The 52,354-nt window shown below is 45.4% G+C and overlaps 2 protein-coding genes across 2 annotated transcripts; both read right to left on the reverse strand.

Annotated features, from left to right (window-relative positions):
- Positions 1-944: 944 nt before the first annotated feature.
- LOC6734255 lies at positions 945-1,448 on the reverse strand. Its single transcript, XM_002081248.4, has one exon. The coding sequence runs from the start codon at positions 1,388-1,390 to the stop codon at positions 1,052-1,054; it is 339 nt and encodes a 112-aa protein (XP_002081284.1). The 5' UTR covers positions 1,391-1,448; the 3' UTR covers positions 945-1,051.
- A 5,694-nt stretch (positions 1,449-7,142) lies between these two features.
- Positions 7,143-31,876, reverse strand: LOC6734257 (tyrosine-protein kinase RYK). Its single transcript, XM_039291585.2, has 11 exons — positions 30,983-31,876; positions 24,321-25,191; positions 19,852-19,979; positions 19,553-19,790; positions 19,313-19,481; positions 19,094-19,251; positions 18,864-19,009; positions 10,713-11,149; positions 10,453-10,593; positions 10,050-10,346; positions 7,143-9,960 (listed from the first exon to the last, which is right to left on the reverse strand). Exons 2-11 carry the CDS (start codon positions 24,439-24,441, stop codon positions 9,849-9,851), a joined length of 1,947 nt encoding a protein of 648 aa, XP_039147519.1. The 5' UTR covers positions 24,442-25,191; positions 30,983-31,876; the 3' UTR covers positions 7,143-9,848.
- Between the last annotated feature and the right edge of the window lie 20,478 nt (positions 31,877-52,354).

Below are 52,354 nucleotides of genomic sequence, written 5' to 3' on the forward strand. Positions count from 1 at the left end.
CCTGTGGCATTGCGTCCGTGGAGTTGGTTAATATGCTACGGAATGCATTCGTGGAATCACAGTTCCACCGCGATCCTTGGGGGTGGCATCCTCCTTATCGCCTGACACACAAATCGAGCTGCTGGTCTCATCCTGGCTGCATATTTATTGCGAATTACCACGGCTAGCAGTCACTTGGTTTGGAATAAAATCTCATTACTTGCAGCAGCCGTGGCTGATGAGGGTGGACGTATTTGTCACTTATGAAAGGGATAATTCGCCACGCTCCCAGGATGTTTGCTACCCCCACCCCTGCACAGCCTCCACCCCCTAAAAAAAGAACAAAAAAACCAAAAAGGAACCCCACAATGACAACTGAAAGATACAAAGCAGCGAGAAATGCCTGAGGGAATGTCGGCGAAGCATTTTGTACCCACTGCCATTGCCATTGCCATTATCCGATTGCAGTCTGTGTTGGCATTTTGTGCAGCAACTTGTTAATCACATTTTATTGACACATCGCCGACTCTCGGGGGAATCGATTTCCATTTTTAAATTGGCCAAATTAAGGGCTGCTTTTGGCCTTGCTGGGCCCCCATTTTCAGTTTGGCTGCTCTACATGCGCTCGCTTGATAAGCAATTTGTTGTGGACTCACCCGAACATGAAAGACATACACCACAAGAAAAACTTGTATCTAACAGAATTAGGTTTCAAAATAAAGATACAAATTTTTGTAAATTTTATATACTTTAATTCTAGCGAGCCTGGTAAGCAGAAGGTTATTTAACATTACAATAAAAACCTGACAAAAAACGACAAAAACCTACAAAGAACAAAATACAATAAGAACAGGGCTTTATCTAAAAAGATTTTGATTTTTTCCTTATACTTTGATACCCTGTGTTCACCATTCCTTCAATGAAATAAAATAATATTGCTTAACATTAAAACAAAAACTTATATGTGAATTTACACTTTCTTTCTTTATTGTTTGATTCCATAGTTTTTTTCCCCAATTTTTTGACATTTCAATTCGACTTCAATTCCTTTACAACATGCTCCCAAGATCACTTAACGACCCCAGATCTCGACGGTGGAATCGATTCCGCGGTTCACCTGACCACGAAGATTCACGGTTGCAAAACGGTAGCCCGGACCGCCGGAATAAAGACTGGGAGATGCTCCGGAGCTGTTCTTGAAGTTGTCATAGACGATCACGGCGGAGATGTTGTAGAATCCATTGGGGTAGTTCACGTTTAAGTTCCAGTAGTTGTTCTTGATCGGATTGCGGACTTCCCTGGTGCGGGAGAGGAGGAAGTCGTTGTTGACCCTGCGCCCCCAGGTGGCGCTGTAGGCGTGGCAGCCGAGGATCACGGCCAGGACAACGGAGAGGATGAGCAGAAGACGCATGTTGAATAGGTTAGTTGGACGTTCTTGGATCGTTTGTTGGCAGCAGCTGAAAGTGGCGAGCTTTTATAAGACAAGACGCGGCGCTATTAATTAACTTTTTTTACAAGGCGCTCTTATCTTGCAGAAAAAAATGGGCATGAAGGCAAGAGTCTGGCGAAAACAGTTCATATGTATGTATTCTCTAAATAGCAGGTTATTAGGTGTTTCGTCAAAATGCTGATAACAAATGATGATCCCCTTTTGAATGACTAACAAAAACACAAATAGCAGCTTTATCTAGAAAGTGTTTGGTGTTTCTTCAGCACTTTTATGCTTTCGTCATTCTGACAGTCGAAACACTTTCGTATCTCTAAGTCCACTTAAGACCATTTGGATTCCTTAAAAACAGGATGCTAGATAGTAAAGAGCTTTGTACACTATTTGTTTTCAGTGCACACACATGCACTTACCATCGCCAGATTCGACAATTGGCAAATTTAAAAGCAATAAACGTACAGAGAGCAAATTTCTGGGTTTATGCCCCGTCCTCGTTTAGCCTTTTTTAACTGCTTGTCAGGGGCGTGCCGGGGGCTGGAGGCGGGGGGCGTTCCTCCCCCGGGGGGACGGACGAACGCGTGCCGTCGGTACTTTCTAGCGATGGCGCGTTCCACCCTATGGGATTGGGATATGTCTGGGATTCCATCGCAAGCTGCCAGTGCCATTCAAAAGAGGACTTCCCTTTCATTTGCGCTTTCAATGTCGATAGCTGGCACGACACTTTCCCACATTCCCATTTTCTCTCTTCAATTCCACATCAACCCCCCACCCCTTGAAGTACAAAGTTCAAGCTGCGCTTTGGTAAAATGTCAAGAGCGGAATGTGCACTTTTGACAGTTTCAGTTCATTCGTCGTACCCCCAACGAAAGCCCGGGGTAACCCTAAACATCCCCCCCGACATCCGCACACATGGCAACCCTGACACGTACCCCTAATAAAACTTTCTCGTCGGACGAAAGAACAAAGTCAAATATTAGGAAAAATGGGAAATATGGCAGCAGCAGCAGCGGCTGGTTTATTTTATTTTTTTATGATTTTAATGTGCTTTTTGTGCCGTAGAAACCTCTCACAACCACTGAACACACCCCTTTAGTGGAACGAAAATCGAGTTTAGTTGCTATGCTAAACAATGGAAAGGCGAAATAATAATCCACACAATGGGGTTGACTCCTTACTCCGCATAATTTCGAATTCAAGGAATTTTCCATTTTCGAGTGGTTTTCATAAAATGTTGTTTGACTTTAAATGCGTGTGTTTGTTTGCTTTCTACTTAAGTATGCTTCACGTTGCCAAAAAGCCCGCAACTTTCGGGCTTTCATTGAAATAATATTATATTAGTATATTCTTTATGGAGGAGTTGCCATAACAACATTTTCAATTGTTTTTCACTTAAACTGCACGCAAAACTGCGAGCGATAAAAAAATTATGAAATACTTGTAACTTTAGCCTATTTTATTACGAGTTTAAATGCCAAAATATTGTTTTCCCCATTCTGAAGTTCATGGAGTTTATATTTATTATTTTTATTATTTTGTTGATATTTGTAGATTTGTGTGGATTTCAACTTAGTTTTATTACTATATATCAAATGATATATTGTTATAATGATGCAACGACTGGTACATAAACTAATTTTCGCTCATTACTAAATGTAGATTGTTTTTTTTTTTTAATTTTTGTTTAGTTTGTGTAAAATTTCGCAGAAAACTCCTTATTGCCAATTAAAACCAGCTTATTTGTATGTTTTCGTGCTTTAAGAGAAACTATTTCTTTCTTAAATTTTACAAATAACCTTTGCGGTGGAATTCCGAGTAATTCAAACTTATTCCTTAAGAACTTGTCACATTCCAGGAATTTTAAAGGTTCCAACGTTAAGAATGCAGAATAAAGAGGGTTTTATTTCTGAAGGCGTGCGCTGCAGTTAGTCGGGAAAATCAAAGGGTTGCGACTTTTGCACGACAGTGTGAGTTTTGTGCAGGGCCCTCCTTTGTTTATTTTTTTTTTCAGCAATATGCAAAATGGTTTCTGGCCAGAAACATAAGGGAGGCCCAATGAATGGCCCCCTTGCAATTGCTAATGAATTCTCTAAGCGATAACACGGCAAAAAAGAATTTAATGCGCCAGCAGCAGCAAATGCAAACATAATGAAAGCGGGAAGAGCGGAAACGGAAGCGGGAAAAACAAAAGGAAAATCTAAAGCCGATGCGAAGCCGGGGCGTCAAAGTTGTTTGCCCTTTGTTTGGCTGGCTGTTACTGTTGTTGCTGCTTTAGCTGGCATTGTTGTTGTTGTTGTTAATTGCTGACTTAATGGCGCTTTAATTAAATCGCAACACTGCAGGCGGCCCAACTAGGAAAACGAGTGGGTGGGAGGGGGAGGTGGTGCGATTTAAGGGTGTGAGATGGCTGGCTGTCGGAATTCTTGCACATGGCGACTTCCGGTTAGTCACGAGCCAACCCTCCGACCAACTTGATTTGTGACCCTTTGTTAGTTGTAAACGGTCGAAAGTTGTAAACTGCTTTTGCCATTTTATTTTATCAATAGTCGAAGCATCAGGCATGCGAAACTGGCGTTTTTATAGCTAGGTCTACATAATTGCAAAAACCTAAAGTTAGCACAGGCAAGAAATCAGTAAGAATCTCGCAAAATGCATGAATAAAGCATTTATGTTAAAGTAATATATTAAAAATTTGCTCACTTTGAGCTTGTTTTTAATGGCATAAGTTTCCATCAAAGTGCTGCAATAAACAATTCTTTTAAAAAAGGGTGTATAAATTTCCAAGCTGTTCATGATGAATAGTGCATTTTCAACTACATTTTAGCATTTTAAGGCAAATATAAAAATAAATTAAAATAGTTCTGCATGTAGCTGAGTAATATATACGTCATTCGCAAGCGGCACTTTGATTTATTTTGACTGATTTTGCAATCCATCGCTGTCGGCACTGCGATGGCCCCACCCCCAAATTTGGGGGGGGGGGGGGCGGAAATGGCCAAAAGCTGCAGCTGGCGATAAGTTGGCAGTTGCTGTTGTGGCAGACACAACATTAGATTCGATCTTGGGCGCAGCGAGTGCTTAATTGCCGGTTTGGCTGTCTATCAAGACAATCAAGTTGAATTATTCCAGTGGTTATTGTTGCTCGCCGTGCAGTCTGGCGAAAAATTTTAATTAATGCAACTATAACTAACAAGGAGCAGCAAAAACCCATCGAATTTCGCTGTCAAATTGATGAACTTTCGCAAACAATTGGCGGTGGCGCAAGTCTGGCAGCTTGCAGTTTTTGGTCATTGTTTTTGGTACAATATTTACGTTTAATCAAATGGAAAATCCTCTGCGATAACTGGAAGCTGTAATAACAATCCATCCAGTGAGCCTTGTGCCGCTGAGTACTCGTAAACATAATCGCAGTTTCAGTTGTGCGATTTCCTGCCATTCGAATGGATAGTCTATTTATTTTGTGGTTTGCAGTTCTGCGGACTCGCAGTGCATACATGTATGTACATATGTGGGTTTATACATCATTTTAATTAAAAGTGGTAAAAAACACATGTGCCGCAGCGAGTGCACATAATGCGGAGCAGATAAAAATGCAATGTGCCCGCAATACCGCAATTTGTTTAACATTCCAGGCAAAACGCGGACTGCATAAACAATTAAACCGATTGAGTTGAAAATGGCGCGTAAAAAATGCACTGTTAAAACCGCAGGATAAAAACATACATTATATTGTAATCTAACATTTCGATCATGGCCAGGCAAAGACCGCTTGATATGTTTACTCATATTTAATTGGTTTAGTGCCTGGCGGTATCGATTTCCGGCGCGTTCTCATAGTGCCACAAATCATCGGAATTCATAAATAATAAAGCCTTTTAAATGATTTAAAAAGCGTTTTGCATATTTCATGCCTGTTCCCAGCTCCTCTGGCTGCCAATTAAATGCTAAATAGATTAAAATGGCAAAATAGCGATAAACTCAATCAGGAATTCTGATTTATGCCTGCCAAATGGGCTTGTTCAGCGCAGTGAAATTCATACCCACGCTCTTCAATTACCCTGCACTGTTGCACTTTCAAGTATTTATTAATACTTTTAGTATAAATGGCATTTTTTTCGTTCAATCATCATCATCATGAATATTTAACATGTATGATGACTTGACTTACACGGAGTTAAGCAACAAATAGTTTGCTTGTAATACATTTGTTTAAATTGTATAAGCTTTAGTTGTTATAAGTTATGTTAAATATATATCTGATCTATTAAATTCCTTCCTTACTTTTAAATTAAGCTCCTTCGTAGAGTGCAAATCAAATTATTTATAAGCCCCTTCTAATTCGGCGATCTTATCAAGGCAACCAGCCGCAAATCGATGGGACAGACGTGCTCATAATGCGTCAACTAATTGCTCATTAATTCCCAAACATGATTTCCAATTCAATCAGACTCGGCTAATTACAAAACTTAATCCCGTGGAACGGACGTCATCCCCCCAAAATAACACCTGTTGATGCATATGTATATGCGTATATCCGCGTTGTAGACTTCCGCTTCCCGCACTTCCGGTTGCCCATTTTCCTCGTACGAAGGGCCAACGATGTTGTTGCACGGCAAACTTGGGTCCGGATTTTCCCATTTAGTTTGTTTTGTTTTCCGATTCCAATTTTTTTGCCGGCTCAAAGGCAAACACATAACGCAGCGGCAACCCCCGCAGGACACGCCACCCCCCCTCTAGTGGGGCTGCCACTCAAAGTTTTGTCGTTTGGAGGATGGCAGAAAAAGCGAATGTCCAGTGACAGCTACCAACAAGAGAAAAGCGATTCAGTCCACACGGCGTACATTCAACACAATGGATATAAGGCATTTGGATACCCTTTCTATAGTGAAGAGTATGTTTTTGGCGAAGCTAACTGAATATTTACCATCAAATAGTTTAAACATCAAGGATGCCAAGAAATGTACTTTCTTAAAGAGTTAGGCCTCCGATTTTTGAATAACTTTTACTATATAGTAAGTTCCTGTAGATCTTATAAATCCTCACTTATGATAAAGCTTACTAATTCTGTTTATATACGCTTTACCACTTAACAATATCGTAGAATTTTTGAATTTGTTCGTTTTAGGGTATATGCAGATCGATACCCTGTCCTAAAATATTCGTAATTAGAGCGGCACAAACGCAGCCCATCAAGAAAGGGTAGCATGGGGTCAGCAAATGCGCATCGCTCAGTTTTTGACACGCACGGCAAATATGTTTTTCTGGCTCGAAGGATAGCAATCCCTGTCCAGGAGCGGTTCAATAAAGCGAAGAGCCCATTGATCCATACTTTTACTTACCTTATCTCAGTTTAACATCATAAAAAGCACTAAATAATATAGTTTGTTATGTAAATATAGCACATCCATTAAGTCAGTTCATTTAATGCGCCCCTTTAGATGGGGGTCCTTCAACCGCTCCTGTTGTGTGCGAACGTGCCCTCGCATGGAATGGATGTGGTCCGTCCAGCGGCTCCGCCCCACAGCCCTCGATGCATCCTGATTTTTTCTTTGGACTGCCCCCCATTATACAAACCCGTCAGTTGATTAATAAAGCACTGGGATTGCTCGATTGCAATGTTTTTTGTTTATGATTCAAAAGGAACATTTAATTTATTTGCTTTGTTTTTTTGTTTGTTTTGTTTCCGAGTTTTTCTGTTTCTTCTGTTTTTCGTTTCCGGCTGCCGCTCTTCACAAAAATTGAATTTCTGCTTAAGGTTGTCGTTCTGGTTCTTAGCTTTATCTTGGTGCCACGCCCACTTAGAATAGCGTTCGAATAGATAGAGGGGGTGGGGTCTCAAAGGTGTCAGTGTGTCTTGAGTATTTTGAGTGTTTCGAGTGTTGCGAGTGTTTGTGTGTCTTAGCAGATATTCCTTCTTCATTTCGTTTCTAGACGAAAACACATTAGTTTCGAGTTTTTGTATACACATACAATCATACGCTAGAGTATATCTAAAAGTAGGATACAGGGATACATCTATATAGAGTTAAAGAGTGAGACATATGTAGAGTGAATGACAACTTGTTTTGCTTTGTGGTTTCTAGGCTTCCGCTGTGTGAGTGTGTGTGTGTGTGTGTGCGAATGGATGTGTGTGAGTGTGCGTCTGGTTGTGTGTGTTTTAGCCGCTTCCTTCCGGGCTTTACACGTTTGCTGGTATTGGGGTTGCTTTTCCTCTTAATAGCCTTTACAGTTAGTTTTCAATTTGACGACAAAATATACGTTTAGTCATAGACATACACTCACGTACACATATATAAACATGAAACACATTCAGTTAGTTATAGTAGTGGGCTGCTCCTTTGATTCAAGAGCTCCGTCTCCTTAGCTTTATAATATATTTAAAGTTCTGCTCGTCCCCCCGGGTTATCTTTAATTGTTCGGTGTTCGTGTGGGTGTTTTCTGTGAGTGTGCTGAGTTTAGTTGGCTGCCTGGCAGCCTTTTTTGGGGATATTTATTAAATGCAGAGAGCTTTGATAGTTTACAGTTCAGTATTTGCTTAGTAACGTTTCCATAGTCGAGTGCGAAGCTTAAGAATAAACAATATCGGAGATGGCTTACGTAGCTAGACGAATAAGCAGCTGCTGGTTTGGAACTATTTTCTATTTCGACCTTAGTTAATTCGGTGCGTGACTGGTTGTTGTGTTCGTATTTGCATTTCTTGCAGATTCTTTTTTCTTTGATTACTACGGAGAACATTTAAACTACGTTTAAGTGGCGGCCTTTAGCTATTTATTAATTGGAAAATATTTTGGGATGGTTGAAGCTGCCTTCCCCATTGAATAAATCATCTCCAATGTCTTCTGGCACATCCACTTCCCCATCCCATTGAATTTTCCAAGTCTTCTGGGGGTTGTGGGTGGTTTTTTCGGGGCTTGACAACTTTAAGTTGCCGCCTGAGTTGGCTAACGGAAAGGCAAATTAATACATAACTCTGAGGAAATGGATACAGAGATGGAAACAGAAACAGAAACAATTTCTGGCTAATTCAACTAAAAGGCGTACACAAACAGCAAGGACGTCTTAAGCTGGAGATTTTGGCTCGGATTGGGGCCAAGTGACAGTTTGAGAAGCGAACGCAGACACTCACAAGTGCACTGAGCGAAAACCCAGCTGCATATTGCATATTTCATGGCGCATCCTGCCAGAAGCGGAGATTATTCCCCTGTCCTTTGACTTCGAAATAATTGAGCAACGAAACGATTGCGACAAGTTTCTCCGAAACTGAATTAGTGCGTTATACGAGCAAGTTGGGGACAAGTTGTGAAGGATTAAGGGATGCAGGGCAGTCTGGGGTTAAGGTGCTAAGGGAGCTCTATGCAAGCGAGTGTGTTGTTGTGTTTGTGGTCGTGGGTGTGAATAATGTTCATCGGTTGTTTGCCATCGGTTTAACATTTGCTCTTTTTGCTTTTCACCTGATTCAGATTCTGTTTTGAACTTCCTCCCTTATGACATACGCAATAGTAATAATAATAATCAAGGTAAATAAATATATCGCATTCGTAACAATCTCGAGGACAACATTCGTGAACAAAAGATTCCGCATCCTGTTGTCGCATCTCTTCCCGTTCAATCCTTCGTCCTGTGCTTACACTCTACACACATTCAATAAAATATGCACATCAATAATTCACATTCATTTATCATTTAAGGTTCGTGTATGTGTCTGTGTGTTGCTGTGTGTTTCGCCGCGTGTGAGTGTTTGTTATTCAATTGCTAACTACTTAAATGTCAGTTTTATCTAACGCTTAACCCACATGCCGCTCGGGGGGCCAGTTCGACCCGGGCCCTGTGTCAACGGGTTGGAAAATGATAGCTTTTCTATTGTTGGGTGGACCTCAGTTGCTATTTGACTTTTGACTTGCTTTGATGCATGGCTTTCAGTGTGCATCACGCATACGCAGTGTGGCCTTACTTGCACTATGTTCGAAGTGGGATTGAACTTTAAGGCCAGAAAATGGCATCAATCATACGCCGTGTGGCCTTAAAGCATTCGATGTTCATTTGTGCGGACTAGCTGGTATGCATATCGCTCATACGCAGCGTGGCCCATGTTAATATACCTTATTAGCATACCTTTGTGATATATCTCTTGAGGCAGTTTCCGTGATGTTAAGCTACATGTTAATTTAACTGCTTTTATTAATTTTAATAGTTATTTTCAACTCATTGAGGTCCACCCCAGTGTACTGGTGTGTGTATATGCGTGTGCTTACGTATCTGAAGTTAGCTGGCTTTCAGTGTAATTGGTTTTGCGCCAAACTCTAACAGGTAAATTCACATTTAATCTCACATTTAAAATGCAAAAGTTTCAATTAATTTATTTTGGGCTTCGCTCCGCTTGACTCCACCTGGATACCGCTCATCCGTCGTCAGTCCTTCGTCTCGCTTAGATGTACATGCCCAGATCCGCATGGAAGTCCTGCAGATACGATAGCAACTGTGAGGGCGTAGGTCGCTGTTTGGCCTCGCAGTGCCAGCAGCAGTTCATAACCGTAAAGCTAAGGGTTGGTTAAGGTGCAAGGGAAGAGAGTGAAATTTATATTTATATTTTTCGTAAATTCAGCAATATTTTCCAGGGGCTACTTACAATTCATCTGGGCAGTTGACGGGCTGCTCCAGCCGGAAGCCGGCAGCCAAGTAATTGGTAAGCTCGAATATATCCACCTCCTCGTGCGGCATCTGGGCCAGAGTGACCAGCTCCCAGTAGGTCACGCCCAAGGCCCACACGTCGCCCTGGGTGGCATAGACCCGCTTCTGGAGCGATTCCAGCGACAGCCACTTCAGCGGGCGATTCTCATTGTCGCCCAGACAGTCGTAGTCGTCTGGGAAGAGATCGCGGGAGAGGGCGCTATCGCAGATCTTCACATAGGACTCTTCGTCAAGGCTGCAAAAAAAGTGGGATCAAATAATAGTAATGGTAATGATGGTAATTTCTTAGGCTTAAGCCCAAAAATGTAAGGCAGAATGTGGTATATATGTTGAATACTCACTAGCAATTGCGTGTGGCAATGTCCTTGTGAACGATTCCCAGGGAGTGCAGATAGGCCAATCCCTTGGTGATGTGCAGCCCAAACTCAACCAGTTGGCGCGTACTCAATGCTGTGCTCGATTCCCGCGACTTTTGCAAGTACCTTAAATAAAAAGAATGTGATTTAAGAATTAATAATTTATGTTTTAAAAGTATCTAAGATATTTTGCTATATAGATAGGTCTTTAGAGACTTCCTTCACACCTTCCATTTCGTACTTACATCTTGAGATTGCCCTTGGACGGATGGGGATAGGCAATCTCCGGCGGACCCGGCAGCTCCGTGTTGGCCAGCAGCGGTGCCAGAATGTGCTGGTGACTGACGCCGATCAGCAGGGAGGCGTCCTGCAGCAGGCAGGCCACCTGGGTGAGCGAAGCGCCATCGATGACGGTCTTTACGAGCGCCTCGCATGACTCGCCTAGCTTGCCGGCGTAGATCCGGCCGAAGGTGCCCTCCTTGACCAGCTCCTCGTAGCTGAGGGCACCGGGCTGGACGCTGGGTATCCGTCGCAGCCGCTGGTTACCCTTCTCCCCGTGACTGGCCATGGTGATGGTGCTGCCGGTGGGGATGCCACCAAAACGGCTTAGGCTGCCACTTCCGCTGGTGCAGTTGCCATTGCCGTTGCTTCGGATGCTCTTCGGCGTCGACAGGCTGCAAGGCTGAAAGCAAAAATTAATGAAATTAATTTAAAGCTAAATAAATAAACATAATAACAAACCACTGGCATTGTTATAGTCCTAATTAATGTTTGCTCATTGTACTGGATTTAAATTTATACAGTTTATGCACACGCACTTCATTATTATGGTCCTTTTTTCAAGCCAATCGAAATGTTGGAAATGTATATTGACATTAAAATTATTCACTCAACTTGCCACATGTATTAAACGCTATTTAAGCATTGAATTTATAAAATTTGGGTTGATTGCAACAACACACAGCTATTAATAATAAATTCAGCAATTAATATATAAGTGCAACGTGCGTGTGGAAATTCGAGTATCCAAAACGAGGGGCGGCATACTCCCACCCCTCCCCCTGTTTAGATGACTTTGATCCAATATTGCAATCAAGATTACTTCGAGAAGGGGTTTCCGCTCAAGTAAGCTGCTCAGTGGCAGGACACTCGAGTCGAGGAAACTGTATAAATTTCCATATTTCCGTGCCCCATCTAATTTGGGCCAACTAAGGACCCTTCGCCACCCGAGAGTCCCCCCAAAAAAAAAGGCCAACTGGCAAGGACTTTGGCAACAGAAACAGCAATTTCAGCTGCCGGATTTGCATCTTTCGACTTGCATCCGTTTACCGTTAGTCATGCACTCGGCTGCGCTCCTCCGTTCATTCATTTTAATGAATTGAGTTCCGTTTCCGCTCCAAGGCACTCCCACATCTTCTTCAGCTATAATTTAGCCGCTCGACCCCCCACCCAACCGCTCGCTTGTCTTACAGCATGAATAATTTATTGGCTGGCAAAAAAGCTTTAATTCGCCGAGCATTATGTTTGCACAGCCGTCGGTGGAGGGGGGAGGGGGGGTTGAATTTTCCGTAGCTGGAACTGGGGAGCTCAGCTGTAGGAAATTGCGAACTCGTCTTGGGCAAACAAAGTCTGCTGCCAGATAACCAGAAGTCGGCTATGGAATGGGGCTAGCAGAGCACACCAACTCGATTCGCCCGCTTAAATTTCAGCCTACACAGCACATTTATTCCCGCACAACATGAAACAGTTGGCCGAAACGAAAATAGATAAAAAAAAAGATACTGAGAGAAACTCGGTCTAATAAACACAAGAAAAATCAGCACAACTCCCTCGGAAATCTGCATAACTGCGGCCGAGTTCAAGTGGATCCGAGTGGCTTTTCCCTGGACACTAAATCTCCATCAGCTATCAGGAGCAGCGGAAGCAGCGGGAGGAGCAGGAGCTGGAGCAGCAGGTGGATGGCGTTTTTATTAAAAGCCACCGACGGCAATATGCGGGAATTATATTATTTGGTGTGGTCTGACAACAGCGCCCGCAAAAGGCAGGACAAAAGGACACGACCGCCGCGAGGAAGCCAAACGACACAATTGCAGCACATTCGCAACAGCCACAGCGACAAAAGGCAATAAAAACAATAGTTGGCTGCCTTTTGTTAGTGAATTTCATTTCATTATTGCCTTCATTGCCACTTTCCTGAAGGGGGCTGCCCCCGATGTCCTGCTGCCCGCCTGCGATTCCTGCTGTTTGTCCTTTATTGTGTTTGTCGTGCTGCCGTTGCTGCTGTTGCCGCCGCGTTTGCTGCTGCTTTTGGCCCACAAAGAAAATTCAATTAAAACGCAACAATATCGCACTCCATCATCAAAGCTGTCCCGCCGCGTGGGATGAGAAAGTGGACGAGGAGCTCCTGTGGCTGGCTGCGATTGGTCAACTGGTGGGCCATGATGTCCTGGCTGAGCCATAAATCCTCAGAGCTTCACATGCAAAGGCGCCCCTTTCGCCCATCCAGAGATCCAGATTGTCTGGCAGACCTTGAACCTGTCTGGTTTCATTACGAGTCCTGGCCGCATCCCCAATCCTTTGTGGCATGTCTTAAAGCTCTGGCAGAATGCGTTAATGAGCCCCGTTCAAAGGTAATTAGAATTTGATTAGTCGGCTCCGCATTAAATGAAGAAAATGCATTATTAAAGAAATCTGGGAATTTATATTAAAATTGCTTTGTAGCTTGTAAACAAACTCTTGGCAAGTCGTTTTACTTAATTGCCATTAATATACATATTTCGTGTACTTAAAGTGACTTCTAACCTCTTCAACAAACAAATTAAATCTCTTCAGCATTCCTAGAATCATTACTAATCGCCCTTTTATCAATCTTGCAACTTTTCCAAAGCACTTCGAGTGGCTTAGCAAATAGTTTAAGGACACAGTTCAGTTTAAAATAAACCAATTGTGCACTTCAATTGACTTGTGCTCTCTTGGCTTTATAGCTCTCAATCTTAGCTGATTGTCATTGAGGAAATACTTCAGATTTTCCTCTGTGTGAGCTGGCCAATAAATGCGAAAAATGTCAGTAAAATTAAAACGAAATTGGGCCAATGCTTGTTGCCAATAAATAAGGAGGGGCAATGGATTTTATAGCAGTGCTGCCCCCACCCAGTTTAAATTGCAAATGAAAATGTTCATTTCGGCTTTCGATATTAAATGCGGATGTCAAACGACGGGGCATTATTGCTTGCCATTTCATTTGAAATTCGAAATGGCCAAGAAGGCCAAAAATAACTGCCAATTGCCAAATGGCCTCGACCACTTTTGGATCGTGATACGATGGGCATGTGGAGCTTGGATTTCGAAACGGAATTTGCAGCTGGGCGTCAAGGATACGACTAGATAGCTGTTTGAGGACAGGATTGCAGCTGCTGCTGCTGCTGCTTGGTTGTTGTGACATTTCTAATGACAACCGGGGTGAAAAGGGGGCGGTGCTGGGTCCTGGCTGTGTCCTGCAAATGACGTAAGCACAAACAACGAAACACACACGACTTGACAGGCGTCTGATTTGCTTATGTCACTTGCAGCTCTATGGCTGCCCGCAGGAACAACAACCGCAACCATCGTCGCCGCTCCACCGCTCCTGCACTGCACTTCTGCACCGCCCCCGCCACGCCCCCCGTCGGCCGACCAATCCCGCTTGTAATTAAAAACGCTTGATGACAATTTTGCCAGAACGTCGCCCGTCAGCACGTCACTTGCCGGCAAACCGAAGCTGCAGTCCAACTTTTTGGCAAGCAGCCGAGGGAAATGCAGCACAACATTTTCACACAATTTTCCAACACCGCACAGTGGGCCGGGTGGGCGTAAATATTTTAATGAAGTCTCACCGCGGCAACTTTCGTGTTGGGCAACCTCGAACAAAATTCGGTGGGAAACTTTTCTTTTAATACACAACGAGAGAGAGAAATTTAAAAGTGCAGTCTGTTATACATTAATTAATTAACCAAAATGTCGAGTAAGTTTATAAATCAAATTCGTATAAACTCAAAGATTCTGTGCATCCAAAAGTATCAAAATAAATGCATAAAGCGAGCTATTGAGGTACAAAAAATTGAATGCTACTTAGCTTTTTAGACTATTTATTCACTTTTATTTGTATTACGTTAATAACTGAACTCGAATTTCTCCAGGCATTGTTTGAAAACCACTGTGCCAAAAAATTGTTGACACAAAATGCAACTATGCAAAATGCTGCTGATGCTGTTGCTATGTTGTGTGCAGCACTTTCTGCGTTATTTTCCCACTAGCAGCACTGAATTTTACTTTAGTCGGGCAATGACAGCATTTTGTACGTATCACGTATACGACCTGTCGCCTTCTCCTAATAAGCCATGGCAGTGAAGTGGAACCAGATGAAAAGCTGGCTGCCAGGTGGAGCTGACAGTGCGTCCTGCACGCCGTTGGCTCAATTATATTTCAATTTACCTGACAACAGGTCTTTTGGCCATTTTACTCCCCCCCTCCCTCACCGCTTTCCCCTGGGGAAAAGCCTTTAATCAAGGTGGAAAGCCTCTCTGTCTGACTTTTCCCTCAGCCTTTCCCATTCTTTTTTCCGACCCAACTAACTGAACTCTCATTATTTTGGCATTTGCATGGCCGATGCTGCCAGGACAAACTGTGTGTGCCTTCTAATTTGCCGGTACAAACTAATTTGAATTTCGTTTGATTTATGGCTGATCGATTTGGCCATGGCCCGAACCGCCGCCACACCCCTCGCCATCCTTTGATGCATGGCATTTTGATGAGTCGACCTCGTTAGGCCCGTCGTTTAATAAGCGTTTTTGGGGCAACCAAAAAGGTTCTTTCGCCTAATGCATAATTGAAGAGGGGAAGATGTCGGCTGGCCGGCGTTTTACTGGTTTCTAATTAAAGGTGGCGCATACTTAACCAAAGTCGCCGCTTACACGCACTTAATCACGCATAATTGCCTTTCAATTAGCCATTGCGTGCTCTGGCCACGCCCCAAGGTACTCACCTGTCTGAGCCCCCTTCCGCCACTTCCCTCTATTTCCACCTCCACCTTTTGGCTCAGCATTTAATAATGCGGTTGCACAATTTACACATGTCCCACACGGATTTCCATTGATTTTCTCGGTTTGTTGACTTTGCAAATTAAATTAATTTGCTATTGACTGGTCTGCAGTTTGGCTCAGTTCGTTGCTCCCAAGAATGGTGCTTTAAGTGACCAATGAAATCTGTCAATTAAAGCTGAAGGCGCCCATTTTAATGGAGAAGTCTTGTACTCTAATTCGTTTTCGGTGATTTCCATGTTGCGCCAACGCAAAAAGTAAAGTGCAATGTGTAAACGGCGCCCCAAGGCGAAGGGGTTGGGGCAGCCCCTGGTCTTTGGTCCTTGGACCACAAAGGAAAATCAGAACAAAAGAAACATCCGCCACTTCCGTTTGTCTCTCCTGCGGCTGACAGGAAGCAATCAATATAGTGTAATGCCAGACAAAAGCATCCGCCGCAGTTTGCCTGACCAAAGGGGAATCCCCAGCGGATGGAGCATGGCTGAGAGTTGAGCGACTTGAAAAAATATCGACCGACGTTTGGGTAATTTGTCAACCTTTGGCGACGGCTTTTGTTCGCCGGCTTAACCCCTTGGATTCGTCACCTGGCTGGTCACATACCACGACGCCCATTAACTGTCATTTCCCTTTTCCTACCCAAGTTTTGTTCCGAATGTAAGTAATGCCTTTTAATCAAAAGCAACAACAGTAGTAAATCCATTAATGGTTTACGTGTCCCCGACTTTCACCGGGTGTAGAGCTCCCTAGGCCTTAATAGTCAGCTCCCCTTTTCCCTGAACATCCCCCCGTGGAGCTCGACTTCACCCCCTGCTGAGTAGGTTGATTTACAAATTTCTTTAATGGGGCGACAACAACATTTTTAATTAGCACCTGTTCCTGCTGCTGCTCAGGTTAGTCCGCCATTTGTCGATCCAGTAATCTCCATAAAACAGGAGGACATGCTCGCAGTTCCGTGGAAATTAATTTCCAACTTTTCTTGGCTCCTCGCCTCGTAATTTCCTCCGTGGTGCGAGTACAAGTACTTCGACAACTTTCACCCTAATGATGCCATTCAAATGCGTGGCACGATGTTCCCGGCTTCTCTTAACCCATTACATTCTGGGTTCCTTTCGCTCTGATTCCACTGTTTGCACCAGTTCCCCTTCTCTCTCTCTCTTTCTTCTTCCAGCTGATCCAATATACTAATGCCTCTGTTTAGATTCAGTTTCAATGCCTGCTGGATCTACGGAACATTGCGCATCCGCCCTGTTGTCCCTACTTTTAGCAGCCCCTTTGGAATTTGCCTTTTGTTGTTGGTGCTGCAATAATATTTTGCAAGTGTTTCTAAACAAGCACAAAGTCATGTTTCAACAGCTGTAGTCTGGTTTCTGTTCGCTGCTGTTTTTATTGTTATGTGCCACTACTTCCCTTACTTCCCTTACTTCCCTCACTTCCACCCCTAGCATCCCCTTTGCAACCCCACCATTGTAACTGCTTTTTGCTAAACTTTCGCTGCACATTAAAGCAATTTGGTCGACGTTTATAGACTGATTTAATAGAATGCAAAGGGGTGGGAAGGGGGGATGGCTCCACACCCAAATGAGATATTTCCACACAAATGAACAGAGCCAGACCTCGAATGTGTGTGTGTGTGTGGGTGCGTAGAGTATCTGTGTGCAATTGGATATAATTGTTTGACTAAATGAGTGCGTTCGCCTCTTGTTTGTGCCCCCAAATGTGCCATACTTCGCTTAACGCTCACACATGGCCAAAAGCTTGGCCAAAAGCAAAGGGGGAGCTGGGGTGCAGAGGATCCTTTGGATAGCGAGCTGAACATAACGGAACAACAATAATTATGGCAAGCACTCTCACCCTCCAACCGCATCCCCACCTCCATCTCCACTCCGCATCCACTTTAATTTTGGTGGAAGGGGATGTATGTGTATCTCTAGAGAGAGTGTAAGTGGGATAGAGCATGCCGAGAGGGGGACGGAGAATTCATTTAATTCCCAGCCGTCTGCTTCGATGCGTGCATCCTTCCACTAGATAGAGGCGAATCCAAATGGATATGACTCTTGGCATTGTGTGTGGCCCGATAGCCGTGTAAGTGGGTGGAGGAGCAGCTCTTGCCACCGATTCCATCTGCGATTGGAGGCTGTTCCCATAATGAGCATGGAATGGAAGTCTAAACAAACAGGAATCGTTCGGCAAACAAGCGGCGGATCAGGCCAAAGGAGACGAATTAAGCTGAACACATAAAAATCCCCTCCAGTTTCCAAGGAAATTGAATATATAATTATGGGTCGATGGAAATTGCGTTAGAACTTGGTGACGAAAATGGGCCAGACATCATGATGGTAGGCTATGGAGTACGACTAGAAAAAAGCAGAGTGGGTCCCAGGAATGTTTACAAGGACAACAATTGAAAGAGGCTGCTAAATAATTTATTCCAATTTGGCAGAGATTTCCTAGACACCAAGAAGTTAACTTGGCTCGAAAGAAATGCTAATGTTCTCCCTAGAGGGAGATGTGCTTTTAAAGAGGGAGCGAAAGACTTCAACTCCCAAGTTGATGGAAAATAATCCCAGTGCTTTGGAAGGAACCCTAATGGTTTGGTTCATTCAGTGGTTAGTTTGGATTTAGTTTTCTAATTTTCGCCCAAGGGGTATTCATTGCCTAAAATTCACTGGATTGGAAGCAACAACTGAGATAAACAGGGCCAGACTGTCTGCGTCTCAGTGAATGGAGCACCTTTCGCTTATCTAGGCGGACATTCCACCTCCTTCCTCGAGAGACTCACATGCTCCGCCTCTCGAGGCACTGGGTTTGTGTGTCGCCTTCACCTTCGCCCAGCTTCCACTTCCACTTCCCACCTGCCACACCTGCCACCTGAAGTACGTGAGCGCCACACGAAAGTTCCCCCCTTCGAAATCAGACCCAGACATCCAGACATCCTCGAGGGGAGCGGGTGGGAAAAGCCGCATATTTATGAATGGCTCTTGTTTCGAGTTTAACGCACTACGGGAGCTTTATCAGCTCGTAAATATAAATTAGAATTTAATTTTTATCGTCGAGGAAAGGTGGCTAAAGGGGGGCTAAGAGCGGGTCCTCCGCCTGGGGAGCAATCGAGTGGTCCTTGGCACAAATTAGAGGGTAGTCCTGGCAACAGGGAAGCGCAGTCTGCTTCAAGGGTATCTCCATTTCCATTTGCGCCTGCCACGTGTCGTAATATATCAAAGGCTTTGATTTCGCAGTGGACCCCAGTCCGAATCCCCATTTCAAATCCAATCAAGCCCCTGGGATGGTCGATAGTGGGTTAGATAGTGGATCCACGGCACTCACCTGGGTCAGTTGCGAGGAGGCGTAGTAGGAAATCCTCGAGGGACAGATCGACTCTGGCTTCGAGTAAATCGTCTCTGCGGTCTGTTCGAGGTTCATGGGCAGCAGGGCGGTGGCGTACGGCGTGGGGGTGGGTGAGCTCCGGAAACCTGTGGATTGGTCGAGGGAGTGCCAGGGGGAGTTGGTTAGGGGTCATCCGAGTGGGCGAGTATGGGTAATGGTAATGAACTTACGGTCGAATATGCTGCACGACTTTTTGCTGTCCGCAGGGTATTTGTTGAGGCTGGCAATGGTCGCATAGGATCCCGTGGCACTCGGCGGTCTTCCCAGGGGATCCAGTCGGATGAACACGTTTTGGTGGCTGCCATAAGCTGCGGTGGTGAAACTGGTGCTAAAAAAGGGGATGAGTGTTAATGGAGTGGTATGGCGATTGGGGGTGGCGGATAACCCACTGTAGCGAGTCCTGGCGAAGCTGTTTGCGCGCCCTCACATACATCATGCTGGCCACTAGTCCCACGGCCAAAACCAAACCCAGAGCACAGGCGGCGGCACTAAGGAGGGCGGGTCCTTGGGAGGGGGCGTGGGCTGGCGCCGGCGATTGATTGGGCTCAGGTGAGATGCCTACGAAACGGATGTCCGATGAGTGATGGATAAGTGGGCGTGGGTGATGATGGAGTTCTGGGTGTACTCACCTTTGGCGCAGATCTTATTGCGCTTGAAGTGGAGCCGGGTGTCGTTGAATCGAGGAGGAGCACGCACCACCATGTTGACATTGACGGGCATCTGTAGGCTCGCATTTCCGGTGCAGGGCAGGTAAACCAGGAAGGACTCGATCTCCTGTGGAACCAGACCCTTGTGCGGAATGCTCAGCGTGGGCGTGCCCAGTGCCTCCTGGTCGTTGTTATACTCAATACTAATGGCGTATGGCAGCTGGTCGAGAGTGGAATGGTTAATTATCGCAGGTTCTAGATGACTGCTCCTGGTTACTCACTGGGTAGGCAATCAGACTCTGCCAGGAAAACTCCAGCTCATGGACATCCGCGGGCACTGGGACGGTGAAGTGCATTGCGTATGTGTTGATGGCTCCCTCGTGCACATAGAACAGGTCCGCCTCGAGTCCTGCGGGGATGAAAGAACCAACAGGATATATAGTGAGAGAGTTGCGGATGCGGATGCACTGCAGACGTAAAGCGAAAGTTTCCCCGCAATTTGCTGGGCACACCCACTCCATTTGAGCCGGAGATTCTTTCCGCTGAGCAAACTTTGTGCATTTGCTGTTTACACTCCCCTCGAGCGTTTCTCTCTACCATTAAGCGGAAATTGATTTTCTCAGTGGAAAGGGATGGTTAAAAAGGGGGGCAACACTAGGTGACAATGCTGGTGGGTAAACAAAGCCCAAGACACAATAATAATCGAAATCGAATCCGTCACCAGCAGGCGAGGAAGCAAGGAGAGTCTCGAGTTCTTCTTCAGGACGAAATGAGGAGCGACAGGCGTCCTGGGGGAAGCTGTTCGGGCTGGAGATATTAAAAGGTGTCAACTGCGACTGCTTCATCATAGGACGGAGTAGCATTGGCGGGCTCAGGAGTCCGGGAGTGTCCTGATCTTTCCCACTCTCCATTCGAATTGCCCACCCGCTGGCATTGAAAGACGAGCTGCTTGAGTTAAAACGACGTGAAATTAAATTTCTTCATCCGCTTTTATTGTTGCTCTTCCTATTTCTATTCGACGCCCCCCTTTTGGGGGAGGGGCGTATTATTTACTCCACGGGATCAGGCTAAGTTCGCTATTCACCAGAGTGGGAAGGAGTGGCATGCCGGGTGTTTACCCGCTTCAAGTTCGAGCTGCTGCTGCTTGGTGCTCCGACTCCGCCGGATGTTGAATGTAGCAATTCCGCTTCCGGCGGACTGAGCGAGGGGATGATTGGCGCAGGACGAAACCGCCTGCATTTAGGATAGAACAAAGCGCTCGCTAGCTGCTTAAAACAATTTTAAATCCAATTACAGAACAAGAAAAAGCATTTTTCGTTAGCTTTCATCCTGCTCTCAGCTTCATCTACATCTTCAGACTGATTCTCCCCACCAGCTCAGCTTTCTATGCGCTTTCCATTTTTCCTTTACCATTTTAACATTTCTGGCTTGTTTTTGAGTCCCAAATTGCTTTGCTCCCCGTCGCGTTTTTAACCTGGCTCTCTGAGTGGGCCAAGTGCACCACTTTCCTACCTACTACCCCACGAAACTTCTTTGAGCTGGTGAAAAAACACAAACATAACCCCAAAGTGCTTCCCATCAAATATGCACAAACACGGAAAAGGACAATGTCCGCCCCTCATCCTGTGCCTTTCAATCTATCCTTTCTGTCCTTTCTCTCTCATGAAGTTTTAGGCAGGAGGCATTTGAATAAATGACTGTCTCAATTAATTCAGCTCTGATTTCTGGGATGTCGCAGCTGCTCCACCACTTCATTCTCTTAGCCCGTGTAATGCCTGTCACCTCGATTGGCTTCACTGGGGAGCACAATCCTGAATTGCACTTTAAGCAGCATCAATTGGCAGTTCTCACCCTCTTGCACAAGTTCATCCTGCTCCTGGTGGATATCTTCCCATCAGATCCCCTTTCCCTTGTAGTGCCAAACTTTGCTCGTCTTTCACATCACGGTGCCGCCAACTTTGCCTGCGAAAGTTTCGCTGCTTTCATGAAGGCTCCTTTCTTCTTGGCTCTCTTCTGGATATTCCCTCCTTTAAGACCTCTTCTTCCAGACCCGGTAATACCACTCCCACTCCCATGTGTCTTGCCTCCCTGGCCATAATTATAATTCCTGCCATTGCGATTGTCTGAATGACTCCGCCGCGCACACGTGACGCTGCAACCGCAACTCATATTCTCATGGATGGGGAAATGGGGCTCCAGAGATGGGGACAAAGTGGAGTGAAGGCCAAAGAGTGGCAGAAACTGGCTGGCTAAGGTGAATCCCAGTTCCACGCTAGTTCTGCAGTCTCACATTGCCAACCAGAGGAGACACTATTTGCATAAGAGATTACGGGGGTAATTAGTGTCATTAGTTGGGAGAGTGCACTTCAGCCCCCAACCCCCAACCCGCAACCACCTCTTCCGATCTCAGGGGAGTGCAGGATCCCCTGGTCGCTGATTAAGGCTGTTCCTGCTAATTGTCCCATGAATCAGAGATGAGGATTGCCCGTTCAATTGGCACAGTTTCTGATTGCCTCTCCCCGAATCCCCCCTGATTTTGGAGCAATAAAGACGGATTCCAGATGCCAAGCCACCCTTGAAAAGAAACATGTAACAGGGGGTAAATTAATGTGCGGATTTCGGACTGTTTTCTATTCATTAAAAATAATTTTCTTTTGCATTAACTTTTCATTCGCAGGGAAGTATCAGACCTTACCCGCCGAAGGTTGTGGTCCACCCTTAGGGTGGGGCACTTGGAAGCTGGTCCGAGGGGATCGGGTGGCAAGGAAAAAGTGTGCACATCAAAGCGAAACTTGTTGAAATTGCATTTTTACGCACCCTTGAACAGGAAAGTCTTCAGCGGAAGGACGGAAGGGCGGAAGGGGGAGTGGCTGTGTCGGTGGCAACGGGGAAAATGGTTCGTTGCTGGGACAACACATCCAAATTGAACTCAGAGGCGGAAAATCTCCAACAAAAGCGCAGAAAATATTTAATTTTAATGCTTTCGACACTTCATCGAAGGGATTGGGTGTCACGGGAGGGGAAGTTCAGGGTTTCGGCTGTGACAATTGATACGAAATGGGAAGAAAGCAATGAACTTTGTTTACTCTTCTACAAGAAAGTCGCCGGAGAAGCCGAAAAGTGCACAACAAATGGTCGGAAGAAAAACCCTCATTTTCATGTGGGAAATGCAGCCAGAGAGTCCAGGAAAAGTTGGCTTGCGTGGAATGGGGACTAGTTCGTGCATCCGTGACGAGCCTCCCACATGAAGAAACTCCCATGGAGACCGAAAAGCAGCGGAGGATGAAAGGGAAATGAGGTGGAAGTCTAAGGGAAAATCATGCACAGGAATTTTTCATCTGGAGTGTGAGATGGGAGAAAAAGAAGGAGGAGGATGAGGGTCAGTTTGTTTGATTTCATGCTGCTTGTTAATTTTCAAATCGAAACAACTCGGAGGGTGGCAGGCATCCCGAATGGAATGGGAAATATTCCAGGGGTGTTAACTGGTCGTTAGAAACATAACGAGCTTTTAGAAATGGAGGCGGGAACTCCAAGAGCAGGAAGGGAGGAAGCTTGAAAAGAATCTTCGCCAGCAAAGGAAATGGAGGAGGAGGAGCACCAAACAAAGTGAAAGCGTCTCTGGAAATGTCGCTAATGAAATCCGATTTGCATGGGGATAAATAGTTGAAATGGCGGACAAGTTGTTTATAAAGTGCAATTGCCAGGAAAGAGCCCACTTGCCCCATTGAACCGGATGCATTTGAATGGCTTGGAGGCGGGATTGATGGATGTCAGGAGATGGTGGCAATAATTGGATGCAGCACAACTCACTCATCCATCAATCTAGTATCCATCTCACCATCCATTTGACTGTGGATTACTTTTACGCCATCAACTAATTGAAGAGCCCTGATTTGGCAACTAGGAAGCGGAGTGGAGTGGATGGAACCTGCATAATGAGATGGAAGCATTTATGCTCCAATTACAGCTAAGTGCCGGAAAACGCTGTGACCAGCTAAACATCGAATGATGGAGTAGCGACCGCGAACTAGGCCAGTTTCCATGCCTTTCCATTGGAGTTTCCACTCCACTCCCACCTCCACCTCCATTCCCGTTCCTGGGATCCATTAATCAACCTGAGGAGCAGGAAAATCGCGAGCCAAACGACAAGCTCGAGTCCATTCCTCCTTGGCGCGTCTATGAAATCCGTGTAACTCCCATCTGGAGGAGTGGGCTGGGCGGGGGAACTTGGCCTTGGCTCGATCTGGAGCCGGCGCCATCAATAACGAGAATTCGCGTGGAGCAACAAACGGAAAAACAAGAAAACAAACAGGGAACGGCGAGCACGGAAAACATGGAAATGTGGGGAGGCAAAGGAAATGTTCGGGGGAAACGGAAAATGGGGGAAAGCTACTTGCAGCTGTCAGCAAGGTGAAGGTGGGTGGTTTAGGCTCAGCGGAAATCGATTTGTGTGCGATTTGTTTTGGTTTTGCCCACTAAGTATGCCCATATAATTCCAACTCCTCATCCATCCGGCAACAACCTTTCGTTAATGGTCAACTATAATTTCGGAACTATTAATGACTGTGACATGGTCGCGGAGTTAGGGGTCTGTTTGTGTTTTCGTGTTCAGGGATCAATGAATTTGTCCTGTCGCACTTCGGCCTCCAACTATTAATCATAGATCCTGGGTAGGGGAGTCCTGCTCGTGGAATTGGTGGTTTCGAAGTTTCATTAATGGATTAGGAAGCGGAACTGAGACTGGACTTACCCATCAGTTTCATCACCTCGTGGTGGCTGATGAAAATGTTCAGATAGCCGCTGACCGAAGTGGAAATGGTTAGGCATAGGAGCAGGATCGGGAGGGGCGGCTTCAGAGGAAGGAGTTCCATGGTGGAGCGGGGTTTGTTTGTTTAGTGGGTGCCGCGTGGAGTCAATAAATTGTCAGAGCATGTGTCGCCGCAAGTGGCGAACATTTCCACAGTTTCCACAGCTCCACTTCGTCCGGATGCTCCCCTTTGACAGCCAATCTCAATGTGTTGCCATTGATGCGTAGCTTTCAGGGGGAGTTGGGGCTGGGTTTCCGGGGTGAAGTTTCCTGGTGCTGAGTTTAATTCGGCTGCCAGTTGCTCCTGCCTCGGTGATGGTTGTCAGTGGCTGGTGCCACAAACAGAGACTCAGAACCAGAACAGATCCCAAGCTCTCGAATAAGCGTTAAAATCAAATTCCAGCTGCTGCTAACTGTTCCGGCTGGAACTGGGAACGAGATGGCGAGAAAGGGGTCTGTCTGCCAAATTTGGGAACTTTTCAGCCTCGGCTTCCGCTGGCTGCTCCCCTCAATCCCCTCCAGCAGTCTGTTTCGGAGCAACTTTTCCGTTTTCAGTTTTGTTTTGCTGCGGTTGCTGTTGCTGGTGGCTTCCTCCGCCGCCTTTTTGCATCTGTGTGTCCAAATTTGGCCCAGACTGAGTTTGGTTGGCTTTTATTGGCTGAGCTCCTGTCAACTGGCCCTGCTTTCCTCTTTCGGATGTGTTGTTTTGTGGCTATCGCCTGTCACTTTGTCCACTTTTCTGCTGCTGGTCACTCCATGTTCCTTGCTCCAGAGGCCTTCCTCCTCCGATTTCTTCCTCGTTTATCCACAGTTCCTGTTGGTTAAAAAGTGATTTGATTTAGTGCAAATCAGACAGCAGAAAGAAATAAAGTTGACAAAAGAAGATGCGTTTATGGAAATAGGGATTTCTCAATTGGAGGACTTAGAAGTGAAGGTGTATATGTGGTGATGTGCAAACAATTTGTAAAATCAAAATAAAAGTTTCTCCCCTGCAAAAGTAATTAGAAAGTTGCAAAAAGATTAACAGCTTAGGGGTTCCGAGGGAGATCCATCTTAACTTTCCATAAAGTAACTGACTTACATCGCATATGAGTTGGTGGTTGGAAATTGCCGGCGCTTTAATAAATTTGAGGCAGTATTTATGGGTTTGTTTGGCATAAATTATGAACTGGAAAAGGGAACAAGTTTTGGCTTTGGAAATGTTTGTGGTTCAAGTGGTTCAGGTGGTTTTCCCCCTGCTCATTGTTGTTTGGTCTACGTGTTTATTCAGCTGTCCCGCCCCTTTCCCCCTCATCCTTGCGGGTTATCCTTGCTGGTTGCGTGTACAGGTAACCCGAATGGAATGCCAACTGCACTGGAGGAGGAAGGTGGGTCAAAGTGCAAGGGGCGCTGGCCGGTGGGAGATGGGTGGGGCATCGTGGGCATGGCAATGAAACCGGGACAGTCGAGTGCTCCCGAAATGAAATTGTTGCCAAGAAGCAACCAAAACTGCTTCTATCTCCATGGTAAACTCTTTCCCACTTGGCTTTTGCTTTTTGCTCACAGCTCTTCTCGCTTTTCCCCATTTTCTGGCCGCAATAAAAATCGAAATCAGAAAAGTTTGTTGCCTTCAATTTTCGATTTCTCCTTTTTGCGTTGGAGCATTTTTGGAATTTTAAAGTTTCATCAGCAGTAGATAGTTTCCCAGCCGATGGAAGCAATTCCCGAGCTTAACCAAAGAATGTTGCGGTCTTTTTAATTAAACTTATCTGCGCCCAAAAGAGCGCCGCGGGATGGCAAGTGAATCACTTGATTAAGGGCCAGATCATCAGCACATCTAGCCACCATCCACATCAGCCCCATCATCATCACCTTTATCATCATGAAAGGGAGTCAAGGAGCAGAGGCAGCCGCATCTGCAGATGGAAAACACGAGTTCTCCGGCTTTCGAAGTCATTCAGCGAGTGCATTAATAATTCAAAAGACAAATAAACGAAGGAAATGTGTGTCTTTGGTTGTGTGTTTTCCGAGGGGAGCTCAGTGTAACTGATTTAAATGGAGCAGCAGACAAACATTGAGCAGGGTGCACTTCCTGAAGGGGGCGGTCGATGGGGAAACGGGCCCATCCTTCCCAGCAATCATCATCTTAGTCGATAGCATATTAACTACATCAACTCAATCATAATCATGATGGTGGGAAGTAGGAAGCGGGGATGCAGCCGGGGGCAAAGTAAGTTTCCTTCGAGCATTTTCTGCTTACTCACACGCATCATCTGTCAGTCTGCCACGCCTCCGAATCCATCCATCCATCCTGCCAACCAACCTTCTCCTCCCGGCAAGTGACAAATTGAGCATTGGCCGTTATTTCTGCAGCCGAAGGGAAAGATCGCAAAGGATGAGCCACGGAATGGATGAGTTGGCGGTGGGTAAAAGTTTTCAATTACTCGGGGGAAAATAGGAGGCTGAAGCTGAACCCGAAATGAATAATAATCTTTGCCGCTCTGGCTGCATCATTTTTCCCCAGCTAATATTTATCGATGTGTATTATTTTCCGCCCCCCTGAGCCCGGCCTAGATTGAAAAGGCTTTCGGATCGGTGGTTGGGGGGATATGGTGCCTCGGGCTCCTCCCGGACTCGTTTCAATTATAAAATGGCTTTCGCTTCTAATTGAATCGTGAGCTAGAGTCGGGCTGAGTTAATATTTTATTTCCACCGATTGCTCCTTCTCCCTCTCCTCCAGCCATCTCCATCTTTTCGAGCTCTGTTTGCTTAGCGTTTCCAGTTGCTCGGTTCCTCCATCCGACCCTAAATGCCCTGTCATGGCTTTAGCCCACCCACTTCACGCCCACCTCCGCAATACCCATTCCCCATTTCCCAGCTCCCAGCTCCCAACTCCCAATCCCATTTGTTGTCGCTTGGGTTGGGAAAACAGCCGCGGGGCATTTCGTAGTAGCAACCAAACTGGCATACCCCCGACTTCTATATAACTGATGATAAACAGCCGAATGTGGCAGGATATCCATCTCCTTGGCTATTAAAACTCCGATGGAATCTATTTTGGCCAACAAAAACAAAAACAAATTTCGCATTTGAGTAATGCGAGTGGCCAAAATTAAAGTAAACTGAAACTCAAATTGAGTTTCGCCCTCGGCATTGATTGGGCGCCGAATGAGAATAGTTTTTCCGCCCCCAATAAAATATCGAATTGCATTCCTTGTCATCCCCGTGGCCATTCCCGTTCACCTAATGTATACAGTTTCTCTATGATTGTGTCCTTAGTTAGTAACGTGTTCATTAGTAAATTGTTATTCATTTAATTGTATGCAATGAAGAGTTTTATGCAAGTAGGAAACATTCAAATTTTGGCTTAAATTTACTTCTGTTTATCTGTCCGTTCGCATGTCGTTATGTCCGTATAAGAGCTTAAAAAAAAACTACACATTTTTTAAAAACAATATATGGAATCTAGAATCTAGCTTAAAAAAAAACTACACTTTTTTAAAAACAATATATGGTGAATATCTTTATTTTCTGCAGATAAATTCTCATTGTCAAAAGATGTCTCTACCGGCCAACAGGTGGCGCTTTTTAAATATTTATTTATGATTCTTTTAAACCAATTTGCCAAATGTTATTTTTTAAGTGCATAGGCGTCGCTCACATTAATTTGGCGAATAAACAACCGCGACGAACCTCATTAAATTGGCGTAAATATTTGAAAATGGACTCCAACTGGGGAAATGGATTTCGGCAACACAATGCGAAATTTTCGCGCTGACCGGACAAATTGTTGCCCATAAATTTTGATAACTGATTAAAAGTAACGAGCGACAGTTTGCCATGTTTACCTGGCATTACCTGAGTATTGTTGTATATTTAATGGCGAATTGCTGGCGAATGTTGTCCCAACAATTGGCAATTGCACCACACACCCACCCCCTCTGTGCGCTGGCCAAAAAGAGTCTGGCCTAATGTCCAAAATGTTCGCCGGACTGGCTAATTTGTGCAGGCAATTAATTTACATTACAACAGGAGGGGGTGGCGGGAAAATGTCGGGACGATTTGTTCCATTTTGTTTAATTTTGTTGCTGCGCTCCACTGAACTAACGATTTTCGGCCAAACATGTGCGCTAAATATATTTAGCCGAATTGCCAGTAACCCTCATAAAAGACATTCATGTTTGCGGCGAAATTGAGCATTAGTGTCTAGCCTGGCTAAGCAATTAAATTCAGAATTTGTGCTATTTCGGATGATGACAGTTTCCACTTAATGTGGGGCTACTCTAATTACTTTTGTAATTATTGTTACCATAAATTAGGAAAAATATTGATCTCTAACTTGCCAAATGTGGCATTAAAATATCCATGCTGTTAACAGCGTTCATTTATCCTTGGAAATTATGTCACAATTTTAGCAATTCCAGATTATTTAGTTTACTTTCCTTCAAGCAAATGTTTACAATGCAGTGAAGGGGAAATCTTAATAGCATTTTAATTATTTTTGCTGTTTCATTTTTAATGGCTTGTCAAGCTGCACAAACAAATGTGCATACATGCAAATCGAAAATGCAAATCTCATTTATTTTTGCAACAGTTTCAGTGATTGTTTATTGTAAAAATGTGGCAAGTTAAAAGTTAAATCTAAGCAGAAATTCGTAGAAACACAAATAAAAGTTCTTTTGTTTATAAGTCCTTTAGATATTTAAGAGATTCTTTCGAAAGTAGCGGGTATCTGTTAGTCGAGGTTTATAGCGTGCTTTCTTGTCTTGTACTGCCATTGTGTTTAAAAACGGAAAAATAAACAGTTTCATACAGAGGTCATAATTTAAAGGTAAGACCTAAAGATCTAACCGCATTGTGGATTCCCTACTCCGCACAGCCGGGTAAACAGAATGAGGGGGCTTTCAAGGATGCTCGTCTGCATGCAAGCGAGTGTCTAGTAAATAACCCCATAATGACCATCTCGCATATCCAGTTGCCAGTTGGCTGATCCACAGGAACACAGGACTGCGCCACGCCACTGGGCAGCCGGCCATTTAACATGAAATACAACCTCAATTACGTTTTACGAGTTTAACTCAACACCGTGCGGTTGTCTGATGGGAATTTTCAATATTATGTGGCGTAAATTTATGGTGCCAAGTGACACAAGCCGGGCTATGCGAAAACACCCGAAAGGGAGGGACTTTTATCCCCGCTGAAGTATCTCGACGACAGTCAGGACCCTCGTTTTAAAGCCCCTCCAAGTGACGTGGGCAACGAAAACGACATGCCGCCCAACTCCCCAGACAATGGGGCAATAATCATTGATTTATGGCTGTCATTTCGGTTATTAAAATGATATTTTCCCCGGCTCGTGCGAAAATCTGACTGGCAACGACATCTGAGCCGGCTATCTGGGTCAAAACAGGACTGACGGAGACCGCTTTTTACAGTTTTATGCCCCTAATTGAAACATCAAGCCGAGTGTCCCGCAATCGAGCGCTAAAAGCGTGCCTAATCTATGCATATTCGCCCAAAGACCCCTAATCAGGGGCTGAGGCATAAAAAAAACCGGGCTAAAAGCGAAACTGTGGCCCGCACTTAGGCCAACTTTTAGTTTCACTTTGTGCCTCCTTTGTTGCGCTGCTCCCGCCCACTTAGCCATTCAATCAACGTAGGCTGTCGTGTCGAGGCGTTGGCGTGCACTGAGTGGTCCGGTCGGTGGGTTGATGGGTTGGTAGTGGGACTGGGATTGGGATGGGGGCACTGGCCCAAAGGTCTGCAGGGTGGTTGGGTGGTGCTAAGTGTCGGGCCAGCCCATTTAGAGCTGCCCAAGCGCAACGAGAGATTTGCATTTTCAGCTTTATTCCTCTCCATTTAGGCGGGGTACTCCTCGACTGTCGGGCATATCGGTTTTTTTAAGAACTATTGTTAAAGTGCTGACCCCATTAAACTGATTTACTGATTTCTTAAGGCCACTTGTTCTTATAAAAGCCGTTTAACTGAAGTGTTAAGACATATAACCAAATGGCATACCATAAATAAATTAAAGAAATATTTCTACTTAAAAGTTTCGTGGTAACTAACATTCTTTCTTAAAAGTTTTTACTAACTTTACTTAATGGCACGTTATTTGCCCAATTTGCCCACACTATTGAGATGTGGCATCCTCAAGATATTCTATTTTATTTAAATTTTAAGTAAGATTATCTTTATCTTTACCCTTAATTTTGCACGTTACTCTGTAACTTTAAGGCACATTCAAAAGCCATTAAATATTTTCAAATAAGTGCATTCTATACTATTTTTCACAATCTTCATATTTTTTTGGCTGTCCACTTGGGGCTTTCATTACTTTTTATTGCCTACTTTCGGGCGTCCCAAGGAAAGGGCCATCATTCTCACACATTGCAATTAGTGTCAGTCCGCCTTCGCAAGTTCACTCAGTCACGCAATGTGACACCATAAAAAAGGAACTGAAAAGCATATATATATATATATATATGTGTGTGTAAGATGGTTGGGGTCGAGCACAATTATTTATTTAGTTCCGGTCGAGAGTTTGAAGTGGGTGCGATTCCTTGTGACGGGTTCAAGCGGGTGTTGAAATCGGTCAGAGCGAACAAAACACATTAAATGCTTACTTATATCACCGGGCAATCAGCTTTACGCCTGTCGACCGATCCGGAACACTGGGCTGGCTGATGTGAATCCGGAGCTTAATCCTTTTAGTTCTGCTGGCCAGTTGGCATCACACTGATGCGGAATCGTGTGGTATTATTGCACTTGTGATTAGCGGAAATTGCATATATCAGCACTGAACTCCGAGCACTTAATGCCCCATTTAAGCCGTGTCAACATGCAGGGGCAACGCGAAACAATTTTGTCGACGGCCGGGCTTTTCCTTATTAATGATTCGGTTTTGCGGTACGCGAACCTCGCAGGAACCACGAAGCTACGCTTGTGTTGTTTGCTGTTGTTTGGACGGAGAATTTCGCTTTTTCCCACGAAGCACACGCACACACTCACGCACGCACGCTGTTTTCCACAGTTTTCCGGCGGTGGAAAGTCCTCGACGACCGTGTGTTTCGAATAGTGGCGAGCGACTGAAGACCGACGAAAAGTCCTACGTCGGGAGTCCTTGACTCCGGTGCTCATTTCCACGAATTGGCTACGAAAAGAGGACTCGGCTCTGCTGTGGGCACATGCGCAGGATTTTCGGTTTCCGGTGGGTGGGTTGGTGCTCCCAAAATGCCGGCAGTAAATTGGGTGGCCGCAGGGGGTTGGGTGCGGATTTTAGGGCCGGAGAAAGGACAATTGTTTGTTTTGTGTTGGTGTTGCTGTTGCTGTCGTTGTTGTTGCCACTGGCGGCTGCCACATGCAACTGTTGCGCATTTTTTTTGCAAATGGCCAGCGAGAAATGCTGTTGTTGCTGCGAACTGCGCTTGTTTATGATTGCACTTGATGTCGTGTTGAGTTTCGGGTTCCCCGATAGCGCAAGTGGAGCCGATCCAGCTCCAATTTGTGTTTATTTTTGAATAATTTAAATAAATTTGATAAATGTGAATTTAAGCTGGCAAAAGTCAAGGGTACTTGAAGTAATTTTTTATTATTTAAATCCGCTTCATAATATGCTAATTTGTAATGAGAGATAAACATATATTAAATGAAGTATTATTCGGATTTATTATTTAAAGTATATAATAAAATATCAGTATATTTTACCATTATATATCGACGCAGAATTTAAACTTTGTTCTGATGGGCTGAACTTAATCGAATGTTTTTATTCCGCACAATTTTGATGTCCAAAGCTTTGTACGTTAGAGGTGAGGAAGTCACTAAGAGGAGAGGAATCTTAGACTTACTAAACCTTATGATACATTTTGCATCCTATTTAGTCAGCCAGGACCTTCTTATACTCCTACTAAGAACTAGTTCAAAGTACCAAGAAATAAAACCAGCACTGTTGCTGTGAAACTTGTACTTGTAGTAGCAGCACTTTTAGTTGCATTTGGGGAATGTTGGCCAGAGTGAGTGAATAAAATACCCGAATTCGTTGTTTTCTCGGACCCTAAACTAGCAGTGTTTTAGTGACCAGAAAGATATAGCACGAAATCTCTAATTGCCTGAGAGGGTATGTGGGTGATATATACTCTGTGCTTGCGACAGGATCTGATGCATGGACCCTTACAAGTAGCCCTATTTTGTCACAGCAAATTCAATTTGTCACTCAACAGCCGACGAAACTGAACAATTTCCTGTTGCCAGCGATGGCAGCTGGGGAAAATCAGAAGACGTTGCCAAAAGAGCCGGGACAAACAATCTACAAACTAATTAAATAAAACGAACTCCGAACTAAGCAAATTGGGCAACTTGTCGCCGTAATTACATCAAAATATCTATAAAGAGGGGAAAGAAGCGAGCCTTGCACAAAAAGTTCGGGTCTGAAAAAAAAAAAAAAAAAAACTGAAATAGAAATATATATGAGCTCTGTCAGCTTGATTCATTGTGGAAGTGAAAATGAGCCAGCCGGGCGAAAGAAACTGGACGAGGTAATAGGTCCTGGGACAGGTCCTGTCCAACTGACAGATGGCCTGGCCGGACCGAAACTTCTAGCTGAGATGGGCAAATATTTTTACGACACAAAGCTTAATTTGCTGGAAGAACGAATGTCAATTAAAATTTTTTAATGAAATAACTTTCCTTGATTTGTCCCAGGCCTGGGGACGACAGCTCCGAGCTCCGGCCCCAGGAATTCAATTAAAAAAGGTTGATTAGTTCGCCATTAGATCGGAGAATGGCTCATTACCAAAGGCAGCGGCGAGGGCAAACAAAAAAGTGCCAACTTTTAGGCCCTCCAACTTGTCCGCTGCGATACGCTCGGACTTTTAATTAAAGAAGGGACATCCGCACGGCAAGTGGCGAAGCGTACCGAACTGAAACGAAACGAAACGAAAGAAAACCAATTACAAATCATAACAAGGCCTCTGAAAATAATTGAAATTTTCATGGCTAACCAGGCGCCAGTCAGCAGCAGTCAACCCCGTCTCAATTCGCAATCTCAACAATCCATTGCGAGCTGTTCGCACGTGGAGCACGTGCCACGTTGGGCGCCATTAAGTTGCCAGCAAGTAAATTGCCTGTGATAAAATCCCCGATTCTTGTTCGTCGGATGGGGGCGAATGTTGAAACTACGTCAGTACGAACTGATAAGAGACCACTAATCCCCCAACCGTGCACTTATCAGCGAGGCGAACACATCTACATTGCCAGCCGAACCCCATCTCGCCCAGCCCTTTCCACACGCTCGCTCCTCGAGTAATGAGTGCTGGCAGAGCCGAGGATGAAGCGGAAAAGGAAAGGTTAAGCCAGTCAACCCTCGATGCAACAAATGGCACTACTAGGGCGGATATAGAACACAATAAGCAGCCGCAAAACAGTACAATAAATGGAAGTGGGAACGCAAGTGGAAAGCACTAAATAGTTGCAGGAGTTGCAGGACGAAGGATAAGCCGCAGAAAAAGCTGCAGCCGAGTGCCAAAGTTCACACCAACCCCATCAGGGAATCGGGCGGAAGAAGAAGAAAGGGGCGGGATAAGGATAATAATGCGAGAGTAAAAACAAATATGCGTTGATCTGTGGCAGGGATATATAGCGGAGGGTATATGGCGAAATGAATGTGTGGCAAACGGAAAATAGAATCAAATAGCAATAAAACGAAACGAACGAAACACAGCGAGTGAAAACTAAACGGAATGGAATCCCCTTAATGCGGCATGTAAACAAAATGGGCACGTGACCAGAAAGGGCGAAGCCAGCAGGAGCTGGATAAAGGAGCACGGGGTGGATTCCCTGCTCTGGACAGCGGACTGTGGATGTGAATGTGGATGTGGCAAAAGTTGCCAACTGGCCAACAAATTGCCGCATGAAAGTAATCCTGACAGCCTGCAGATTGTTGCGCCATCATAAAACCCAGTCGGATACCGAAACCAAAGACGCAGACTGCGAAGGCGCCAGGATCAGAGAATAAGGAAACACTTTGCGAGTTGGCAGACAGCAGCACTTGCAAGACATTGTTACGCCCCGATATGTTGGGGCATGGCGGAGGAGCGTCCGAAAAGGATTGTGCATTATTCACATCAGCGGAGAGCAGAAATGACCAGTGGTCAGTGCACCATTCCACCAATCTACAGACTCGAGTGCAACTGCAGTCCTTGAATGGCTGTCAAATCAAACATCCTTTGAGCACGCCAGCATCTCCTTTTCGCCATTTCATTTCCTCAACGCCTGTCGAAGTGTTTTCTGAGAAATTTCTGAGAACTGTCAGCCAGTTTTCTCTCGTGATGGGGCATTTTCAGTTTAAATACTTTTCGTTTTGACGTTTGTCTGCGAAATGAAAGCGTTTCCGGTGCAGCCGCTTCGATTGCCTCACGTATTTCCCGACTGTTAATTAGCTCGATAAATGTGAAAATAATGATGGGGCGGCACTGCGACCTCTGTGGCCCGCAAATTGGCATGGCAAATGTTGTTTCAGCTAAGACAAGTCGTCTGCCCAGCACTTTTGGCACTTCGCCGGCGCCCAATCAGAACTTTAGGGCCAGAAGTTATGAAGTCCGAAAGATAATAATGCGCCAACACTTTATGCCTGATGCCTGGCACTAACTCAAATCCGCCACAAGGGCAACTCAGCTCCGTACTGGCGCACAATAAAGTTAAGTGCACTGCAAGAAATTGCTGCCAACTCTCGCAGCAACCCAGTGCAATCAGTCAACACAATCACATTCTGCGATATTATTATTGCCGGGAACCCCCTCCCCTGCGCAAAACTAGAATCAAAGTCGCAGCCAACTTTCAGTCGAGGAAATTGTTTGCCGCTTCCCATGCAAAGCAGCGCCTCGGGGGCGTCGGAAGTGACGGGAAACTTTCATGTTTCATGGCCAGGCGACGGGAGTGGAGCTGGATGGCCGCCTGGAGTTCAGGAGTCTGCCAGAGACCACCACACCAGCCAAAGCCATCCAAAGGACGTCAACTGTCAGCCGAGCGTTTGGGTGGCGGCCAAAGAGGATAAGCAGACTAGCAACACGAAGGATACTTGCTAAGGGGAAAAAAGAGCCAAAGGAGACTTTCTTGGCAAACGCTTTTATTGCTCTTAGCCGGCTCAATGTGTCTCCACTTCGAAATGGGGGCTTGTTGGCCTGGGGAGCGTGGCATGTATCCACAGGACCTCTCCCCGTCGAGGAGTTGTACTAAAGTAAATGAAGCGTGACGCTTTGTTTTCCTTTGATTTAGTTTTATGAGTCTGCATCGGATGTAATTGAATTATGCAAGTTGGCGCCGACGGCCAACGGCAGACGACTTTATTAGCATTCGATCGTAAAGTGAGGAAAGTGGTGGTAAAGGGGCAGAAAAGGCAGGATGACACGGATGAAGGATAACACCAGGAGGCAGGATACAGGATACAGGCGGACTCAGACATGGCTACGCTTTTTAGCGGTGATATTTGAATTTCAGATGATTCCGCACAACTCGCGATGAAATGAATTGGAAAATATGTGGATGAGCCTGATAAAGGATGCGGGATATTCGATATGGCACCGCAAGCCCGAGGAACAGCACCTCCTGCCGCCATCCACATCCAGTGATAAGCAGTCCAATGAATGCGCAATGCGATGGCAACAGGATGGCATCCATAATGAAATGCCAATTTGCAGGCGAACAAAGCTTTCCACAGCCTAATTGACACCAATGGATGTCCGGGATGCAGAAACTGGCTGGAGAGTCGGAAATCAAATCTGAAACTTGAATACGGCAAGGGCCAGGACAATAAGGGTGCGGTCCCAGGTCAGTCCTTTCGTTGGCCATGGCAAAGGAAAGAAATCGATTTGTCAACTGCCTCAGAGCATTTGCTGGGGTTTCTGTTTCAATATTGTGGGCCAATAATTAATATGTGAGTCACCATGGTGCCGGGCAGGATACCATCACTACGGTTCGGTGCAATCTGTCATCCCAGTGCGGGTTTCGTTTATCAAAAATGGAGTGCTGGTGCAGCACTCCAATGATGGCAGAGTCCTCCTCCAACTGACAGGGACACCCAGCTGCAGGGACTTCCAATTACAGTTTCATGAGCTGTCAGATGGGTTGGCAGAGTGGAAAGGAGTGCTTGGTACCACGGCGGGACACCCCAGTTTATTTGCGAGCCCAAGCCAATGACAAATTGAAATCGAAAGCGTTCGAAGTGCATCTTTACCGTCCGCTCTCCCACAAAACATTCGTCCAATCGTTGCAATCGGATCCGTGGATTGTTGGGAGTTGTTTGTTTCCTGTCTTGTTGCACTGTTTGGTGCTCGACGGCGACTAAGCGGGTTTGGACTGTTTAGGAAACCTAGTGCAGGCTTACAATATTCCAAAGGATATACGTGCAGTTCACGTCAAAAGCAGACACGAGATAGGTCAACAACTTGCTGCTACCTTGTAATTTTTGTAAGCCATCGATTGCTGCAGTCATCAGCAATGGAACAATGCACTTAACCAGGCCCCCAGGACATGCTTTCCACACTCTTCCCCACCTCGCCTCCCGGGGCAACTTCGATAGCACGTCGAAAAGTTGCCTAAAAATGCTCACGTCCCCGGAACGTGACCAAAATGTTTGGCCATAAACAAGGAAAATATGAAAATGAAGAGCCGAGCTCAGCAAATAAAGGAAACGAGGAAATCAGGAGGAGGAAGTTCGGAGTAGGTAATCGGGTTGATATATTTATCCTGGCTGAAAGTTCGCTCGAAGCCTCTTCAAAAATTCATCAAGGAGTAGCGCTCAAGTTGGCTTCAGCTGAAGCCAACGCCCCCTTCATCGCTCCTTTGTGCGGGTGTGGACATTAACCCCAATTGGCTAAATGGCTCATTAGGTCACTGGGGGAGCTGTTTCTTGTTCCTGGTTCCTGGTGTTCCAAAGGAAATGGAGAAACAGAAGCAGAAACAGAAACAAACGCAAGCGAATTGCACTGCTGCGTGGTCAGTTATAATTAGGAACATTCGCATTCGGGGCTTTACGACCGAGCGATTAAGCGAAAGGGATGGGATACACCCAGTAGGTGGAGTACTGGGATGACCAAGGCCAAGGACACGGGAATACCCACTCCACTTTGGGCTCACATTCAATATTATTAATTGACAACATGGTGTGTCTATACTAACCCAAAGAATCGTAAATATATCGCTTACAGGAGGGTTTTGTCCAATTGGAAAGTGGCCAAAGTCATGTCCAGGATGTTTGTTTAGGAGCCGTTAAGGGAGCGGCTGTGAAGTCGCATAATGTCCACGGAAAGTGTATCCTCCTCTCCTTTTGCGTTTTGCGGCGGAGTTGATTAATTGGTCATAAACCAAACGATTATCATTTGAATTCAATGGATGGATGGGGAGGAGAGGAATGTCCCAGCCCCACCCCAATCCCTCCCAGTTTCGCATACATCTCCCCTTTCGAGTTACGAGTACCAGACATCGCTGTGGATTAGCCAGGATATGGATGTCCTTCGCTTGCATGGCTGGTGTTGGACTGATTCCCACTTGTGCGCAGGGTAACATTTCTGGGGGTCTCCAGCTCCGATTCCATTTGCCTGGGCAACATTTACCGTTATGATTGCAGAGCCCAACTTCAGCTGGTGATTTTCCCTTGAAGTTGCCCCGTAATCAAGGGGATGCGGTGGGCGGTGGGCGATGGGCGGAGGGGAGGAACGCCAGGCAGTAATTGCTTAATTTGATTACGTGCCGCCGTAAAAAGCAGAACAGGAAATTTGCACACACACACAAGCTCCGTGCTGGGTAATGAAGTTAGGATGGATGGATGGATGGATGCACGGGTGGATGGACGGATGGGTGGGCTGTTTGGGTGTATAGGTAAGTGGGGGTAAGATCCCCAGCCGCAGCCCCGAATCCGCCCCATCGAAACAGGAGCGACTTTAAACTTTGTCGCAGACGCTAGCAACTTAATTCGTGTTTCGGCTGAACCTTTCGCCAAATGTCGCAGGCCATTTGCCATAAACAACCTAACAACAAACAAGATGAAGGGTTAGGATGGGGTCCTGGAAAAGGGGAACAATGGCGTCAAAGGATCGAAATGGGAAATGGGAAACTGTTCGCTTCGTGCGATAATTAGAAGCGCCCAGTGCACGCTCAATTAGAAGCTTGTAGCCCCATCCCCGTGGATTTTCCGGGTGTAGAAGGTTGTGGGAAGTACATAGAACATGGAACATGGAAAGTCTTTCTCCCGCCCTGCTGCACGAGCCTTCCTCCAGTTCCCCCTCCTCCTCGATGCAGACACGCGATGATCCGGAGCAGAGCTCGGCGTGAATGAGTCGCTGGATGGACGATTGGTGGGTGGTTGAGGTGAGGTGGTGCAGGGCTTGAATGTCTTAATTAACTGTTAGCTGCACTCTGCGAAATCAACAGGCCATAAACGGCAAGTGGAACAGAGGGGGCAGAGTTATGGCCCGCTGTTTGCCTCTAAATAATGTCGAGGACGTCGTGCCTCATATTTATGATTCGCAATTATTCTACAACGTGTGGCGGCAAGTCATCCCCCGCTATAAATTGCAAGGACCTTAAGCAGTGGCACTGTGAAAACAAATTCAAAGGGGGTATTGAGCGGAGTGAGATTAGAGAATTAAGTGAAGACCTGAAGACCATATACCCAGGTCTTTTTTATCATTATACATTATAACAGATTTTTAGTTCAAGCCAAACATTATCAAAGAGCTAAACATTATTCATTTCTTTAGTGAAGTGGAATTGATATGCTTACATTTGTTTTCATGCACCTTTTCCAAATATCATTAATATCATTTGAAGCCAAAAGTACCCCACTATACGCGCCTCTGTGCTGGAGTGTTTAGGGGGTTTTAAAGCCAAGTCCGGAGTGGGTTGAGCTGTGTGCTCCGCTTATCTGATTCTGGATACACGGAGAGTGCATAAACGTGAACACACACAGTGGGTCTGGAATAATTCTCTTTGCCAGACGCAGACGAAAGTGTTTCCAGACAAATAGAGAGGGGATCCGGGGGGGTTCTAGGGTGGCCATAGATCGGGAAGAGTGGGTTAGGTGGATTTACATGTCACTTGGCCATAAAAAGAGTTTATGTCTGACATGAGCCGAAAACAATTTGCATATATTTTAGCGCTGGATAACGACTTAATTTCGGATACATTCGGGGTGTCCCAAAACCCGCTCACTTTTGTCTGCCTCCGGGGAGCGTGTTGCGTAAGCGCCTTGCTCTGGAAGGCCAAAACCTGTTTTGGGCGCTTTCCGCTGCCCGCCCGTCCACGTGGAAGGCAATCCATTTGCGGACTGCTCCGTCTTCCTGTTTCTGCGCTGACTAACGCCATATTTTCCGCTACATTTCGCAGGGCCGGATTGGGGGTGTGTTCTGCCTGAAAGAGATGCATGTGGCATGCCACCACGCTGCTCAGCGACAGAGTGCAGCTTCGGAAATGGCCTGGAATTAGTCAGATGTGAGCTTGAGCTACCTCAAAGTGATTCCACTTCGAATGGTTAAGGGGGAGAAGGGGGAGGAGGAGGCAGCGTTGAGCCCGCTTCTAATTTGATTTTCACCGACAATGAGCACTCAAAGTGGCCAATCAAAGTGGAAATGGAACTCGGCTCAAAGTGGTTGGCCGAAAGGCAGAGATACTTCTTACAGCTGCACTAAATACAGTTGCCAATTAATGGGAGTGGCAGGCTTTAAAAGGTAGATAGGACTAGTCAGCTCATTATAAAAAAATATCAGAGGAGTATTGGATAATATCGGGAACATGGTTATATCTAGGATTATATCAAGTAGTATACAATTTTTTATTGGAGGCAATTAAAACTGTTTACCAAAAAGACTACACAACCCCACAGTTTTGAACAGTGCATCAACTAAGAGCCGCAGTTGGCCAGTCTACCTAAGCAGTTAACGCTTAACTTTGCCCATTACTGGACCCACTTAGGTGGATTCATTGGACATGGCCAGCACTGGAATTTGCAACATCGCCATTCGGAATAAACTTGAACGTTTTTTGCCCAGAACTTGTAGTGGAAAAAAATGCTTTAGGGTGAAAAAAACTTGTTCATTGCCTCGCTGCACTCGTAATCCCATTCCATTCAAAGTTGCGGCAACAAAATGGCGCCCAATGGCGTCGGCAGTGGCGCCAAATGAATTGCACTTTGTTGAAGCAGAACCCGAACCGAATCTCCCTGAAATCCTACTCCAAACCCAAGGCCCAAAACCCTTAACCCAGACCTCCGCGTCCACCAGACTGGCAGACGCAACGCGAGCAGTTTTATTCACTGTCAAACGGATTTTAACTGAGTTCCAGTTTCAGTTGCCTGGCATTGAAATTAATTTAGCATATATATATATAAATTTTTTTCTTTTCGACTACCAGTTAAACTAATTTGCCGGGCGCCATCTCCATAATTCTCGTCGGCATGGAGCATTTTTAATTCATTTCGGGAGCAAGCGGATGCTTTAGAGGGGGGAGCAGTTGAAGAGCCCTATCGGGCAAAATGGTGAGATGGAGCATCCGAGTGCTCCATGGAATACTGGCTACTGGCAGTTGACAGTGCACCACGGGGTGGACACGCCCTCGATGGACTGATGGAGTGGCCGTTGAAAATAGAGAGATGCAGATGGAGATGTACATCAATAACACCTTCGCATCGTGGCCGGTGCTCTTCAAATCCGTCCTGATTGTGTTGTTAATGCCGGTCCACAAGGGTTGCCATGGGAACCTGCTCCTGATGGAGCCTTTTGCAGAGGCGGAGGCACGAAAAACAATTTTGCAATTGGCATGTCGAGAGTCAAGATGCACTCATGCATGTGGAACGAAGCAAAACCCACGGCTCAGTGCACTCCAGTGGGAATGGAACTGGGACTGGGACTGGGATTGGGATTGGGTATGCTATTGGGAATGGGAATGGAAACGGGATTCGGGCATTCCGATGGCATGGCAACAGCAAGTCAGAAATTATGGAAGTGGCATTCATTACACCAGAGATGTATCAGTTTTCAGTATCGATGGCCGGCGCACAAGTTCAATGCTCATTCCGACTGACTGCCCGGACTCAAATTGCCTTGCTGCAATTTGGGCTTGGGTTTGAGTGGGTCCTTAAAGCCAACATCACCGCCACCCACAAAACACTTGATTAAGGTCAAAGGCAGTTAATGAAAGTTTTCACTAGGCGCACAAACACAAATCGTTTGTTGGCCACAAAGAGCCGAAATTAATTTCATGCCTGAAAAAACACAAATCTAAAATAATTGTTGTTTGGGAAAAATCCAAAAATCCGTCGCAACACACAGGCGAACACGCAATCTCCGAGCACGACAATAAGCCAAATTTTTAAGACCCGAAAATCAGGGAATTTTTTTTCCTTTTTTTTTGGCAACAAGCCCAGGGTGAACTGACTGCTGTTTCGGGGTGCGAAAAAGCCAACGACAATGGATTGAAGGAGCCAGATAAATCCGGTGGTTCCAGAGCCGGGCAATAAATGACATTCCCAAGCCCGAAAGTGGGAAACTCAACTGGGCATGGGAAATGGAAAATGGGCAATGGGAAGCACAATTGAGTTCTCCACAAGCCGCAATTTGTGCAAACACGCAACTCAAGCCAAGCAAACCGAGGCAAACAGGCCGCCTATGAAATCAAAGACAATTGGCAAAGTTTGTGAAACTTGCTTGATTGGTCAATTGTCCCCACTTTTGAGCCGGACATGCAATTAAAGTTTGCGGTCTCTTAGCCACTTCAAAGGACCTGCCTGTCTGCCCGTCTGACCGTCTGTCAATTGCCCTGCGTTTTGGCCGCACTGCACTCTGGCTACTTTTAATTGTCGGACAAGTTTCGGCCATGGAGCACTTCGTCCGTAGTTTCTCTACCCCCAAAGGATGCATGCGGTATGTCCTGCAAGGACCTGCCCGAACTTGCAACCCCCACAAATCACTTAGGGAGCCCGCAAATACATGTGCGAATGCAATCACCTGGGCGATTGGGGGAATTGGCAGCACAAATCGCTTTGGCGCCGCCAACAGAAGCCATAATGGCATACAAAATTGATGCCCCAAGTCCCACCCACTTTTCGGGAAGCGGGAAAGTGGATGCTCCGCATTATGTTCGCGCATTGATCTCAAATTGAATGTGAATCGCGGCGAGTGCGTATCAGTATCCGCATCTGATTCGGCTTTTGATGAGGCACGTGGGAATCGGGCAGGTGAATGGGAAAAGTATAGGATGTGCAGAAAAGGCAGCTCAGCTTAACCATTTAGGAGGAACCAAATCTGAAATGTTGCACAAGACCCAGAAACGTGTATAAAAAAAGAGTATAAAATAACGTTTTCATCATTGTAACCCATAAAATCAAAGCTTATTCATGTGAAACGTGAATGGAATGACAAGTTTAGGATTCATATAAGACACCAAAATGGCAACTCCAGTGCATTATACTTCATTCAAAAGGCATCAATTTTTATATTATGGAATATTGAATAATACTGAACGTAGATTGGGTAGATTTAGGGGAAAAGCAACTGGTTGTCATCCATATGAGTTGGTAGTAATTGTAGTTATGCTATAGATGCTATAGATTACTTGTATTATTTGTTAAAAAGCATACTAAATGACTTAGGGGTCAATTGTATCTTGTACAGATGAAACGGAGTTACTAGATATAATTCTCGAACGATCTTTTACCTCGATTTGCATGCACTTTGAATAGACTCTTAGCCAGTTTTCCCAGACCACCAAACAATCCCCTCCTGGATAAATCTTTTCGGGGGCGGCTTTTGCCGAGCTGCTGATGACTTCATATGCCGTTGCGAACTTATTTTCGTGTTATGGTCCTTTGAATCTCCCTCAGCTGCTGTCCTTGCCACAGACTTTTATGACATTGAAGCACATTAAATTTAACAGCTTATCAAAGCAGTTGACACTTGCTTCGTGTTTCCCGCCCCCTCCGTCACCCTGGGCCACTCCCCCCAAAAGGGACATTTACATTTTGGTTAACTGTAAATTGGCTTTGTTGTGTGTGCTGGGGCAAAAGTTTTTGAAGCTCATTGAGCGCGTTAATTGATTTTCGCGCCAAACAAAAGGCAAAGTTTCAAAAGGACATGGACACACGTTATGTCGTGTGCTGGAAGTGCAGGAGGATCGGGAACCGGAGTGGCTGCCATGAAACAAAAGCCGCAGGAACCGGAAGAGCAGCTGGGCGGAGGAGCCGAGCCCGCAGCCGGAGCTAAAAGGCCAATTGTTGGCGGTGGACAAAATAAAAAAAAAATGGGTGGTGGGGGGAGAAAAAAATAAACTAAAGAAAAACAAAAAACAATACAGAAAACATAAAAGGAAAAGAACCCGAACCGAACTTTCGATATGTATGTGGATATGTATCGCTATATGTTTGTGTTTCAGCTGGAAGCCCTAAAAAAATATGCCAACAAGGGTGTGCGGTTTGTGGATGGGGATGGTTATTTTCGTTGGGGGATGTGGATGGGGAATGGGCAATGGTTATGGGGATGGGGATGGGGCCGAAGTGAAGTGAAGCAATTTACGAAATGACATTATTTGAACGCAAAGCATAAAGAAAGCGACGACGACGGAAAAAATTACCCCAGCAACTAAAATAGACAGGGAATCCCCACCGACACCTCCCCCGCTGTAGTTCATGCAGCATTGTCCTTGTTGTCACTGCCATTGTCCTTGTTGTTATTGTTACGGCGACATATACATATATATATATATATGGACTCCCCATTTCATTTTTTTAAAGGAAAGGAAAAAAAGCACGGCCAGAACGAACGTGTTGCAACTTTACATATTTTTACAAGGGGCGAAAACTATTTTTTACCCATTTTTTAGATCCGCTCCGGGAAAAGCATTTTGCACAACGGCGGAGGGCAGGTCAATTGCAGGCGATTCTTTGAATTTTTTCTCCACTGCTTCCGCTCGAGAAATGCGAGGGGGTGCGGAATTTGGGGTGGCTGGGAGTTGCTGGGGGTGCACTCAATGCACGAAATGATAATAAAAGCGAAATAAATTTTATGCAGCGGAACGAAGCTCAGCGGAGGAAGGGAGGGGCTGGAGAGTGACTAACCAAATTCATGGACATTTCAGGATACAGCGAACGCATAAAGTAAATGAAGTGCATGCAATATTATCCAAACACACACACAGATACCCACCCACACATGTGAGCCCAGTAAGGACCATAAAAGTCCTCGAATAACCCATGACTCAGCCCGAACCACAAATATCGATTGAAGGCGAAAAATGAGTCAATCTTCGATCGGCTTTAATGGCAACTGACTGCATCATAGTAGTGAATCTGTGCACTCAATCTGCGTGCTTCTATATTTGCCAACATTTTTGGCCCATTCGGCCTTTTAATTAAAAGCACGCCCCTCACTTCCCTGCTCACTGGCTTCCCCAAACAGCCAGTCTGTCAGTAAATCTAGCTATCTATATATATATATATAGATACATCCGACTGAAATCGATGTTCGTCGGTCAATATTTACCTGCTATGATTTTAAAATGTTATCGTCATTTTCTCTGATATGTATTTTAGTCGAGTGCGAGATTTTCCAACCATTGACCGTCTGCGGCAAATTGTGTTTGCCATGTCGAGAGTGTAAAAACAAATAAAATAGTCCTGGGACCCGGAATGCACTTACAATAATGTCAGCCAAGCTCGCCAATTGCCAAATATTTCCATTCCTGACTTTGGATGCTCCAAAAATGGCATATGGAGAAATTGGTCAATAAATTGAATATATGTTGACAGCTAATGGAAAATAATTACCATTTGATAGAAATTGCCAGCATATAAGAAATTTATATAAATATTGCACTCTATTGTTTCACTGAACAAATTATTGTTGATGACATTTATTTTATATTAAATTTATGGACTATTTAACCGATCCAAATAAAATGATTTGTGATGCACAAATGGTTTAATTATATTTGATATTTAATAAATATATTAGTGAAAGTTGTCTGTTAAAGAGTGCATTAGAAGTCATTGTTTTGTTTTAGAGCAGCTACTTATTAAATCCATTTGAGTTCCGCAGTTTTGCAGATGAAAACGATTTGGGGAACTTGCTCGACATACTTTGCATAGCAAAGCAAACAAAATGTAGCATGTTGAACATATTGAACACAAAGTAAAATGGCTCGAATTTGCAGTGGGGGCTGGGCTCCAAAGTGGGTGGCCGATGGTCAATGCAATTGTAGCCAGCAAGCCAATGCCAATGACAGATGCAATTATGCAAATGCGAATGTGTGTGGATGTAGATGGGTGGGTGGTTGGCTTGGTTGGGAGTGTGGGTGTGCGAAAGCAACAATGCATAATGAATGCTCCCCGATGCGTGGGTGTTCGTGTCATGTTGAATATGGACACACAAAAGGTTGCCAATGCCCACTGATGCGTGCAACTGGCATTGCAGCTCCAACTGCAAATGCGACTGCAGCTGCAGCTGCAACTGCAACTGCATCTGCGTCTGCAAATGCGACTGTGGCTGTGGCAGAGCCTGTGTGACTGAGTGAGCAATTCCATCTGCCGTCCAGCCGGACGGGCAACCTTTGATTTATCAAATGAAATTGTTAATTTTGCAACCAATGCCAATTTATGTCGGCAGAGGGGGCAGCCGCAAAAATTGCATCAGCATCGACAATAATTGACTCGGTCATTGAAAAGACTCCTTTTGCGTCCGCCAGTTAATTCAGTTTCCATTTCGGAATCGACCGAACCGTTTTCGTTTTCGGTCTCTGTACGCATTTTGGTTTTGGGCTTTAGTTTTTGGCCGTAGAATACGAATTTCAATTAAAATCACTGGCAATCCGAATTAATTGATTTCCATTTAAATTTTAATTTAAATCAATTGCCCTGTGCAGGTCACACCCTCCATGGCCACAAAGACAAGCGCCGGGCATCGCCCTCAAACCCTCACAATTATAGTCATATATTGTTGTTAATTCCCATGTACTGCCTGCATTTGTTTCATTTGCGGTCAAGTGGTTCGGGGTGGCATTGGGTGGTTTTGGGTGCTTTGCTGTCTACGGAGATCAATGTCAGACGCAAATCCATTTACCATAGCCCGTTTGATGGCTTTAATTGGCTTTGATTGCAAAATAACAAGTGCATTTAATGCTCGTACATATGGGATGAAGTGCAGGGTAGATGAAAGAGTATGGGCGCAAAATGTGAAATGTATTGAGACAAAATATCTGTTTTTAATGCAAATGTTTTAATTTAATGATACGAAACGGATAAATCCGATCCAGATACTGAATCAGAAAGCCACTAAGCTATTGACGTATTACACGTAAGCTTACGATTATTAAAAAGATTGAAACTATTAATTCGTCAATGAACTGATGGTATATTAAACGTACGTATCAATAGCGATTCATATTCAAAAGAGAACAATCTCGACTATCATCTAGAGTATTATTCACTACCGACCCTATTGACCATGTTAGTGTATTAGTTATTTCTAAAGCAATTAAGTGGTTCGAACTCCTATTCACACATCGCTAAGTGTTAGCTGATTAAACATTTACTACCCAACTATCTAGCCTTAGTAATTCTCCAGGTTTCGATGACAGACCGACAGTCTAAGCAATAATTTAAATAAATAATATAATATTGATCGTCTACACACAGTACACTCTAGAACTACACTAGATAGACAAAGGAACAATTAAACGTTTGACTGCAAATCATTTCCGATTTATCGAGCGCCGCAGTACAGTTGTGTTCAAAAGTTTTTCCGTGCCCCTCCAACTAGTCAACTTGACTGCGGGACGAGTGCTCTTGAAAATGGGAGTATTGTCAACCCGTTGGAGTGTCATGTGGGTGTCACCCAAGCCCATTTCATCGCATGTCGTAATCAAGTCAAAGCCAGACCCGCACACATCCGTATATGGCGTATACCCTCCGGAAAGTCCCGTGCCGCCGATTCCGTACCCATTCCAGGATCCATCCTCTTCCGCTGCCTGGTTTTTTGGTGTGACAAGCCACATTTCAGCCGCAGAGTCTTTTGTTTGACGCGAAATTCAATTAACGTACGTTTCGGGTTGGGGACACGGCAGTGGTATCCAAATTTCCGTGCCTGAGTACCGAGAGCCAATTTACAGTTAACCAAAATTTAAATGACTTTCGAGCGATACCCTCCCCCAGCATTCACACCCCATGCCATTCCGGATTTTGACACATCGCCAAGGATGGTGAAGGGGGTAGGCAGGGGGGCCGTTTGGGCTTTGGCCCTTTGATAAGTTATAAAATTTAATGCGCCATCATGGTCGTAAAATCTGCGAGACGACAGCTCCGGCAACAACTCAATGCCATACACAATATGAAGTCATAAAACGGAAGGAAGCTCAACGAAACGGAGCGAAAAGTCGACAGTTTTCTGGCGGGGCAGCGCATAAGGGAAGCATAAACAAGCCAAATATGCGAGATAAACGACGACACGGGATTCGCCTGGGGGAACTCCATCGAGCTGAGCCCGGAGTAAAGTGGGTCCTCCTTCAGCGCTACTACTTGGCATTCCATTGGCATGCGCCACATTTCAGAAGGTCCGGCAGGTGTTTTCCTGCTGATTTAAATTATTTGCATGCCTTACTGGGGGGCCATGCCCCCGGCATAAATTCCCCCGCCGGCCAGAAATTTTAACCAAAGCCAATTGGCCAAGATAAGATGTAATGGTCTTTTATGGCCCAGTTCGCTGTGGGCACACATGCTGGCTGGCTGGCTCGCCGGCTACTTGGCTGGTTGGCCGGTTGGTAGTGTCGCCCCTGGTTATCTGGAAGAGTTACGAGTGAAAGGACCCTGGACATCGGCCACTGACCATAGGAGCAACTTTGTCTCCGAGTCAACGACACTGGCTGCACTCTGTTGCAATGGCTGCAGCAGCGAGGTTTAATGGCAGTCGCATGATTTAGCAGAAAGCCAGGGGACACGAACGCCAGGACACCCCGGCGCGGCAGACGGCGTCCAGACAGGAGGAAGGATAACAGAGGCATAGCTGGCAAAGGATTCCACGCCCGCTGTTGCCCAACATTGGCAACATTGTGGCTCGAGTGCTCGTCCCAGCGGGCAGCTGCTCTTTCCCACGTGCATCATTCGAGTTGCCGCAATTTACATTCAATTTTAGATCAATACACAACCATAATGGCAGTGCCACTCCCCCACATCGAAATCCGCCCGCAATAAGTGGGCGGCATTTCGGTATCATTTTTATTGCTCCTTGTGGCGGAGCTAAAGCGATTTGGTAACATTCAAGGTGGTGGCGCCAGAGATGCCAGTTTAGCTATAATATTCAATTCGCTTTTTTGTATAATGCATATAGTTAAATTTAAATTAAATTCTTAAATTTTGTTTTCAAAAGTTTTTTATTTTGAATACTTTTTTTAAAGTTTTGGAAAATATTATACATTAGTATGTCAATGTAGAGAAATTATGTATGGACGAGTTCCTAAAATGAGCAACAGATGTCGCTGCTTTCCAGCAGTGAACCCATTTTGCAGGAGTTGTAGTCCTTAAATCTCACAGTTTTTGTTAATAAATTTTTAACTGCGCTTGGCAAAGCTGTTTTTCATTATTACAGCCCTATAAAATTGTGTGATTCTTGTAATTTCAGCTGTAAACTTTTGCGACAACACTGGGTGGATCAGTCACCTCAACCCAGAGGTGCTTTTCCTGGCGTGCTGATTTCTCAGGTGGTCGCTTTCGCACATGTATTTACATTCACAATGCAGAACGGAATGGGATGGAGCTGGCTGAGGCGAGGAGCCCACTAGATGGGGTTCTCCCATCGACTTTGTCGTGACTTGCTGCTGCCGCCTTCGCCTTCTTCAGCACATTTCAACCGGAATTTTCCCCAGCGGCTTGCCCCGAATGGCATTGTTGTACTACGTCTGCCATCCGTCGCCATGTGCATGCTCATGCTCATGTTCATGGACAAACCTTACTTGCATCTTTGATTGAGGCCATGGAACTATGAACCACTTGAAAGTTGTTCAACAATTAAAAGTGTTCGAGCTGGCGTCTGACGAGCGAGGCGAGCTACCCAAGTGGCGCCCAATTGCCCCGGGTATTGGGCATCTCACACGGGCGTTTCTCGAGTGTTCGAGGACCACAAACTTTAATTGCATGTCCAGCTGAAAGTGCGGACAATTGGCCATTGGAGCAATTTGGCAAAGTTTGTCAGTTTGCCAGACATTCAGCTAAGCTATGGCTTCTTCGCCAGAGATGACAGCTTAATCTGCATGGATGGTATGGACTTTTGTTCTTACTCCTTTAGGGGTATATCCAAAGACAGAGAAGTTTCCATAACTCAACTATATGAAGTTAGTACCATCGCTCGGGTTTCTTTCTTTTTAAATAAATTTTACATGCACACATAATCACAAATTTTTCTTAATACGAACAAAGTTAAAAATCGATTGCACTTCTTACTTATTTTCCAACCCATCAATCCCGCTTCATACTGGGAATTTTTAATAGTCTATCGCTGGCATCTTGGGCAGAAAGGAAGGGGAAACCAGATTTATGGGGATTTCATTCTCATTAGTTTTTATTAGTTTCATCCTTTGTTCTGGCTGAGAGTTTGATGGAGACCGAGCATCGCCATCACTTTGGCACTTAACATATTGTCCTAATTCGTTTCATGGCCGACATCTCTTTATCGTGTGATTCATTCTGGTTTGCCTCTGGCATTGGCTGTGACTCTGGGTCTGGATTTTCCAGGCCTTACCCAAACCAAGATCCCTGGCCCACTTTATCTCAAGTTTATCTCAATTTGAGGAAAGAAACCTCGGTCTCCGGAGCATTTGGCATGCAGTGCTCGGGCTCACTAATCGCTTTGTCTTGAATCCTGCCTTGGCTTTGGTAATGCCTGCGGGCCATTTTCGCAAAATCCTTAGTCACTGTGCTACAGTTAGGGCCACGCCCACCACCACCACCTAGACAGCCATGCCCGCCCACACCCACTTGGGAGCTGTGGAAATTTGCCAGCTCATCATTTGTGCATGGCTGTGTAATTAAAGGCGCTCGAAAAACTCGACCACAGAGGAGAATCCCTGCTGGAATGGGTGGGCAACTCCGAGTGAGTTGCTGCTATTCCTGGAGCTGCCTTTTCATGTTGATTATGCTAATTCCAAGTCGAAGCTGAACACGAAAACCACTGAACACGACCACTCGCACTCCGGGTCCGCCGTGAACCGGATCTCCCTCACAAAGGACCTTGTAGTCTTTGGCGCTCCACTTCCGTCGCATATCCTGCCGCAGGGCAGCCAAGTTGATGACTACCAAGGAGCAGACGAATCGCTTTGCCTGGCACTCTTAATGAAAAAATGCTGCATAATCTTGGCTAGCTTGAGCATGTTACTTGTGCACTGAGAAAAAGTTAGTTCGCAGTAGTAACTATTTAAAAATTAAATATGTAATTTGGATTTTGGTAAATTGGATTTAAAAGCGTACTTGAGAGATTACTTTGATTACTTAGCATATATTCACACATTTTATAGCGAGTACCACAATTTAATGAAAGTGCACCTATACACGTGTTGTTCTTGTTGCGACGTTGTAATTAAGGCCTTGGCAAGTGGGGGCAAATGGATTCCTTTCAGGAGTGCTCCGGTTGCGACGAGGCACTTCACAGCTATGGCCATTAACTCTACACTTCGATGGCTAAGCACAAAGGACACTGGGGAAGGGGCAGGCCAAGGGGTGAGATGCCAAAAAGCGACTGTGAAATATTCGCAGCTGACAGTTTTGAAAAATGAAAGCTGTGTGGGCGGTGCACTGCGTTGGAGGGCGGAGGGCGTGGCACAAGCCATAAAGATCCAGTGGCAGTTTCAGCGGAAGCGGAAGCGTTCGGCTCGTGCGAATATTGCAAATGTGGCGGAAAATATGGCGTCAGTCAAAAGTCAGCGCAGCGCGTTTAATGCCCGCGACAGCAAATAAATTGCATTTCCACTGCAGCAGCCAGGAGAGAGAAAAGAAATGGGGAAAGAAAGAAAGGCCATCGAGCGGAGAAAGCGAAGAATGCAGCCGAGAGAAAGGAAATGCGCACGGAAAGCCAGAAGTAAATGGAAATGGGAATGTGAAATGTGAAAAGCAATTTCAATCTAGCGACGCCACCCGCTGGGCTTCAAAGGTGCGAAAGGCAGCCAAATCGCGCATCCGCCCGAGTGGCCCTGCAGTTGGCAGCTCACGGGGGCGCACTTCCACACTCCCATCCTCTGCCCCCCATTCCCCATCCCTTAAAGGCGGGCTTAATTACTCCGCCGCCGCCGTTCCAGTTGGCTACGCAGCCGCTACGCCCCCGAATGTCTATGGGTATCCTAAATTAAGTTGTTATCCAGTGGAAAAATATGCAAATTGTTTTTGGCTCATGTCAGACATAAACTTTTTTATGGCCCAGTGACATGTTATAGTGAGCCCTCCGGCTCCTGCCCCTAATCCCAATCCCCCCAGCCACCCCATTTGTCTGGCCAACACTTTCGTCTGCCGCCAAAATAAAAACACAACACCACATAGAAACCCCCCAAAAAACAACAGCTCCCTTTTATTTGTGTGTGCAAATTGTTTGGCAGCAGTGTGCGTGAGCGGTGTACCCAGTGTATCGTCTATGCACTCTCCGTGTTCCCAGAATCAGATAGCCCAACCCTCGGAAAAACCAACTCCGGTGCAATTTTCTGGGCAAAGGCGGAGATTTGCCGCCACACGTTGTAGAATAATTGCGAATCATAAATATGAGGCACGACGTCCTCGACATTATTTAGAGGCAAACAGCGGGCCATAATTCTGCCCCCTCTGTTCCACTTGCCGTTTATGGCCTGTTGATTTCGCAGAGTGCAGCTAACAGTTAATTAAGACATTCAAGCCCTGCACCACCTCACCTCAACCACCCACCAATCGTCCATCCAGCGACTCATTCACGCCGAGCTCTGCTCCGGATCATCGCGTGTCTGCATCGAGG

The sequence above is a fragment of the Drosophila simulans genome, chromosome 2R (assembly GCF_016746395.2).
Source record: "Drosophila simulans strain w501 chromosome 2R, Prin_Dsim_3.1, whole genome shotgun sequence".
Taxonomy (NCBI): Eukaryota; Metazoa; Arthropoda; class Insecta; order Diptera; family Drosophilidae; genus Drosophila; species Drosophila simulans.

What these genes read in the sequence shown, in the direction of transcription:
- LOC6734255 (XM_002081248.4), bottom strand. Translation starts at nt 1,390, where the DNA reads ATGCGTCTTCTGCTCATCCTCTCCGTTGTCCTGGCCGTGATCCTCGGC.
- LOC6734257 (XM_039291585.2), bottom strand. Translation starts at nt 24,441, where the DNA reads ATGGAACTCCTTCCTCTGAAGCCGCCCCTCCCGATCCTGCTCCTATGC. An exon ending in CAATAAGATCTGCGCCAAAG is followed by an intron (nt 19,482 to 19,552) that starts GTGAGTACACCC and finishes TCCGTTTCGTAG; the next exon opens with GCATCTCACCTGAGCCCAAT. An exon ending in CTTCGCCAGGACTCGCTACA is followed by an intron (nt 19,252 to 19,312) that starts GTGGGTTATCCG and finishes CCCCTTTTTTAG; the next exon opens with CACCAGTTTCACCACCGCAG.